Raw genomic sequence first — 60,948 nt, 5'->3', positions numbered from 1 at the left:
ACTTTATACGGAACTATATATATTCCATTTCGTAATGCCCATGCTGTTTGTTTTTGCTGAAACCTTCATAAATTTACTCTTTAAATTAATTTTTCGAGTTAATTTTTTCTTCTTTAATTCTTATACTTCTAACACTATTTACTTTTATATATTTGTGAAGAGTAAATTATTCATAGAATGAATCTACTATAAAGTTTAATAATATAAAAATAAGATTAGATAATGTTTAAGTACCTAATAAAAATCAATAAAATGTTTGATTTTATTGAAAAATCAAAATAAGCATTTTTTATTTAGTCATCATTAGATATAATATTGACTATTGTTATGTATATAATTTATGTTATGCAAAAATACTCTAGTAATATTATTTTATCATACAAATGATATTATTGCGATATAATTTTGTTCTATATCGGAATATTATGCGGTTTAAATGTACATGCATATAAAGTATAAACCTTATTAAAAGTTTTCAAGTTTTATGATTACTTCTTTTGTCAATTTTTAATAATATATTGATGAATCTAGGTTTGAAAATAATTTTAAACTTAGCATAAAAATAAATTGATTAATATGTTTTTGAAATATGATACCGGTCGCGTGTATCTCGCATACTCGTCTTTAATAAAATCACTCAAGAAAGGTCATGTATATAACCTATTCTATTTCGATTTATCTTAAAAGTGTGCCAAATGTAAGGCAGCCCAATGTTTTTCTTTGAGGGCCACTTCAAAAGATTTTCCCATTACAATTCACCATAAAAATAAATCCAGCAAAGTCTACAAAGTTGAGATTTAACGTCTATATTTATGAATAGGTCGGTGTAATATATACATAATATGATATAAAAATGTCAAAGAATAATCGGCTCAAAGGTTAATAATGTACCTACTTATGAACAAATGTTTAACGACCGATGATTTAATACGAAAAAAAAATATAGGTAAATACTATTGAGTATTGAATTAAACAAATAAATGTTGTCAGTCGGACTATTAAAAACCAACTATAGAAATGTGAAATTATAGCTGAGTGCCTGACACTCTATAAATAAGTACTCCGTAAATAAGTACTGTGAACTACTGAAATTATTTATAATTTATTATTCTAGGGAAGAAAGCCCAATTGAGATTTTATTTTTCAGAATACACTGAAACAGCCGTCTATCATTTGCCAGATGAAAAATAACTTCGTTTTACTAACCAACAATATAAATATCTTTCAGAAATATTAGTGTTAGTTTCATAATAAGAATATTAAATAATAATGTGTTCTAATTTTAGATTCTGAGCGGAGCGAAAATGTATTGATTTTACAATTATGTGTATTTTTTAATTTTTTTAATTTTTTTTTCTATCATCACCTTTTAGGACAGTAAAAGTGCTTAGATTTTCTTCAACAGTATCTTTTCTGATAAGAAAGTGAATCTAGTTGGTACTTTGAGGGTCAAAAGTACAAATTTCCCATTAGTTTTCAAAGCGCCGTGAACACCAAAAGAAAAATTAAAAATATATAGGCACAATTTTTTTTAATAAGCATTTAAAGTTCGAATTTTGACAAAATTTATCAAATTTAAAATTTAATAATTATTTTGTAGTTAAACATTTATAAAATGTTTAACTTCTATAGCTAAGGATTGAACATTTAAATCAAGGTTCCACGTAAATAGGTTCTAATAATATATAAATTACTTTATTCACAATAATATCATCAAATTTACTTAGTAATATCATATGTTGTCTGATCGTCTTCGCTCATGATATTATATCATTGTATTCAAATTTAACACCATCCATTGCAGTGACCCACTTGTAACCTACTGTACAACAGAGTGACACCCATTTGCCCACCTTTTTTAGTTTGTCTATTATGATTTTTGACAAAAGATGTCGGAAAATTTATCAAGTTGTACTACTTATCTATTTAACGTTATTTTTTTATTTGATTATTTATAGTCATAGTTTCCTCATTCGTAAGGGACAACTACTCAACCTAAGATTATAACTTATAAACATTTATGCCAACGTGTTTTTTATAGTTAAAAGTTTATTTTATTGGAATTAAATAAATATAAAAATACTTGTCAAGATTTAAACTTCTGCTATTTGTTTGATTACTTAGTATTTACATCCGACTAAATAATAAAATCAACACCTTATATCTAACCTAACGAGTTAATGCCCTACAGGTGTCGGTGATAATATTTAAAATTATTTAAAATTTATTATTTGATTTAAAATTATTTTAAAAATAAATACATTTATTGTGGGGCCATTTTAACGTATATTAAACTATTTTATCCATCTTAAAAAAATAATAAATATTACCTGAATAAAGTATTGATTGTTCTGGAAATATATTAGCTATACTTACCTATATTTTGTAAAATCGACAAAAATATCGTAATCGATTTTAGTAAAATAGCAGAATAAATAATGGATAGGATGATGTATATCGATGAACAAGCGGTAAAAACATGAAATGTTTTACTTTATATTATATTTTATTTTTTCATCTACAACTAAAAGGATACAAGTCATCTTATTCTATTTTACAATATCTATTTTTACAAAACTACAACTGTACATATTGCCTAACATTACAATAGTCTAAATAAAGAAAAAAAATACATCTCCGAGTCCGGATTAACAATTTTGGATTAAAATACGTTATTATCTATACAGAGGAGTTGTTGATTACAACATTGATATAATAACAAAAATATGTTGTTTTATTACGTTATAATATATAACACAATAATATTGTAAATGTCAAAATTTCACTAGTTAATAACATTTTCTGATAAAGTGTTAGGGTTCTCGGAGAAAGAAACTGCCGAGTCATGTTAGTGCTTGTTTTGACAAATGATTTCAACAGTTTTTCCATAGGGACGGGGAGAATAAGACCGTTACAAAAACGGGAAGTCTATTAATAAATTTAATTTTAATTGGACATCAATCTTTTAATGCAGTGAATGTAACAAGTAAAATAATATTTTCTGAAAGTTACAGATTTATTTTAAATATATTTTTTTTGTTTATATTTACCTATACATAAATAAAAAAAAAACTAAAGAATACAGTTAAAATTTAAAAAAAACCTATAGATGAATAGTTATTAAAAATTATATTGCACATTTCCATTCTCTTATTAGTTATTACACTGCAGAGAAGAACACGGTTTCGACGAAAATTACGAATGTCAATAATTTATTTACATAATATATTATATACCTAATATAGATAACTATATTGATCCAATGTATGTACAATTTTGATGCCCCGACAGCAGTATTTACAATAAAATAATTTTCACGTAAGCGCAATGAGACAATAATTTATTAATTAAACGTCATCTGTACATGAAATTTGTTAATAGCGTTGTGTGATTAAAATCAAATGAAAATGTATACAATATGATGTCTCCGCGTAATGTTGATGATTGTAATGTGTCCATTAAGTAGGCAAGTACGCTGGCAATATTTTTCGTAAGTTTGATTAAATAAACTCAAACATTAACTATTAACTATTAAAATAAACAATGTGCAACATTCGCATTGCGAAATTCATTTAGTTGATATCTTGTAATTTAAAAATAATTTAATAGGTAGGTACACATACACTTAAAATATGGGAAATAAAATAACTCTGAACACTTAACAGCGCATTTAATAATATTGTTAGGGATTTGTATTTTATACAAATAGCTTTGAGTGCGATTAACTGTTTAAAAAAATAAAATAACTTCAATAATAAAAAAAAAAACCATTACCATACATACCTAGTCAAAATAATGAAAAATATTTCTGTTGTAAAATTAAATTTACGGTGTGGCTAAATACCTTAGTATCAATATCTTTATACCTTCAAAGCTTAAATAAAATGATTTCCGTCTTATTAATAGGTAGATGAATATGTATAATATAATAGGTCATTGACGCCAAATATTTTATATTGTTGTTATATTATAATTTTTTTTTTTAATAAAGAATATTCTTTTTAATTGAGATAATGTCAGCGCGTTTTTGTTTTTGTTGGTCTAACAGAAACATTTCGTCGATTTTTTATACTTTGTTACTATAACAACTTAAGTTGGGAAAAGTAGAGAAACACAATATTAAGGAGAACCTTAACTGTACCGTCAAAAATGGTATTTTCAAGATAACCATGTATTTAATACTGAAATGATAAAAATGTATTTTTAAAAATTTGTTGAAAACAAGTTTTAAAAAACTTAATATGTATGTAATAGATATTATTCCTAAAAATTATTTTTATTGGTTGTTTTAACTCAAAACATAAAGCCAGTAAATGAGGAATTCGTATAGCAGTTTTACAACGATATAACGGGTGATCATATTTTACGTACCTACCTACTTGTGACACTAAAAATTGTTAAATGGACATAATTTTAAATTAATTGTATTATATATTTTGAAAGCAATTTACATATATTATGTTTTATCATTATTCTGTTAAATTAATCGAAAGTTTGCTAAAATATAGATCTTAAAATATAATTCATATTTTAGATAATAATATTAACTTAAAAGTTATATAGATTTGCACAATACATTTTTATTTTATTCGCTTAAGAAATGCTTGGTGTAAATTTAATTTAATTAATGTATAGTAACTAACTTTAAAGTATCGAAGTTACTAGTGGAAATTTATTTCAACAATATTAATTTGTATTTATTTTATTTCTTTAGAAGTTACACTATTTGGCGTAAACTATTATGGAATATTATGGAATGTGTTTCAATAAACATCATTTGGCGTATTTTATATGTAAAATAACAAGGTAATTGATATGCGTTGTAGGTATATTATGTAGTACCTATGTTTATGTATCTACCTATAATACGAATAAGCATTTATAATATATATATTAATTTCCTCTGGATAGGTTAGGATAACTGTTGTCGCCGATCTAATTTCATCTATACAATAATTTATTTTAAAAATTATAATTAAAAAGATATTCTACTGGAGAGGTACATAGGGTACATAGGTAGGAATGCGTTAAATATTTAATTTTTATAAAATAACGATGGTTAGAAAATACCTGCGTGTGCATCTGAAACTGAGATTTTGGCTTTAAATTTATCATAAATACGACGTATAAATAACTATAAGTCGCATAATCACACTCGTATGGATTATTGTGTTTTTAGGAACATGTTATTATAATAAGTGGCACTTGATATCGTACACGAGAAGCTGATTAAAATTTGTACATTAGATTTACTAATACAATAATGATATATTATAATATGAAGCTACCATGGACGTTTCGTAAAATAAAACGCACAAAATAGAGAGAAAAAAAAGATGAACTGAAATCGTCTGAAACTTTCACAGATAAAGAGAGAAAGAATGAGAGAGAGAGAGAGAAACATTTGTTTGACAAGTTGGTCGCCCAATCCTATATTATATACAATATATACAGAACTATGGTTTTATATAGACGAATAATAATTAATGTTATTATAATAATAATAATGCATATTATTGTTATATAGAAATGATTATTTCCGGTTAATGCAACTAAAATGAGCACGTGTCTTAGGAAGGGATTCAAGTGGTGACGGATGGCGGCGCGTGATCCCGTCATCAGTGTTGGGCCGCAAACTTCATGCGCTTTTGCTTTTGCCTCTGATTGCAGAACCACACTCTGACCACGTTCTTTTTCAGGTCGAGCTTTTCCGCAATGGCCGCGATCTTCTCGCCCGAAGGCCGCGGTTGCACGGCGAAGTACGCTTCCAGCGACCGTTTCTCGGGCGCCGCGATCGACGTTCGCTTTCGCTTTTTCTCGCCGGCCGGCAGCACGCTCGGCGCGTCCGGGTCGCGGCGCTTGTTCTTGGCCTGCGCCTCCGCCTCCTCCAGCCACGCCTGAAGGATGGGCTTGAGGGCGATCATGTTGTTGTGTGACAGCGTCAGCGACTCAAATCGACATATGGTGCTCTGAGATAGCGCGCCGACGCCCGGCAGCTTTAGGTTGGCTAGCGCCTTTCCGACGTCCGCTTGCGTTACGCCCAGCTTGATCCGCCGCTGCTTAAACCGTTCGGCGAACGCCTCCAACTCGCGGGGGTCCGTGTCGGTGTCGGGGTGCTGGAGCCCTGCACCGCCACCGGCGCCGATCATACCAGCAGCCGCGGCCGCCGCAGCGGCCGCCGCTGCCGCGTGATGATGATGGTGGTGATGATGGTGATGCGGGTGGCCGTTCGGGCCGGCACCCGAGTGCGAGTGGTGGTGATGGTGGCCGCTCATCATGCCTGCACCATAGACGCCGGGGTGGAGCGGACCGTGACCGGACCCGTCCGACATCGGCGTCAGCGTGGTCATGGTCGATGATGATATGGGCTCTAGGAGGTCAAGGCCTTCCATACCCGGGTGCATCTGAAAATAAATTGCAAAACGGTAAGAATAGTAATACGAATTGGTACGATTTACTTTCAGGGACATTCAAATATTTTTATTTCACGCCACGAGGTCAATGCGTGTGTATGAGACATTTTTGACTATAAGTTTTGTAACTGAACCAGTTTTGACGAGAAATATAATTATTAACACCAGAAAATCAGGTGCAAAATTCTAATAGGTATATTAGCTCATATACATGCAGCAGCATTATGTACTATTATATAGTAATCGTTGGAGTCAGATTTGGAAAACTTTGTTAGTACTGATTACCAAGTACGAATATCATACGGGAGAACATCCTCTTTTGACTTCCAGATTGAGCTAATTCAACCACGGTCAGTATATATTTAGCCATAGTGAAACCACGGGATAGGAAGACTAAAAATACGATTGAAGGGAGAGTGTCGGCTTAATACATGTAATTACAGGGAAAAAATAAAAAGAAACGTGTTTAATGTAAAAAAACAGAGAGACCACTTGAAACTATGACCATCAGTAACCTCGGTTTTGAGCAGTCTGCAAGTATTTTCCATGAGCCATTCCTGACAACTAAAAGGAGAGATCAACGACGTAAGACTAGCCGTGTAGATAATCTGCAGAATCCACATTTTGTTGTCCAAAAAAAATAAGACCAGGAAAGCTGGACTATACTGCAGTTCGTATCCGTAAAATGTACCTACATATATACTTCAATTAAACTGTACATAACAACCAATATGATATTGTGATCACCATATTTTATAATACGTCGAGAAACGACCCAGCACCTACTAAATCTGATAATAAAACCCAGTCGACACTCGACAATTAACTTTTCTGTATTATACATATTTTATACCTATATACGTATAAGTTATCATCACGCATTTAAAATGTCACGCACGATTGCACGAAGCGCATATTATATATAAATTTTAATACATAGGTATATTGGTACATTGGCACTACAGAAGTTTAGTTTTTTAGTCGACTGCAGTGTAGGTACACTATTTTAAAGTAACACAACTCTCAATGCACGATCATCATCATCATATTATTATGTAGGTATACGTATATAATACTACGATAAACGCATATAATAGTAATTATTTTTAATGTACGTCTACAGTGTATGTAGAGCGCGCACGGCGCCCGTAAAATCCGACGATAATGTATGCGGTGTTAAATGTATGGCGAACATTCGCGGTGTGTATTGTTCGTGCTGTGCGTGAAACTAATTTTAATCAAGATTGAAACCCTCCGAGGTGGCCCGACGAGTTCAGCGCGAATATTATGATATAGGGGAGAGATTATCGTTTTGACAACGATGGCGCCCCGCGACCGCTTTACGACGAATTTGCGTGGACGCGTGGCTATGTGTGGGCAATATTATATACACTGCGTGGGTACTTATCTGTATATACGTTCGGTGTACATGTATCGGAACCTACGGAATGCGCGGCACAAAAAATAAAATAAAAACAACAAATAGGTACGTGATGAGATTGTCGAATAAATAAAACGAAAGGCGGAGGCGGTATTATGTATATTATGGTACACACATATTCTCACTCTATCTCTCTCTCTCCCACACACACACACACATACATATGATCGGTAAAAGTGTGGGAATTTGCATTTTATACGGCCGTATGTGTGTGCAAAATAAAGAAAAAAAATAACGGTGAGCGTACGTCGCGGGAATTCCACACGTCGAGCAGGGGATAGTGCATGTTGTCGGTGGTGGCGAGGGTTGTTCACCACGCGTGAATCCGACGGGGAGAAATTGTCACTGGCGAGTGTATATATGTGTGTGAAGGTAAACCTATATACAGTACACATCATAGGTATACATTATATACTATACCGTTACCACTGTGTGTATGGTATACTATTGTATTGTATATATATAAAGTGTTACACATATATACGCTGCAGGATGTGGGGTCGCGTGTGTCACGCGTATATGCATATATATATATAAATATATATAGATTAGAGTAGTCGTCGGGGTCGACAACGAGAGATATAGTTTGGCGGGACGCGTTACGGGGAGTACATTGGTGAGGGGTCGAAAGGGATGAAACGGCAAACGCAATCGAATGAATAATTGATTTGGATTGTTATTATACACACACACACGCACATACGTTCTCTTTCTCGATACTGTTGTTGAGCATACACGCACACACACATACTTGGCCCTTGTCGTCACCGTTTACCCCTTTCGATTGGTTACGACGACGACGACGACGACGACTACGCGAGGAGTATATTATTATTATTATTATTATTATTATTATTATTATTTATACCCACACACATACACTCAAACAGTGCTCGTTTTTGTAATGAGGTAATCGGCCGCGTACACACAAACGCGACTGTTATGCGCGCGCCACACCCTCCCCCCCACGCGACCGGTTAGTCACAGTAGTGCAGTCCCCGCGCGACGTATATTTCATCATTAACTCGGTCTCTCGTCTCCCCCTGGCGTAGTCTCTACCCTTCATCTCTTGTGGCACACGCACGCGTAAACACCTATATATACGAGCATTGCAGCTTCTGATGCTATAGTGAGAGGGATAAATAGATATAGATAGATAGCGAGCGTATGAGAGAGATAGTGATATAGAGAAAGAAAGAGAAAAAGAGAAAGACATAATATAGAGAGAGAGAAAGAGAGAGAGAGGTTTGCGTGAGGAGTATTCCGCTGGGAACGCGAGTCCGTGTGTTTTTTGGAGGGCGGTAGCGGAAGTATACGAGCAAAAGTTAATGGATCGACAACTTTGACGAAGTGCTTCGGAGGAAAAATATTTTCGAGCGATGAGGGACGAGCCACGACGACAACGCCGTTTGTGTTATAATATTCACTGGTATACCTGCCTCTTGCCCGAAAATGTATAATATGTTTTATTGATACCTACTCATATAAACGTTCTTCCAGATAATATACCTATAACCTATAAAATTATATAGACGTAGATTTAGGTACTAGTCGGTTAACTTTCATACCGGACTGCAAGAGGAATAGGAAATTAAATGAGTCCGGTGATCAAAACGTTTGATCGATTAAAAGATTAAGTGGCATTCAATAAATACATTTTAACTTTATTTATAAACTGTACATATGCTGTGCAGTGTACGATCAAGCCTTTATAAGTTACAATTTATAATAACATGTAAAGACATATAATAGTATGTAGATATGTTATCATTTATCTATAAATAATTCAGAGTTGAAATAATTTTGCAAAACAAAAGATAAGTTTAAAGAATTTAAAACCTACTTGTCTTCAAATTAATTTAAGCAGCTAGTTAAAGTTAAAATAATATATTCTTTTATAGAACTCTTGAAGTATGTATAAAAAGGTATGGAGCCCATATATAATTTATGTACCATTAAAATCAGATGAGTTATGGCAATAAAATGGCGTAATAATATGGATAGTTATGGCCTTATAGGGTATAATAAGAAGAAAAAATAACATAAAAACAATTCATCTAAACTATTAAAAAATACTTAAATATATAACGATGTATATAATACGTGTTAAATATCAACAAAATGTATTATATAATACGTAGAATAAGTGTAAAAATAGCCAATAAACAGTTTGTAAGCTCAAATAAAATACTCTTTAAACATATTATAATATTAAATCATTAATTAATTAACATAGATGTAGCGTGTGTTATAGAAGAAAAATAAAATGTTACGATTAATTTCACTCAATCAGTGTTTTAATATTTGATACCTACATTTATGATGTTTAAATTTAAAATATTAAAGAACAAAATTTAGGTTTGTATCTTATGCGTTAGGTATGTGTTTGTGTGAGTATAAATATAAATTTTATACTATAGTTAGTCAAAAGAAAATATAATAAAGCTAGTAATCAATTTTATTTTTTTGATATTATTAAATTCTTAACGTGAGTCAGTATGAATTACATCAATTTAAAAATTTAAGGATATTGAGCCAGTAGTATATTAAATTAAAAACGTTAAAAACAGGAAGAAACCGATAAATCATAAAATATGTCTTATTGTATAATATTATGATAATAAATTACTTTACTATATTATGAAAAAGATGAATTTTTGACACGCTTATAAAATAACAATTATAATATATACTTCGCAGTAGGCCCAGTGAAAATATTTAATATATTTTAGTAGTAGCCTCGGTATCTTGTTTAATAATATATGTTCAAGTTTATGTTGTTCAAAGTGGTAATTTCCTTAGCTTAGTTTTAACTAGTTTATAAATGTATTTACCTGGTGACCTCGATGGTTTGATTGGCTACCTGAGTGTCCACCCGACATTCCATGATGGTGGTGGTATGACGACATAACGTCGTGCTTGAGCTGAGAGAGCGGTCCAGGCGATCCAGTGGATCCAGGCCCCAAAGATCCATTGCCTTGGCCTCCACCGTTGCCATTACCAGATCCCGGGGATTGATGATTGTGATGATGGTGGTGCTTTCCCATGTCCACAGCAGCAAGCACTTCAGCTCTACTGAGTAGACCGTCATTGAGACCACCAAATAAGTCACCCTGCAAAAAAAAAAATTAAAAAAAATTAACTTTGCGTGTTACAATGGTTATTTTTGTTTAATTTTAAGGAATTCAATTCGCTTTCAATGAATAGAGAGAATGATTTAGCAATGTTTTCTTTGACATACATAATGCGAGGAAGACAAGTCAACAACTTGCCATACTTGAATATTAATGAAGAATCTTTATCCTTAGTCTTAAGCGGTTACGTTTTCTCACTATGCGTGGAATAAATGCTGAACTACGTGCAAAAGCTTTTCGTCAAGAGAAAATTCATAGTGGACTTATGACGCCCAAGATAAGAAGTATGACGTTTACTGAAGACGTCAATGAGTATATAGAGTTTACTTACTGGGGTTTTTTTTCGGGGTGTGCGACAAGTGCGTTGGACTTTAGAGACGAGTCGTAAATTATTTATGAGCTATTCCATTACTCTCTCGTTCTTTTATATGGTCATTGAAAAAAATGAAAAAGTATTATAAAAAATAACATGAACTACTATGAAAGATAGATGGATTTTAATTATAATAATGTATACAAAAGTCTGAAAAATATATACGTCAAAAATATAATACATAGGCAAATAATAATAATGTAGACAGGGTAAAAATACAAGTACCTATACCCACTGGACACTCTTTCGTTTCACTCACTCCGATATAAGACAGTGATAGTATCTTATTATGCATTTGAAGGTTATTTGAGAAATTATTTTGATCAAAGTAGTTTATTATATGTTTATATAATTATTTTGATATTAATATATCAATAAACCGAATACAGGGTTAAGTATGATTATCGTGTTCTATTATTTGTAGTCTCTACAAGACGAGTAAAAATAAAACAGGATCTATTACACATTTATATTATGGAATGAGAGTACTTTATAATGTTTGTAACTTCTCAAAGACTTCTTTGAACTAAAATGGGTAATTATTTGGCAAAAACTATTATAAACTATTATAAATAATATGGACTATACGCCTATACCCATCTATATACGTTTTTAATAGTTGTATCAACGTGTATTTAATAATTGTAGGTAAGAAAATGTATTTAAAAGGTATTTGGCTTATTAGAATAATAAATACCTATATACTATATATTATAGTGTGATAGAAAAAAATATAACAATTCTAGTTAATGATAATTTAGATTTAATAGCTTTTTTTGTTTAATTTATTTTTTATATTTACGATTAAATTAATTTAATGCAATTTATTGATTTGCGAAAAACGTTAAGTTTGGATTTCATTACACGTGTATAAGTTTTTACCAAAACAATTATGTCGGAAAGTATTGTTATACAAGAGAGCATATTACGACAGGTTATTTATACAATTTTAGGTGAGAATTAAGTATAAGTATTATTGTATTAAGTATATTGTTATAAATTGCATTTTATGTGTAGTCGACTACAACTGAATCCATGTTCCATTTGGATTGGTCAATGTAATTATTAATATAATTATACCTCCTCTTTGAGTATTATGTTTGTAGAGAGTAATTATATTTTATGGTTGAAAAATCTTCATCATTTCCAAAACGAATTAAAATAATAATTAAATATTTATCGTATTCTATAAACTTATTTTAAAAAAAACTACAATATATCGATGCGCGTCCAAGACATTTATTTAAATATAATTGGTAAATACAAAATATTCATTAAAATGTTGTTTACTCTAGTATTTTACTAGAAAAGTCCCTGTTGCTTATTTTTTTCGATTATATTAAAAGTTTCAGTTGAGGTATTTGTAAATTAACTTTATTGAGTATTACATAATATATTATGTATATTATCATTAGTAATAACTAATAATTAATATGTAATTTATATTTAATCTATATATATAAAAATAAGTGTACATTTTGAATACATTTTATAACTCAAGATCCATCGAATCGATTTCGATAAAAATTTCAGGACATATTAAAATTGATATGTAGATGGTTTCTGTGAAGTTTGTACGCTGTGGGATAAGTGGTTCCGGAATTATGGCCTCTTAAATGCACACCTGGCGACATGGCCAAAAACAACAACAACGTCTATACAATTATTTTTATCTATATATATAACCCATAGCAACCATTAAAAAACAAAAATGTTGATTGTGATCACTTCCCTTTTTAAATTAGCCTATGACACTCACAAAGAATGTGGCTTTGTATTGGTGAAAGAATTTTCGAAATCGGTTCAGTAGTTTCGGAGTTTATCCCGAACATACAAACAAACGCTATCATTTTATATATTAGTATAGATAAAAATGAATGTTTGTGTGTAGATTAGACCTCTGGGAAGAAGATAGGCTAATTTAAAAAGTGTTAAATTTGTTTTTTTTTATTCGTCGGATTTTAGTACGGTTGCGTTAGGCTTTTGTATTAATTGATTATATTAATCCTCTGTAGGTGGAATTAAGTAAAAATGACAAACTTGGTACAATTTTGATACTTTAGAGTTAAATCATACTCTTACGTACAAACAGCACGGGGTCCGCGATCTACCACAGGTAGATTGCCTACCTGATAATATACTGCTGTGAATCAGAATTTTTATTCCAGGCAGCAGAAAAGTTAAGATAAATTTTGAACACCATACACCGAATAATTGAACAAAGTTTGAGTCATGTAGAATTGGTACATTTAACGGGCAACGAAGTGCCAGCGAGATCAGCTAGTAGCTGTATATAAGTGGTTTTAAACTCTTGTCTGTGTATAAATTGATGTTATAGGTAGTTATATAATATATCATGAAATCATGATATATATTATTCTAGGTAACGCGTGTTCAAAGGTTATAAAAATCGAGAATTATTATTTTAAGATTTTTTGTTTGTATATGTTATTAAGTGTCTGGGTGTTCTTTAACGGTCGGCATGTGTTTGGAGTGGACGTGGCACGACGATGACGTGACAACGGAAAACGATTGGAGTGCATCGGAAAATATGTCGAAAACTCTCATATACGGAGGGGCAATTATCAGCGCTGGACCGGCGGCGCTTATTGCGTCGATGCAGACAAAACTCAGAGAGGTGCTAACCATCGGGACATTGCTCACCCTCTGCGGGTCAATTGTGCTCATGACGTGTTCGACCAGCGAATTGTCCACACTGATTACCGGACGAATCTTACACGGCATGGGTGCTGGGATCGTGTGTGTTGTCGTGCCCAATTACGCAGCAGAAATCACTGAGCCGAAGTATAGAGGTGAGAAACTGAGAACGTTAATACTATTACTACTCCTATTACTACTATACTAATATTAATAATATGTGTTTTATTGAGTCTACATTGTATGTTATATCGTGCGTTATATTTTAAAACGCACGTGTTCCATGATGCATATTGTACCTACGGCACAAAGGGCCACGCGACAAAAACGCTTTTAAGGGGACGCTACACCCGCAAGCGTTGTTTCCGTCTTACAAATGCACAACTTAGCAAAAACTGTTTTGCGTGGGACAACTATGCTCCCTCTGTATTTATAGTAGAGTTATCAAAATTCCACAAGCATAGAAAAAACTTTATCTGTGCCATAGGATTTTTATTATTTGGATAACATAAATACAATTCAAATTATCAGTTTGAAAACATTAGGTTTTTTTGTTTTTTTCGTTTAATTATTAAAAATTATTGGTAAGTGCTATCGAACACAGATAAAGTTCTTCCATATGTGTTGTGGAATTTAGGTAATTCTACTATAAATACAGAAGGAGCATAGTTGTCCCGCGAAAAACAGTTTTTGGTATGTTGTGCATTTGTAAGACGGAGACAACGCATGTGGCCTCAAGTGTAGCGTCTTCTTAACTATCTCCTTGACTCTACCTACAGCACTGTCGCGTAAATGATATGCGATATAATTAAGTAAATTTATACTTAATAATTATTGTTTTTTGATTGCTTTATTTATCGTCCTAGCTATTAATACGAGTGTCGAGTGCTCATAGTTTTTTTTTAGTTAATTTATATAAATGTAAATTAACATTATATAAGTGTTTAAACTTAAATTGCAAAAAAAAAAATCGAAGTCTTTATTTATACACTGGAACGTTTTAAAAATTATATTTATAAGTACATTATACCGGATTGAGTGATTGATAACTGCAAGCATAAACTTTGCACATGCTGAATAAATTAATATTATAATGCACAGTATTATGTATTGTACCTTTTATACCGTATACCTAAATAAGTGGAACTACAGCCTAGGAATTAGAATAACTAGTTTGGCATAAATTAATTTTAATTACTAACTTTATTTTAACAATGTTTATTATTGTATTTAGACGTGTTAACTGGTTTGCATCATATATACTTGTTAAGTGGTATGATGTTGTCACACTTGGCTGATGATTATTGCACGTATTCATATGTGAATGTTGGAATTGTAGGTATGGCAATTTTAAACTTGATAGTATTATGCGTTATCGAAGATCCACCTTATTTTCAATTGATATTTTATGAAAACTTACGAAAGAGCGAATCAGATTGTAAATGTATTGATGTATCAAGCAATAGTTGTCACAAGGTAAGCAACTGCAATACCATTATATGGTCTGTGGATAATATTGTGATGGTAGGTATTGTTTTGACATTAAATGTTTATTTATCGTTTCAGCTTTTAAGACACCGTGACATCGACAAAATAATGGAACTGTCTTCGATTTTTACGAAAACACAATATTATCGACCGCTGCTTATTAACATCTGTTTAATAAGTATCCAACAATTTAGTGGTAACATTTCATTGATGGATAAATTACAATGTGCGTACGGAAAACAACTACCGAAAAGTGGAATAATATCAACTATAACTGGTTTCCAAGTATTAGCATATTGTTACCGTTCATTATCACTTATCATACATTATAGTTCAATAAAATGCACTACTTAAGTATATTTTATACGTAGGTAAATAGAGGCGAAGGTTTACTACCGAACGTCAAGAATATTATATAGTTAGTTTCCTATTGGTTGGTAGAAACTTTCAGACACTTTATTTATTGCTAAATTGCCGGCTGGAGACTTTGCCGATCGAGCACCACCCTAACTAATAGCACAGCAGACTATAGAGTCTCTGGGCCTTTCAAAGACATCTTAATCCTGATTAGGAGTTCATACAAGAAGTTTTACTGAGTTTCAATAGGAGCTCCCTTGGCGCTTCTCTGTGTTATTAGGACACTTGTATCGATTGCAGCATGGTTGTCAGTTAGCTCGGCCTTTTGGGGGGACGTTGTGTTCACATAAACGGAAAAAAATGCATTTTAATTTAATTTAATTATTTATTATACCTAATAATATTTAAAATAATATAAAATATTTTACATACTATTATACATTGATAATATTCTGTCCTTACCCATTATATTATAATAGTATATGGTAGGCACCAATAAGTACACGTCATAATGTATTTAAAATATTATATTATTTACTATCTATTTCTAACGGAATGACGTTTTAATTCTTTCATTATATTGTTATATTTTTTTATATTATTTTTTTTTTAAACTTTTTTAGCTCTTTTCATCAATTTGTTGTTTATTAACTATATATATTTTGGGAAAGAAAAATGTATTAATCATCTCAGGACTTGGAATGACAATCACTTTATCTTTGGTGATTGCCACATTATATTATATGAAAAGCTTAGATGCGTTATGGTTACCTAATTTAATCATTATGTATATTATTTTTTATTCGATTGGATATGGTCCAATTCCATGGATTTTAATGCCACAAATTTGCCCAAGAAAAGTAAGCTTTCAAATTCAAATTCAGTTTTTTGTTTATGTATGCAATATTGTTCTTAGACCATTTTACAAACATTTAATTTAAACAATATAACATATTTTAAAACAATTACTAATTTTTCAATTTATAATTACTTTCCATGGTTTGGCGTGGCTTGGGGGTTACAATCAGTCACGAAACGTGATCTGAGAGTAAGCACCGGCCAGTGCCACTAATTCATAGATGGGTGACCACCAAATATATTGTTAGTATGAAATAATATGACAATGATTTTTAATTCAGTTTTATTTACCTATTTATTTTTAGTCGAAATTGTGGACATCTGGAGTCACTGTAAGTCTATACGCTTTTTTAAATTTAATTATCAATCAGCTATTTATCAACAATATAAGATATACGGTGTACATGTTAAGTGGAGTGGACATTTTTCTATTCATTTTCACTATTGTAAGTGTTTTTGGTACAGTTTTTGCATGTATATTCATACCAAAAATAAAAGATCGTATTTCATCATAAAATGTATGCGTTCCATCATTTAAGATTACAGATAAAAATAAACGAATTTTCCTACTTTTGTTTTATTTTTCCTTAGTAGTGTTTAATTTAGAAGGCTTACAAAGCTGTAAAAAGCTTTTAAAAAGGTCTTGACATGGCAAAAAACCTCTCTATATTGTGATAAAGTTTGTGGATTTTATACAACCATAATGTAAAAACAGTAAAAATGCGCAAGACCTCCAAAAATATGGAATATAAAATGCAAGAAAAAGCACACTTCACAAATAAATTTATATTAACTTTCTGGGTTCTACTTCTATAGGCATATCTATTATAATAAGTATATACCTACTATATATAACATTAAATAAATACAATAGTTAATTATGTTAAAATGTTGTTTTTTAAAATTGGTAAAACAATAGACCAATCTAAACAGTAATACAATAGTTAATTATGTTAAAATAATGTTTTTTTGTCCATGATAAACAGGTACTGATTGATCAAACATAATATTTATTTATTTTTTATTTTTTTTTAACCCGCAACAACTTAGGCCATCGGGTGGTTTTTAAGCTGTGGGGGAGGGAACAGTAGGTGTAAACACGTGTGTGTAGTTTTGGCAGATTTTCAAGTGGGCACCCGTAGGTCTCTGCTATGCCCGGGTGGGGGATGGCGGCACTTGTTCTCCGGACACCGTGACTTGCCCGAAGAAAAATGCCACCCGCGGCCGAGGTATCGAACCAGCGTCGGTGTGCGTCGCAACCAACGCCTTAGACCACTCGGCCACTCCATCCCCCAAAACATAATATTATTATTTAATTAATTAATAACAATACAAATTTACTAAGAAAACAATGCTATTTCAAAGATTGTGTAGTCAAAAAAAAACATTTGAATAATATTTCTATAAGATAGGTACAGTATTTATAATTGAATTTGTGAAAAAAGTCACAATGGACTAAATTACAAAACTGCGGAGTGAAAGGCCTTCACTCTGCGTAGTATAATATAAATTATAAATCTGTAGTGAATACTAGTGATCGCTGTGCAGGAAACGACGATCAATACCACAATTATTATTTAAGTGACGTAGCATGTTTGTTGCGATCTTGACTCACATTTCCAACAATAGTAACAATAACGTATGGAGGCATGATATTGAGATATTCTATATTCTAATATTACTTCCAAGTTCCAGCTACTGTCGAATCGCATTATAATGTGGATTGGTAAAAACAACTTGTTGTTTTCACCTTTGCTATAGGCCTGTTGCTTTAGCTTTGCACGTAAATCATGTATTAACCTAACCCACCCGGTAATTACGAAAATATTATTACCCACGCGGCATCATCATATAATAATAATGACAATAATAATAATAATAATAACATAAGCCCTGCTGCAACGGACGGATTAGATAACGCACGCGTGGTGAGACCGCGGTGTATAGGAGTATATTATTATAAATTACAATCTTAATGACCTCATCGAAATATAGTCTAAACTACCATTGAAAAACACAGCAAATTTTAAAGTCAGTATAATTTTTAAACTAAGTTTAGATAATCTCTAGTTTAAAGTATAGGTACTGGTACAACTTCTGGCTCTTAATCATCATCGCCAAACAGTTTAACTAGGATGATATACTGCAGAGTGCAAACCACACAAGATGTTTACATTTTAAAAAAGATGGTCAGTGGGTAATGAGCTGCTGTACACTAGGTGTCTAGAGAGTCACTGTAAATTGTAATGGATGTGTTATTAAATTTGAATCCAATGATTTAAAATCATTGTATACGAAAAACGATAGGTACTCGGATTCTGAGTGAAAACGGTCTGTCTGTCAGCCTATAATATTACTAAGTATATTTTATGACATTATTGTGATTAAAGTAATTTATTACACTAATACGCATTAGCAATATTTACTCCATCTTAAACACCAAATCTGAAACAGCTATTAAAGTGATAATCGCCTTTATACTGGAGGCTTCATTATATAGTATATATGAATTGAATATGATGTTAATCTTAATTTTGTATTGTTTTGTTTTTATTATGTAATTGTCAAGCTATCATAGTTTATACAAGAGGATTTAAATAAAAAAAAAGCATTAGCACAACAGTAGATTAAATTTATTCACGCAAAAAAAATTACATTTGAAAATGTCATTGTGTGTATAAAATATAATAATTTATTCTAAAAGTTTCGTATACTCCCGAACAATATTTATAAATTATAACAAAATAATTAAAATCGTTATTCTTGGTTTTAATATGTATTTTGGTCCCAATTTGAAATTATAATGTATACAAAAAATAAATGTGTTTATATATTTTTATTAGATTTCTTGGTTATAGTATGAACACTATGAACTATTTATGAGAATCGTTGTTTTAAATTTTTAAGTATCAGCTATAAAAATTTAACATTTTATAATTTTTTAACATCAAAATAATATGAAAACTTTTGAGATTTTGATAAATGTCAAAATTATTATTGTCAAAATTTGACTTTAAATATTTATAAAAATAATTCGTGACTATAGATCTTTAATATTTCTAAACTGCAATATTATAACTACTTATGAGGAAGAACCTTGTATACAATTTTCAAGCGTTACCTATTACTTATTACCCAACGAAATACTTAATAATAAACTAAAAATATTGAAAGTTGAAACTAAAAACTGGTCAAAGTATATTGAAAAATTTACTATAAATAAAAAATAATAAAATTAAAATTTGATTAAAATTTGAAGTACGAGTATTAGTTTTTAATAACAACAAAACAAGAAAATCGTTGTATTTCAAATGCTAAAAAATTAGTTTGACCTTCCGGTAAATTTTTTTACGTACATTTTTTTCCGGCTAATTTTTATGATTCTTGTGATTTTTATGTATTTTGTCAAAATCTTAACTTCAGACGCTAATAAAAAATTACTGTGTATTTATGCTCAATTTTTTTTTTAATGTCCACTAACATCAACTTATGAGAAACATTGTATTACATTTTCAAGTTTTTTGACCGAGCAAAAGTTTTTTACGTTTATATTAAAAAAATAATTAATAAAACTCGAAATGTTTTTAAGCCTATAGATAGTTAAAAAATAGTCGCTACATTTCAAAAACTTTAAGATGCATAGAAATTGCAAATATAAATATCCAGTGAAAATGTATTTATGGTTATTATTTTTAGAGTTACACGCCACCCCTTACTCTAAATAACAAAATCAATTTTCTGGTTTTGCTTAAAAATATAAGTTTCTCCTTAATTTTTTGTTTATTTTTCCTGACGTTTTTGAAAACTTTTGGGAATTCTTTACTTATGACTCCCCAAAGTTCCAAGTAGATTCACTTTTCTACCAGAAAATAGGCTGTTGAAGAAAATCAAAAAATGATGACAGACAAGAAAAAAAACATACATCATTGTAAAATTAATGTAATACATTCATCGCTCGGCTCAGATTCAGAGCTTAAATGCATCATCGTTGATACAATAGGAATAGGTTATTAAGAAGAATAATATTATTGACTTAAAGTCGGAATATATTAAATTTACTTTAACAATGAGTAGGTTCTTGTATACTAAGTACTAACCGAGACAATAAATATTTTGGTTTAACCCTTGTTTTTGTCTGTTTGGATGCCAGGTGTTTATTTATATTCGCCTCTTCAACCCCCGCGCCGGTTACATCAAGAGATGGTGCCCTTGCAAACTGTGCACATAACGAGAAAATTATATGTTACCATAAATCGTAACTTATATACGAGGTAAACCGCAACGACCTTCTGGATATTATTAAAACAATATAATCACTATAAATTATTATATAATTACAACACACCTTCCAGGGGTTTCTGATTCTGATCTGACGAATGTAGGTACAGTGTTATATTTTTTATCATTAAATTATGGAGATATGCATTGTTTTGATTTTAATACCAACGTCTAACATTGATGGAAAAGGTTTTATTTCAAATACTTTTTAGGGTACTTTGAAATATAGGTATAGTATAATAAACCGTCGATCGGCATCGATCGAACTCGGTGTGTGCCAAAGTTGAGCTGTAGGGTAAAAGCGTGGCGACGAGCGCTATTCATGAAATATTTATGATTTACTGGATCGTACTTTTTTACTTCCGCGATCGGTCTTAAAGAAAAGTGTTTTATAAACAACCTTATATATACATCATCACCTCGATTTTCCATAGTCATACAAGAGTCTCCACTTGTGGTGTAATTTTATTATTGATATTACATTTATGCAAGGAAATATTTTATAAGAGAATTATGGCTATATAGAAAGTACCTTACAGCTATATAAAATATCGACTACTGTAAAATATACTACACTATTATACAATTAATAATTTCTTTATAGTTTTGCATACTTTGTAAAAGTGTATTTATTTATTTATTTGTTATTTTTGATGAATTTTGCTAATAATGAGAATAATAATACCTAATAGTTATATTATATAGCTCATATAACTTATAACTCATATTAATAGTTTTATTTTTAATGTTCAATGATTATTAATAATGCATATTTATATTTTAATCAAACTTCAAACAATATTGGATTTTTAACGATTTGATAATGTTTAATGTATTAATGTACGTACAAACAAAAATGTATTTAATTTAATTAGGGAAAACTGTAGACCTTTTATGTTTGTATACCATTTCAGTACTAAGTATAGTTTGTATATTATATAGGTTCCATATTACTGTATAAAACAACGTGAAAATATAAATAAATAGTATAATTTTATTTTTTAAGTGCTTACTATCCACATTAAAGTATGTATTCAGGTGTATAAAATGGTATACTACTAATTACTAATTTAGAATAATATTTTCGCTGTTTATTCTTAATTTTTTTTTTTTTTAAATATTTTTACGAATTTTTCAATTATCACAGAAACCTATAGCAATTTTAATTAATTAATTGGTTTTGGGTGCTTGTAAACAAGTGTATATTATGCATATTATGCATATATTATGTTGTTGATGCATAGTCAGTATATTATACTCAGTTGAGTTCAATACTTCAACGCAAAGAAATCCCAAGAGGAGATTTATGAATCCGTCCTTGTGTAATCGGACTAACGAATGTGAATCGTATTTAGTGCTATTTAGACATTATCTCCGGTGTGCTCGATATATAGAGGAGCTTTCCGAAACGTTTTCTCTTGGTATTAAGGCATCGGCGAATTTCTGCCTCACGTATCCGGCATAGTTAGTAGATGCGTGCAGAATAGAGGGGGTGGATACGACCGGGGCTCATTTATTATTTACCGGAGCCGCGAATGGGACGGTTTTAAGGCCGCTTGTGTGTTCTCTACCCCGGCCGTCGCTCGGTCCACCGAATAAAGTCCTTTTAATTCCTGTTCCCGAAGCCACTTTGCAACGACGAAAACCAAAAAGCCTTGCATTTCGTTGATGATTTTTAGTTTATAGTCTTCATCCTCCCTCATTTTTACTCTCGGGAGTTTTGTTCTCACTCGAGGGACTTTTTTTTAATGTGTCGGCTAAATTGTTTCGTCTTTGCAGCAAGAATGAGAGAATTTAAAAAAAAAATAAAAATGTTTAAAAAAAAAATAAAGATAAAAAGACACCCTCGACTAAGCGAAGAAAGAAAAAATACGGTTCTTATTAATGTTCACTTTAATACAATACTGTCTGCAACGTTTAGGACCGCTTTTAACAAAAAGAAGGAAAAAACTTTCTCAACAAGTGCTAAGTCGATTATATAAAACTCGCCTTTCTTGACAACTGAAAGAATAAACCTCATCTATCGATTCTTGACAAACTGATGTAGGTATAGGTTGGTAGGTATAAAGCTGTAATTACAAAATACAATCTAAATTTATTGTACTGGGAAACTAATTTTTAGATTCGTTTAAAGGTAACCTAACCTATACAGTATACATATATTTTCTTATCCCGTAAACCTTTCACAACGTCTATCTACCTTTAAGCAGTAGTATGATAGAGGTAAACGCTAAACACGATATCTAAACAGTCTACATATTTAACATTTAGTACGTTTATCGAAGCTGTTTAATGAATAATTTCTACGAAATTAAGATATAGTACATAAAGCTGTTATAAATAAAACGTACATTGTGTCGTGGAGACCAGGTGTTGCACATGAATGAGGACGCATCCTCTAGGATCCGGCTCTGAAAATACGAAAACTATGGTTAGATTTTCAGAAATATTTGGATAAGACCCATAATATTCATAAATACTTAAAATATTTTTAAATACACATATATTTTTTTAATTCTGTGATATATTATATAATACATGAACATATTTTCATATTATATGAAACTTTCAACAACGCAACCTAACGAATGAGATATTTCAAACGTTTTGTCATTAATATTTTAAAATATTTTGTTTTTGAATTATTTATTATTTCAAGCATATTTTGCTTTATATATTGTTGTTATGTTTAACAATTTATAGTATATATGCACTTCATAGTTCATAATCTTTAAATAATTAACAACAATATAAGTACAACAGTCATTTCACTGCTAATTTGTATGTTAAAGTAAACCAATTTGGAAAAATCGAATAAGAATGTTTTTAACAATAGTATATCTATATAGTTTATACACTAAACGAGCTTCCAATAACTAATAAGTAATGATTCTTTTTACTATAAATATACAAAAAGTTTATAACACAGAAATCAATAATTTAACAGATATTTTCATACTATATTAATCTATTAATATTTGGAGGTATAGGTACTGCATGGTATTCAAATATTATATAAAATAATATTATTCTTATCCTTGCATGTTAATAAATGCCACTCGTATATAGGTAGACATTGACATAAATCTGTATCGACTATCATTATACAATTTACTTTAGTTATCGTAGAAATGGGTTTAAAAAAATATTAAATATTAAATTTTTATTTAGGTAAGTATATAAAATTATTAAGAAATTCGGGTGTTTAAATGGAATCGGACAAACGAAGAAAATATTCACGTTTTTAAACTTGAAACAATCAAAAGTTTATTGTTTTTGGTGGTTTTTTTTGTGACCTATCGGTAAAACTTTGTGGCATAATCTTAAAAATTATACCTATGGCAGTGGGTACACCTACGCCATACATATTATTATATTTGGACGGTATGAAAAGACGCCCTATACTGATTATACGCCGTATATTATATAGGTACGTTTACAACACAACGCCATCGAATTTTTACAAGTATATAATATACTTTATAATAGTTATATATGTATATCGTACTCGGCTAAATTGTGCATAAATCAAACGTACAGTGACACGAAAAGGGGTTTCCGTTGTATTATAGTGGTAGTGCCTATATATATATTTTAATATGGTGGCGGCGGCTGGATTTGCGTCACGTGTCATTTTCCCACTTGGAACGTCCAAGCTTCGGTGATGTGATAATCACTCGCACGTGTGTTGCATTACGCGCGTACTCGTAACGCGTACAGGGCCGGGGACGAGGGAGACTTCGCTTCAAAATTCAGTTAGTACTTGACAGACGGTCGTATACGCAAAATAATTACCACAACCCGCCGACCGTAATGCTATATACAATATTATACATGTATATAATATATGTGCGCTGCACTGTTTTGACACAGCAGTTGCGCGCGTTGTTATTACTTTGCTGAGGTAAAATAAAAATAAAAAACTTTTGTGTCCACTTATAATATAAACGTAAATATAGATATACACGGGGAGGGGGAAATTTACAAAATTAAAATCCTTAGTAATTAATGTAATTGCGTCAATTAGTACGGATATAATGTGTGTGTGCGTATACGCGCGCTCGCGCGTAATATCAAACACACCTGCATCAGGTTTTTATAGTTTTTCATTATAATTATGATAAATTTCTCAATTACAAAAATATATATTATGTTCTGCAGCACATATCATAACGTCTATTTGCTATTGGATCAATTATAGACGAGCCAAATGATTCACAAGGTATGAATTATGTCGTTTTATAAAAAATAATAATGACATGAATAAATGAAAATCAGCCTTCAAAATGTATAACCATGGATAGGTATACTAACTATACGTATAACGAATAAAAAGTTAAGTGTAGTTATGATTTTATGCGTATTATAGGTATATATAAATATATAAGGTATATTATTATATTAATTGGTGCACAATAATTATATATTATAAATACTGTAAGGATTTTAGAAATTAATGAAATTTTCGATTTTTGGTTTTAAATGTTCAGTATAAAGTATACACTTTGTGCAGTATATATTGTTTATATTTTATTGATTTGAATTTTGATTGAATCTCGTGATTGAGAGAAAATAATATGTATATTGTACACTATAATATGTATTCGTAGATATGCGTTTTATACCGCTTATATAATTATATTATACTATACATAGGTTACTTATAGTAATGTTGTCATAATGGTCAAATTTCAATTTTGTGATAGCCAAAAGTAAAAAGACATAATAAATAAATGATTTAATTTAATTATTTCGTTGAGGATACAATAATTTTCGTCTAATTGAATTTAAATTTATTAAATATAAAATAAAAACTTGATAATTGTTGGCTATTATATTTTAATATCTACCTATACCTACGTGAATAATAAATTATATGCACATCTATAATGTATATTATTTACAAACATTTCATTAAATAAATTTTATATTTTTGCGATAAATCAACGTTTAAAATAAAACAAGATGATTATTTAAAAAAAAAAACCTTCAAAGATTATTTCAGTTTAAAATGTATAAACTACGTATATAAATATAAATAAGTTAAGTTTAAATATTTTCTTATATACTATTACCCTAGAACTTTGTGTAATAAACACTAAGCAATAGAGTTTGTCATTATGACGAGGGTTATTTCAGTTACGTATCTATGGTGGCTAGCAGGTTGCAGGTATAGAAAACCGATCAATAATAAATTAATGACCGCAACCTATGTAACAGTCGACACGTACAGTTAAAAAAAAGGAACATATATCAGCCGGTCATAAAGGTTTTAAAAAAAAAAAAATAAAAAAACATTGTTTGATACACAGTACACTGTATTTATTATAATTATTTATAAATGTAAAACCAAAATACTGATAATATAGAATTATAGGTACATCTTATTAATATAATGTATATACAAATTGCTATTTAGGACTTAAATACAAAGTATTTAATTTTTTATTTTCATATTCTAAATTTTTAGTTTGCACAATACTAGAACTTTCCTGATCAGATGATAAGTTAATATCTACTTGTGTTTGGACAGTGAGGACATCATCACTCATCAGTCTAAAATAAATAAAGTAGTATACTTTTTAATTGATCTATTGTATGGTAATTAATAATTATTTTTCCACATCACAAATCTGTACCTATTATAACCATTTTATATAATAATAATCAGCAATTTTTAACATAACTTTTGACGCTTTGTAAAATAATTTTGAATTTGGTTTCTTTTACTCATTTTATAAAGTTAACGTCAGCACGAACAGCAGTAAAATGAATGTTTTACAATACACACAATTTTGTTATATTCTTAATCTTAAATAATTTGGATTTTCAGCGATCGACTTTCATATATAAGTTTATATTATCTGTGACAATCACCTTCTATTGTATCTAGTACCTAACCGTCTAACCTTATACCTATTAATCCTAATCTTTATTACACCATTGAAATAAAATAAAATGATAAATTTATTTTATTTTAAATTACAGCTGCTTTAACGAAAATATACAATTGTTCTTTAATACAAATTATAGTTAATAAATTATATTCACCGCTAAAATGTTTCTACTCTTAAAAATTTCGGGGGGGTCCGGACCCCTGGACCCCTCCAGTTACGGCCTTGCGGGCAAGCGTAAATTGCGCCCGGTATTTTTCAAGTACAAATTTCTGTGTAGTAAATTGCGCCCAATAGAAATATTATTTTTATGCTAGTCATTTAGCGACTCAATGCACTTTGTTTCACGGTTTTAGATTATGCTTAGCTTTGTTTCACCCGAAGACAACTCACGTTTTAATTTTGAAAATTTTTAAGTTTAGTAGATTATAATATAATTTTCTTTCTGTCTAAATCCAGTATGTATAATATCCATGTTACACTGTTGCACGCAAACGGCTTACTAAAATATTACCTATACGTAAAGTCGTTGTATACGCGTAAGGTTAGGTTAGGTTAGGTTAGGCATTGACATCGCTAATAATTCATGGGCACAAATTGACTACATTTTTTGGGGGGGACTCAAGCCCTCCTCCCCATAGGCCATATTGCTTAGTATCACAGAATATAAAAATTAGTACTAATTACTAGATTTTGAATTGGAGGGACTTGACCGACAATTGGGGGGACTAAGTCCCCCCTATTTGCGCCAATGGCTAATATCATAACGATTATAGCGATAAACGTTCGACTTATCCACCAATAAATGAACAACAGTATTTTTAAAATACACATAATAGGTAATGATGAATTCAAAGTCACTTAGATACTATGGGCGCATTTTACTATACCCATTTTAGATCCCGAAAAATCCCGGGCGCAATTTACTATAGTATTTTTACTGCCTGCTTAATGTGGGCGCAATTTACAAGCACCCGCCTACATGGCTACACCTAAAATAGTCACCTAACGTAGTTATATTATACTGTAGTATTTCACATAAAATACGTAATGTTATAAAATATTTTTTTTCTGAGTCTTACGTGTTTATTCAGTTATTTTCCACTCGGTAGTAAAATTACTACTGTGACGATTGTTGGTTTATGTATTAAGTATATAATAATAATGTTCTTATGTTTGTAAAGCAGTAACAGGAACAGCCTAACCTAACAAACTAGATATATTTGTGAAATAGTAAATTATATAATAAAGTTCATGTCAACCTACTAAGTATGTTAAACAATGTTGTTTTTAAGCAAACATTTGAAATAATAATAATAATACTATAACAATCATAATAATTGATTACAGTGTGAAAACGCACTGAGTGTACGTATAACTTCTGGCGTTGCTAGTTCCCGGATGGGTGACCACCCGGAATTTTTAGCAACGAATCCTTGCCACACATACAAAAAACGTGTAACCAACAACCTACAAACAAACAAACAGCTAATAGCCTAAGTTGCCGGGCTCAAGCTCAATAAAAAAAAAAATTGATTACAATGTTAGATATTTGAAAATTTCCTATTTAATTTGTATTTTGACTTCATATAATAATTGTCACACAAATTGTGAAAAATGAATTAATTTTAACTATGTGAATACTATATTTACCTATAGTTATGTGATAAAAACATTTATATAGGTACATTATTTGTGCCTGTATACTCTAAGATTACTTATTAGGAATAGTTTTTTTTTTGATAGTTTATAATAATACGAGATCCTCCATGAATTCCCTATAGATCAGCTGTTTTTCTTGTGATTTTATAGTATTAGCTAAGTGCAGTAGGTATAGTAAGTAATTTCGCAAGAGAGTATTTTGCAACAATCGATGTTGCCCAATAAAAACAAACTATGCACAATTCAAATTAGCAGGTAGCATATTTATTTTTATCAACTGCATCCAAGGACGGATCTATGGTGAATATGTGGTAGACCGGCGGGGGAGCCCGCGCAGGGGAGGGCATTCATTATTGAATGTACGCCACACAAATATTTTAACTTATATATTTCTAAATATTATATAAGTATCAAATACATCACTTTAGCACGTATATTATTTAAGATATATCATTTAAATGTTGTGGGATAAACATATTTATAATTATAATATGTATTACCTAAATAATATAATAAATAAAAAATTGTAAATTTCTTTAAAAAAAAATATTGGAATTATGCACGTGTGTGGTATATGTCTCTGAGTTCTGGAAAAGCCTGTGCCCCCTCCTCCCTCCTAGATCCATCCCAGACTGTATCACTCAACGAACCTACAGCTGTGTAAAAATAGCAACGAAATAGCGGTACGTCCTATAAATGCGTTTCCAAAACAATAAAACAACATGTGTGGTGTGTTGTGCTTATATGTAATAATATTAAATCCTAATTAAATCGTTGATGGTTTTTGTATAGAACTACGGTATTCATTATATTATTTTATAACTGAGTAAAAGGTGGTAGAATTTTTTATTCGTCCCTGGGCCGTTAGCCCGTAAAACGGTGTTTGCGGGGTTTATCACACCAGCTTGCTGCTGCTGGAATACGGATTTGGTACGGTCAAATAATTGCGCATAATTGGACGCTATAATAGCATCGCTCTCACAGACGTTTGTTACTTAAATGGAGATTTATTCCGTGGATGGGTAGACGGTATATATAGGTATATGGCGGGTGGTTCGGGGTATATATATATACAGCAAGGCTTTTGTAAGGGGAGACGGATGACGCGGATTCCATCGTAGCAGTATAGCCCGCAAAAGAGAAAGATACGACGGGGGCGATTAATAAATTATTTAAGCGCCACCGCCAACGACATCAATCACTCTTTAGCGGTGAAGTGAGGTAGGGCCGTGGTTGTGGGGAGAGGAAACACCGGCGGTAATTTGACGTTATTGGCCTTACCGGGTCCGTTTATTTCTTACGACTTTTTATTTATTATTCCGCGGCACTTTACAGTTTATATACTCTTGTCGCCTGTATACAAGATTATTATTTATATACATGCGCTGCAGATATGGCTTCTTTGCAGTCGCCGTCGACAGATGACATACAGCGAGTGACGCGTGTCACGGTCCGGATTCATTTTTGTTGGAAAGTCTTGAGAGGAGAAAACCAAAAAAAATGCAATATTATACGGGTGATAAAATTTGATTAATTTTATAGCTGTGGAGATTGCGTAATGAGACACCTGCAGTAGCTGCGGGCGCACGTCAAAGACATGGATTGGAATAAAATGAAAATGAATGCGTATATGAATATTTTGGTAGGTAAAAATTTGATTTTTAAGTTAAATATATATTTATATTTAATATTTATATGTAAAAGCATATTATACATGTTTGTAAAATGTACATTTATGTGACTGTATATTAATCAAATATCAAAACTTTCACTGTAGTCTGTAAGTATCCATTTTCAATAATTTGCAACCATTAAGAAAATTATGGACAAAAATAAATACCTATATTGACATATCCGCGTAAAAATATATCTATTTTTCTTAAGAGAATTTGTTTTCCATGTTTGTAGAGGGGATTGTCATAAATCTATAAGCCTCTATATAAAATGTTATTAAATAAATTAATGATATGAATACTGGGATTATAAATATTCAGGTGATCACACGCAATGTCCAAGTAAAATTACCCATATATAATATTATATATAGCCATATAGGTAGGGCGTAGGTATATATATACCAAAGAGATTAAAAATAGGCATTTATACTGTTGAAAATAAAAGATTCTGATAAGCTATTTGATGAATCTATTTACCTACTTACCTTCCCGTGTAACTATATTAATATTTTTAATTTTCATGACATATCTAGGTTAGGGTAGGTATACTTATATACATATACTATAACATACTTTATATTTAAGTACATTTTTATACGAAATATACTCTTCTCAAAAAGTGTTATAATTAATATTTTAGTATTATTTTTCCTATAACTATAATATGTCCTTGGAATATAAATAGAGTAATATTGTAATTTTTTAGGAGATGAGGTTCGAAATACCCCTAACCCTTATGATCAATATGCCTCCGGTCGTACCTGTATACATATTTGAGTTTAATATTATATAGGTATTTATATATATTTGAATTGAGAAGGACATTATACGGGACGGAGTCTTCTTTAAAACATTTTTTTAGCGTATAACATTTTTAATAATATCCCTAATCATTGATAAGACATTATATAAAATCTTCAGCTAGGTATACACATTTTTTAATTTCTACCTTTGAACATATTTCCAATCCAAGAACTGTGGCTAATATACAATAATTGTAATCTATAGGTACTATAAAAATAAGATATAAATATATAATATTTCTATGAAACAATTGCTTCTATAAGGAGAATATAATACCTATCAGGTTATTATAATACGTATACATATTTTAAAGAAAATTCAAAATTACATGTAGGGTGTAGCGCTATATAGTAGATTCCTAGATGAAATATACCTATGACCTATGTGAATGAAAAGAGTGAAACAAATGTGTCGACTACTGACGTGGTGTCGTAATTGGTATAATAATAATAATAATAATATTTATTGGCCAAAAGAAAAATACAGTTTCAATAAGTAATCAATGGTATGTATAACATGGTTAGATGGTCCATCTCACCACTGAAGATAACCTCTTATAGGTGATTGATGGAGTACTATTAAGATATAAGTTGGTATACATTTATAAATTAGGATGTACAATCCAATATCATAATATAATATATAGAACATATATAGGTTAGATAGGATACATACGAACATTTAATCAATGAATATAAGTTTATGTAAAAATTGTTCTTATACGGCTATACAAATCAAATTTTCCTCGGTGTTGTTTGCAGTAGGTATATTTATAATATAAACGCCCTATTCTATATAATATATACAGTGTTTAACGGGACTTTTTGACAAATATTGCAACGTTTGTAATGACAATTTGTTAAATAGTCCAGTTACACCTTATATATTACCTATATACCTACGTGTGGCTGTCACTTATAGTACGATTGAGTTTCACTCGCTGCAGCAGTGATCCACGTGTCCTACCTATTATGTGAGTGACTATATTATCTAAATATACATGTGTTATATTATTAATTATTATACTCTTTACCGATACCACCCATATAATATTGTCTATACATATATATAGACGTGATACCCGTGTGTATATATATAATATATCCTCTTATACTTATCTAATATAATAATGGTGTGTATTATATATATGCGTATACATGCGTATACTAGTATACTGCATGCATGCATACATTGCAACAGCAGCAGTGATATAGGTATACCTATTATATCCATATAGGACATATTCCTCTCTCTCTATATATATATATATATATATATATATATATTGATGTGCAAGACGCACGTGTGTACCAACTATATATACGCATTACGCGTATGTATAAATGTTATATATCTACCTAATAAATAGATGCTGCAGTATAATAATATTACGGCCGTGAGATCGGACGGGCTCGCATAACAACACTGGCAGCCGATATAAAAAATACGTTTTACACTTCGAACTGCAGGAAAAAAAAAATCGACGACCGCAAATAACCAACTATCTGCACGGAGCACTTGCCGGACCGTTGAAAATATACTATATATATTATATATAGGTTAGGTTAACCTATAGAGTCGTGGTATGTATATGTATTTATATAAATTATACGTGTACCTATATATATTATATAGTATATATTATATAAAGAGAAATATAATATTATCTCGGACCACCACTGTGCAGGCACATATAATATATATATATACGCACACACGCATACCTATATATTATATGTATATATCACATGTGCGAGGGGTATCTATGTAGAATACAAGTTTATATATATATAAGTATATAGCATATACACACCACTGCGTGCGTTTATCTCGTTTAATAAATTGGAAACCCAACTCGGGGGGCACACGTGCGGAATACCAAATACCGTTTATATGTACGCGGAGCCGCGGCGCGTCTCGTCCGCATAAATTCCGCATCGAAACGTCTATATATTATATGTACCTCCCCCGAATACTATCGCTACCGCAGACGAAACCGTGTTATACCGCCCAGGCACGCTTTTATCATATATACATGTACAACTGTACATATATATATATTATATTATACAGAGGTATAGATACTTGAGTGCGTACCAAATAATATGTACCTATATAATACGTTATATACCGCCGTCGTCGTCTTCGGACGTCGTCGAGGCGGCGTATATTAAAAGCGGCCGACCGATAGTGTGTTGCACATTCCGGTCACGAAAACCAATTCGTGGCCGCGTTATATATGCGTAGGTATATATTATTATATTATAGTGGTTCTCGCGTACCTTCGGTCGGTCTAGCCGGCGGGACGGGGTGGGCGTGAGGGGAGGGTGCGTGCGCGCGCGTGAAACGCCACCGGTAGACGCGCGGCGCGCCGTTACGCCGAAAACTGTATAATATTAATAATAATACGTATACGGCGGCGGCGGTGGTGGGTAGCCGGGCGAGTGGGGGTGGAGCGCCGATGGACCAATTGACGAGCGGCGCGCGTGGGACCGACTCTCCGTCATCGATCTCGGGCGCCATTTGCTGCCCGCCCGTCCGACCACCGTCCGTCGGGCCGCCGACGACGATCGGCAGCGGAGACTCATCGCGCTGCCGAACACGGCGACGCGACGTTTTTATCGGGAAGCCGCAAATTGATCGTTGCGTACGCAACCGGCGGTTTAACGTAAGTGCCCCGTCGTACACGGTCCCGGCGTCCCGCGCTCACTGCAGTGTTCTACACAATTTATGGATATTATATTATTATACCGCGGGTATACCTAATCAATTTAACGCCGTAAGACACTCAATATATTGCTTCAAAAACTATTTAATTTAAACGCGTTTTTGGAAATATTTTTATTACCTACATAATCTTCTAAATGGTTAAAAATAACCAGGTACACATTTCTAAAAAACTATTGTTTTATACTATTTTTCATCGTTATCATTATTTATTTTTTAAGTTTTTTTAATGACAACATTCATTTTTAATTCCTTACTCTAAAGTTGAATATATATTCTTATTGGAGTATAGACTAGCAGAGTGGAGTGGTACAGGGATAGGAACCCCGCAAAAATGTTGGTCCTGCACTATTCTGCAGCTCATCTAGACTATTAAAATACTACTTGTCCGAAATTGGTTTTTTATAGATTGAAATACTCATATTCTGCTTTGGAATATTAATTTAAGAATGCACCAACCTGATTCTAAAGTGTAAACGATGTTTTTTTTTAACAGTTCAAAATTATTTAAAAGAAATATTTTAATATAATAACGTTTCTGAAATAATGAGTGTTTTACCCTTAGATACGTCATTTGGATTACTATTTTCTCCGTAGCCCCGTAGTGGTATATATATGTATGTATGTATATATCATGTATCGATGTACATACCTATAGGTTATATATTATTACCTATCTTCACGTCCCTCTGCATCAGCACACCTTCATACAATATTGGCGTACCATGTACGGGCTCCTATAATATATATACTCCACTACAGAGTCTATGAACCTTATAAGCGTCTCTCTGTGTGCCATATATTAATTTAATTAATTGTACGAACATATAGGTATATAATGTTTTTGAAATTTTTATGAGTTTATATAATTTATATAATAATATTTTATACAACAATTACTCGTAAATATATAAACATACACGAATGATGACTGCACAAATATTATAATATAGACATAGATATACCTATACGCGTCACTGCATCTGTCATTCCTATACGTCCGTCAACGTATAAATGTTACAGCTCATATATCATCTCCGCGCATGCATCGTTGTCTATACAGTCACGTGTAGAATTTTTTTATATATAAATAAATAACCTACTACGCATTGTCCCTATATAATTTATTATTATAGTATATATAGATACCAGGTATACGTTAGTATGTAATATATATATAAACTTAAAAAGCTACGCTGATGACAACTCGTACCCAAATTCGATACCTATATAATATATTATATGGATATACCCTGCAGCAGTGCTGGATTTCCCATGACTGATAAAAATGCATAATATCAGCTGATTATATCAGTGCGTTTATAACCTATGCCTATACCTATATAGTAGAACTATACCTACTGCAGTCATTAGTTTTATGTACACAAAAAAAGTCGATGTTCTCAAATGTATAAAACCACAACAATTAAACATATTATAAATTGTATATTATATACATTATAATTGGGTATAAGAACCCTTTATAGATATAAATATACATATAAACTAACTGTAAAACTTAAATCTTTATTATTTAATATTTCAAAAATATATAGGTACCAGCTATACTTACTTATAAAGTACGTGATAATATAGTTAAGTTTTAAAAACTTATTTTATTCCTGCCTTCTTTGCTACGAAATTGTAGTTATAGATATATGCGTATAAACTATAAACCCAATTGATTTTTGGTGAATAATTTCTCTACTTGTATATGTAATATTATATATGAATATAATAAAATAAAAATAAAAATATTACTTATTAGTTAAACTACACTTATTCAACATATTTGGGTGCAGTAAAAAATGTTTTAATGTCACTGCATATGCGAGATGCATAATATAGTCGGCATTTAAAATAGGATTAACTGATATACCGCGCAAGTGACTATATATAACGAACTATATTATGTTTGTTTATCTGTAGAATATATTAATATGCGTACCTATAAATATTTAATATACCTATGGATACCTATATAATAAGCACTCAGTGCCGCAACTAGGTTTTGTGGGGTCCTTGTGGCCTGTACTTATACTTCAATATAATAAAAAAAGAAGGGACAAGTGGGTGTCTCTCTGTGGTACAGTAGGTTACAAGTGAGTCACTGTAATGAATAGTGTTAAATTTGAATTCAATGATAAAATATAATTGTACAAGAAAAACGATTCTGAGCGAAGACGATCAGTCAACCTATGATATAAAATTACTATGAATATTATTTGATGATATATTATTGTGAATAAACTAATAAAACTATAATCTATTTAAGTGGAACCTTATTTTAAATTTTCAATCATTATCTATAACGGTTGAAATTGTATACATTTTTAACTAAAAAATAATTATTAAATTTTAAATATGATACATTTTGTCAAAAATCTAACTTTAAATGCTTATAAAAAAATTGTGCCTATGTATTTTTAATGTTTTTCAACTGATATTGTAGCATTAAATATCAGTAGTCTTGTATTACATTTTCACGCTTTTTGGCCCAACAAATGAAATTGTATTGATATTTATGAAAAAAAAAACTAAAAAATTGAAATTATCCATAAACGGCTCAATACAAGTCAAAATTCTTTCAAAATTGTATGGAGCATATAAAATGAGAATATAAACGTTCAGTGAAATTTTCATGTATCTAAATTTATTCGTTTTTGAATTACAACAAAATAACAAAATCACTACATGAAAAATCGAGTGAATATCCAATCTTTAAAAAATATGAACTTCTAAGTTCAAAGCTCTTAAAAATGTAATTTGACTTTCTTATAGACATTTTGATAAAGGTAGACAAATTTATGAGGAATCTTGTATTACATTTTCAAATTTTAGATTTAAAAAGATACATAATCATGAATTTCTAACTCAAAATAATTTGCACATTTTCGTGATTTTTACGTGTTTTATCAAGATTTGAGCTATATAAATGATTATAAAAAAAATTATGACTAAATTTTTAATATTTTTCAAATCTCATTGTAATAATATATTATGAGCCTTGTATTAAATTTTCAAGCTTTTTTACCCAACAAATAAAATTGTATTTAAAATAAATTGGAAACTGGAAATGTCAGTCAACAGTTTAAAATAAATCAAAATATTTTGAAAATTTTATCGTATATGTATATAAAATGCAACAAGATACTGTTGAAAGAAATCGATGAAGTTTCAGTGCCGTAAACGGTGATGACAGACACAAAAAAAATTTTAAGTTTAAAAATTTAACAAAAAAAACCACATCATTGTAAAATTAATGCATTTATCGTTCCGCTCAGAATCTAAAGGTTCGTACAGCAACTAATTATCTTTGATAGACCACTATAATGCAAGACAACATTTATGGCCCCCAATTTTTAACTTTTTTTCAAGCAGTATAGTAATAGTAATAATGTTTATTAAATTAAGTCTATCATATTTTTAAACACATCGCCAACAATACATCAGTTATCAGTAGGTAGTCAAGTAGTCAAATTAATTAAAAATCAATTGATTTATTAAACAAAATGTAATAGTTATGTTCATTTTTCTCGATTTTATTACAATATTACATTAAAATTTAAATAACCAAAAATATACTATATCAACAAATAGGTACCTATATTATACCTACAATTATTTCATTTTAAAAAGTTTTTCCTTACTTCATATGTAAAGAGTATAAAGTAATTTATCAATTTTTTAAGATCAAGTTAATTTGTACTTGAATCAATATTAAGTATACTTATGCCAGTTAATCTCTCTTGTAAAATTGAATTCCGAAGATTTTCAACAATTTTAATTTGGAAAATGGCTTTTCGTCCATATAGTGACTAACAACTGGGGGACTTAAATATATTAATATCTATTATAGAAGATATACATTTTCCATTTTTTTTTTCGAATAAAACTTATTTAATTTTCCCTTTTGATGATGGGCCCCCCTTTTATAAACATGATGCGACAGTGTATATGGACTACAGTAATAACTAATAGTATATAGCTATATTGGCAGTTGCTATAATATATTATATAGTGTAGGCGTGTAATAGCTGGTAGGTATAGAACAGAAACACCTATTATATATTATTGTGTATATAACGGATGTATATTGCCGAGAACAAAGATAAATTTAGAATAACAGTAAATAAATTACGAATTTTCTGTCAATCGATAATAGTATACATGATACAGCACACACGACGTGTTGACTGGAACTCTGTAGATGGGAAATATTCACATATCTATACTTATAATGTACCTACCTAGCTATGTGATCATTTTCGTACTTTATAATATTCGTTTCTATACAAACGATCGCCATACTAAAAACATCTCGTTTGAGAAATAATCCAATTCATAAAATAATAAAATAATTGCTATCAATAAATTAAAAAATTGTATGGTTTCAACGAAACTTTGAGAAAGCACAAATACACACCACAGCTATAATATAATTAACTTAATTCTTTATTAATTTATTCATATATGAGTACCTATCACTTCCAGTTAATTATATATTTATAAGTCGTAAATCCGAAATAGTACCGGTGTATAATGTATATATATAAGCATTCGGACTTTATAGGTAAATTATGCATGCGAATATAATATAGTGTCCACAAACACCGTCGTGTTAATTACTAATTACTCATTACCAATAACTTAATTTTTAACTCTGTCTTTTACAAATTATTTTACAACTGTTACCTATAATAGGTACCTACCTATATACTTGGATGGCCATATTTATAATTTATATTTTCTTATAGAGATGGTCTAAAATTATTATGTCTGTTTATTATAAAAATATTAAAATTAAAACGATATAACTTTAAACTAAAACAATATTAAGTATAGCCCGTTGTTTAAGTACACGCATCCTTAATAGTTATATTTAACATTCATTTTAGCTTCATCTTTATGATATAATCTTGTATTTTATAATCATGATATAGTCACATACTTATAATCATTAATGCCCCATCATTCACCATGTAAATACATATCTATGCATAGCTTATGCATTCTGGAGTAGGTATTAGGTAGGTTATAATACCTATCAATATTATTGGAACGTCTCGAACAGTTTGGTTTAATTGCATTGTTAATTGTTTGGGTCTGAATAAAAACCACATTTATCGATACGTTTAAGCGAAGCACCTATACAATAAAATGTAATTGCATGGACGAGACACTATATACTGATTACACTGGTCGATCGTAGTTGAATTGAGAGTCGATTTACTATACTTAGTATTACTTACTATAGAATATATACGTAGATAAAAATAAATACGCCTATATTTATAGTTTCAGTTTAAATTATACATGTACGACATACCTATAGTATATGGGCATATATATATTATGGTATTGCGTGCTTTTGTATTATGTACCTATGTATTACAAGAATTATTTGCGTCATATATGTTGCAAGTGGGGACATAATATTCATTAACTATATTACTATGGAAATCTACCTATTTATAAAAGTGCTTTAATTACCACCTATTTAAGAGAACATTTATAAACTTAACTACCCTAATTATTTGTAAAATTTACAAAATACCATAATATACGGTTTGACACTTTAACGGATTGCTGTTGTTTATAAAATATATTAGTATGTATTTACAAACAGATCAACAAAATTTGATGTTCCTCTACGTCACTGTTATATAGACACTGTATAAAATTTCACCAAATTAAAGTTGACTTAGTATAGCGTATAGGACATGGATGTATACATAGGTATATTTACAAGGTAATAAAGCATGAGCCATACGCCTATATATAGGAACTGTTAAATTATGTATGGTTAACCATAATATATTATATTATATATAGGTACTAGCAGTTTTATAAATATAAATTCATAGAAAACACCTGCAATACTGTAATAATAATCGATATCAATATTTTTTTAATAGACAACGCATACCAATGGACAATAGCTGATAGTCAGATGATAGCTGGTTGTGTATAGGAGGTACCTACATATAGTATTATTATTTACTATTTAAATGGTCCATCTTCTAGTAATAGAAGATGTATAGATATATAAAAATATATGGGGTAAGACATGCAGGTACATGCAGTTTACTAATAGTTTTACGACGTTTTTTTTTTTTAATGATTGAATTAATATTTTATACCTGAAGTTCCATATTTCTATATGCAATGACAATTAACTATAATATATACAATATACATACAATATATAGTATGTATCTATAAGTATGTACTTAAATAATTTTATATACGATTGCTAATTAATCTATAGCTTATTTATCACACACTTAAATGTGACTTTAACTTTAGGTACAGCCGTTCGGGTACATACATCTTTAATATTTCTATTATATCGTAAATATATCTGTAATCTGAATATTGAAACGTTAAGTTCAGATTAGTTGAAAATAGTGATTTTTCTCAGATATGTATAGGTATGTTTAATAGTAACCTTAATTATATTTTATGTCGATTAAAGTTAGGTAACAACAATAATTTGGTTAAAAATATTTAAATTATTTTTTTTACTTTAGTTTGTTAGGCAATAAAAAATAATATTTTTGAAATAAACTTAGATTTCTTACAACTTTTTATCAGTATTATGTTAGGTACCTATATAGTATATTATAATATTATATTAAGTTCAGAAAAAATTATTAAATATTTTTGAATTTTTGAAATTATAATATGAATATACTTAGGTTAAATATACATATTTGATATTACCTATAACGAACGGAAAACTTTACGTCCCCTCGAACATTATAATAATATAGATATAGCGAAGAACATATGTAACATGGTAGGTATATTGTTGATGTATGTGTTGGTTTGTACAAGTAGGGTCGAAATCGATAAACGAATATACGAACGAAAGTTCACAAATAAATACAAACTTTTCGTGTATACATTTTATACTCTCCAATATCGTGCCGAACCGAAACACTCGTTTAACTTATCTTCACTCTCATAAAAGTCATATAACATTTGGTATTATTTCTGTTAAACCTATTTATGATTTTGAAAATGTCTTATATTTTCTGGTTTGATTTTATTAAAAGCAATAACCATGGGAATCATTTAATACACTATATAATATTATATAATACGTATAGCATCGTAAACATTCGATATTCAGTGATACATTTTATGTGAATCTTATTGATAATAGCTAGTATACAAATATTTTAAACGCTAGACTATTTGGGATCAACAATAAATATTGTTTTTTATCATGGTTGGAAATGATTCTACTGACCTGCAAGTAAGTACAACTATGCAATAAATCATCATAATATAATAATAGATATTAAACTATAGGGGAGGGGTAAATGGGTAATACTTCAAATTCCTAAAAAAATATTAGGATTACAGAATTATAACTTTGCTAACCCTATTATTTTTCATAACCTGGCGTTTTCTTAACAAATTTAAGATTTTTTTTTTTAATGAACATAAATTCGTATATCAATATTTATGATTTATTACTAACGTATTCTTTTAATATAGAATTAAACCAATAAAAAAATGTATATTTACAAAAATAAATAAATTATTATTATTATTGAATTGCCTATCGGTACCTGCTGTAAAAAAATTCTGGATGTGTTAACATTTATTTTATATTTACGGCGTTATACTTTTGAGAATTTACATAGGTACTGTATGTCTGTATTCTACATTTGATGAAACATTACCTAATATAACAGTAAACATTTTCTACTTTAAAATATCCCTATAATGGGACTTATATGTAATACCTAGTTAAGTATTAAAGTATGTACCTACAATAAATTAACTAATATTTAATTTTGTCCCTAAGTCTAACATACACTACTATTTCAATTATTTTGAAATGTATATATTTTAACTAAATAATATCTTATGAGCGTATTATGTCACTGGACAGCCTCCCTCTTCTTCATACAATATTCATCTTGTGAATATTTTCCGTAATTATCCTATTTGCTTGTTGTACATATGTTACAGATTGTAAATTTTCTATTTTAAATAAATAAAAAAAAAGTCTAAAATACAAACATCCTGCTACCCAATTAGTAGAATGACTGAAGAAGTTATAAATTATTTTGAAAAAACTGGCGTTATTGCTAAAGTAACTGATGTTTTAAAACTGTTGTATGAAATGGACGAAAAACCGGTTGATCCTCTCGAGTATTTATAACAAATTTTAAATATTATATTAAATTATATATTATGTTTATTGTTTATAAGACTTTCGTTTATAATAATACCACAATTATGTTGTTTTATGCCATTTTATATATCATAATATAGTAGTACGTTATTATTAATAATACATTATAAAAATATAAGTATCATAGGTATCCGTGTATTTAATTAGTACGTATTTACTATTTAGTATGTATTTAGAATATAGTTTATAGTTTCTCAATAATGTTATATAACTTACATTAATTATTGTTCAAATTAATTTTTAAGGGTTAAAAACTGAAAGTACATAATATTATCTGCTTGTGCTTTAAATTAACTAAATTTAAACATTTTTATTAATTATAATTAATTTTTATCCCACAATGATTTGAACTTCGATTCATGAAAACTGATCATCGGATAACTTATTTAATACTTATTAGTTATTATACCTTTTAAATTATCTAAGCTATGGTAGGTTAAATCATAAAAGCTGCCATAACTTAGCCGTTTAAACAATGAGGAAAGCAAAGTTTATAAAATATTTTAAATATAGGTGTGTTGGTATTTTTAATTAATATTTGAATTATTTAAATAATGTTTGTATAAAAATTATACATTGGTACTATACAATTTTTATATTTTACTCATTAAGTATTTTACTATTATAATATAATAACATATTATAATTTCTGCCTTCCATTTTTAAAAATGTAATACAATCGTATGACTTATGGTAGTAATATAAAAAATTATTCAATTGTATTAAATAGTTTTATGTAATAAGATACGATTTTTCAGGTTATCATATTTTCTAGTTTTAAAATTATCGAGATGTTCAAGCAGTAGGTACCTACTTTTAAAAATTGAACTTAAATGTTACTTAAATGAAGTATTTGTTTTAAATTTTTCAATTGAGATCGTAAAAAAAAAATTAAACATAGAATCTTAATGATTTTCGAATGAATCATGGTACATTAAAATCTCCGTTTCCATTGTAATACTTATTGATAATAATAATATACCACTAAATTTTACTATGATATGTTGAAAGCAAAAGTATTCCTCGCTATACTTATTCTTTGTGATTGTGTATTTCACTATAGCGATTGGCGTAATCTGTAGCTATATACGTAAAAATATGTAATACATACTTTAGCTTTTTAATTCATATATTTATTTTTACACACACAAAAACGTCATTCACCATATATTATAACGTTTTTAATTTTTTAGTGTACCTACCTACAGTAAAATATTAACCTTTTATCATCAACAGTCAACACGTCTATAATAATTTATATATCTATTTAAAAAAGTAATATATAAATACACTATACATATATAGTATACACTTTTTTTAAAATAGATTTATACGTACAAATATGACCGAAATTATTCCAGAAAAGGTGGAGTTAACAAAGTTAGAACAAGATTATAATACCGTAATGCAAGAGATTGCCATACTTCAACAAGATATCATAAATATAACGAACAGACTAAAGGAATTAGAAACAAATGAAAGTAATTATAATATAGTAGAAATTAATTCCAAAGAAAATACTATTCTTGGTTTAAGCAATGATGATATGAAAATGCACGGAAATGCTGAAAAAGATAATGAAAAATAGACTTAAATTTTTATTATTTTTTTATCTTTTATGATTACCTAATGTTTTTAAATAAGAATTACAATAAAATATACATTTATAAAAATATTTAAAAGATTTTAGTTTAATATATCTTTGGCTTTCAACTTCGACATGAGACTACGTTATAAAAATTATGTTATTTACTTTTAGAAGCAAGGTTATACTGAGTGTTCATTTTTTCTAATTTGTGAAAAACTCGTTTATGCATAAAAAAATTTTAATTATTTAAAAATAAACATAAATCTAAAGATATAACCCTTAGTTAAATTTAGTTTTCGAGGTGAAAAATTGTGTTTTCTTGGAATAAAAACCTAATCATAAATCTAAAATTTTATTTATTCCTATTCGATATGAGTTATATAGATTTTATGGCAGAAGAAATAAATCTATGAATAGTGTACACAAATAAATTGAAACATATTTAAAAATTGTAAACCTTTTCATACCTTTGAAATTTAAAATTATACAACAAGTATCATTCTAGTTAATATTTTATTCAATAGATTAAATAGTACATGCACCTATATATATAGGTATATAACTAATAGCTGGATACTTTGTAACTTTCACTCAAAGAAATTAACTTTACAAAAAATATAACTAGCAGGCACTAGGTGTACTAATATTGGTTTCACATAATGATAGGTTTTAATTTTTCAGGCAGAAAAATTGTCCATATACGTAGGTATACCTAGATACCTATAGATACCTATAGATAAATTGGGAAATTATCACTTAGTAGAAAATCAATCATAAATCGTATTTTAGAAATGTTATTTTCTTAAGTTTTTATTGTGGGTTAAAAATCTTAATTGAAAAGAGCATATAGTATAGTGTCTTGTGAAGACATTTTTCATAAATTATTTACCGTTTTTGTAAATATAACCTTTTTTGAATGAATATAATAATTTATTATTACATAAAAGTGGATACCTAGTACCGATGTGAATAAGTCTGTTTAAGTATACTTATATATAGGGCTTATATACCTATATTTATAAAAATATGATTCCTAACATGATCTATTATATATCTATTATAATTATACCTAATTCATCACAATTCCAAAAAGATAATTCTAATTTTCAATAAACTATAAGTACAGTCATTATAAGATATCTCAATATAATTATAACTTTTGTTTATTATTAATAACTCAACATGGATTTAAGTTTTGAGCAATCAAAACATTTCATAGATATGGCTTATAATACGTATTATTTCATTCTTCGAGAAAATATAATAATGTTCACGTTTGTCCAGTCTAATGTCTATGGCATGAAAGCTATATAAATAGGTACCTATATATGCAAATTAGTAGCATTCAAAGTATTACCTACTATATTATATATCTTGCAATAATTTACAATAATATAATATACCTAATATTAATATGATATATCACATTATCACATATTATATTATGTGTGCTTCTCGCGCATCTGCAGTTTTAATCTGTATCTACATAATGTATTATAATATAGGTACAACACCTATGTGAATTGATAAAGAATCTACCTTCTATTAAACACAGAAATGCAAAAACGATTCGTGATATTAATAATAATTAAAAAAGAAAAATACGATTTCGACTTACCGACGGGTTGGCCATACATCTGCGCATCGGGTCCGCAGAATTTCGGTACGTCGGCGAATACCGGCCGGGAAAACATGGTCCGGTGGCTGTGATGGGCAACGGCGGTTTGCCGGCCATCATTTTTTCCGATCCATACATCATGGTCATCATACCATTTGCGGCAATGCAGTCGCACGCGACGACGCGTTATTCCAATATCAAACGGTTATAGGTTGGCGGAGAACCAGGTGATAACCTGTATAAATATGTATAGATACAGACCGCTTCTGGGACAAGAACAAGTGCGATTTATTATCGTCGTTTTTATATACCTACAGTTTTCTCTTTTTATCGAAGTATGTCGTGACTGTTGTAGGTAGGTATACACTAATAATATTATATGTTATCCATAACCCATTATCGTACACTTCTGGATAAGCGGTAACATCTTAATGACGATGTATTAAAAAAATATTGTCTGAGATTATATAGGTACCTATTGTCGCGGGAATATATAATATAGGTGGGTCGTCGTTTGAGCGCACCGACCACGTGACGCGCGAGCAGTGGCGAAAGATCGACTCTCCGCGTGTGCAATACGTTCGCGTGTGTGTGTGTGTGTGAGTATGCGTGCGAGTTCGCGTGTAAACCCAATAACCGACCGGTGTGTCGCTCTTATCGCCCGACGGTCTGCGCGTCCGGCGGCACTGTGTGTGTGTTGTCCGCGGCCGCGGCGGCGGCATCCGTGGTCGTCGGAGTCGGTGTCGCCGTCGGCGGCCGTCGTCGCGCCGTGGGTTGGATCGCCGCGTCGCTGGGCGGGCGCGCGTGCGCTGCTGCGTCTCGGCGGTGACGCCATGGCGCCGCGCGCTCGCCTGGCCCCCCGACCCGGCAGAGCGCACGCGTCGACCCGCCACACTAGACGCCGACAGCCGGGGTCAAAACGTAAATATGATTTCGGCGTGCCCGCGCATAATGCACACTGATGGGTGTTTTAAACTTAACTACCCCACCATCCCCTTTCCGCGAACACCGATCATCCCTTCCCGTGGTACTCCGGCGACCGTCGTTTCGCATTCCCTCGCCATCCCGCCACCAACGCCACCACCACCACCACCACCACCAGAACCAAACGTCGACGACTACCATATACACGTAGCAGCGTTCGTCCCTTAACTGCGCGGTGATATTCTTCTCCGCCCCCCTATCACCCGCCAACCGTCGACGATGGTTATACACATCGGGGGTGCGCGTGCGCGAGCGTTCTAATTAACTGCGCGTGATGGGTATTATATAGGTGGGTAGGTACCGAACTTTTACCGAGAAATTATAATAAAAGTACCTAGGTACATATTATACTCTATTCCGTTAGCGTGCAATATAGGTACCTACGTATACAAAATGGGTATAATAATAGGTAGGCAGGTATAGCTGGTATACTCGGTGGCATATACAAAGCCTGCCATCACAGCCCGCCGTTCTGTACGCGCGCGCGCCGACATATTTTGCTTTAATGATAATTTATCGGTTATGTTTGCGACAGAGAGTGAGAAAGATTGAGAGAGCACTACCACCGCCGCCACTCGGCTATTACGAAAATATTATTACCTACGCGGCATCATCAAATAATAATGATAATAATAACATAAGCCCTTCTGCAACAGACGGATGAGATAACGCACGCGTGACGAGACCGCGGTGTATAATGGGAGTATATTATTATATAAATTATAATCTTTATGACCTCATCGAAATATAGTCTTAATCATCATCGTCAAGCAGTTTTACTAGAACGATATTAAGTATACTGTGCAGACCACACTAGGTGTTTACATTTTTTTCAAGAAAAAAAGCAGTAACAGGTACTAGGTAGCCGGTATAGGCATAATATGAAGGTACAATTTTAAAGAAAAGAATGTATATTAATTTTAGGTAATAACATAATATTATATTCATGAGGTTATTGCATTTTATTTTCTGTGGCGAAAATCAAGAATTGAAAAGTAACAAACCCCATATAGGTATAGGTTACTTATTGATCTTGGAGGCCATTTGTACGGAAATGAGCAGTCAATATATATGTATGTATCTCTTCGTAAAGATATGCTTCATGCGACGAGTGTGGCACAGCTTCAATAGTTCAATACCTGATTAGAAAACACCATCTTAAAAAACAGACGTCACCTATTCTAGACACCATTTTTGCTACTTAAAATAAATGACATAACTTCACGAACACATTAAAAAAGGAAAAATCATTTTTTCAATATTACCTACTTTCGTAGTTTTATACTACTTTCTTCAAAATGTAAATACAAAATATACACCTATAAACTATAATCTATACAACGAAGTCACCCGAATGTATGTATATAATTCCAGAACATTATCGGACCTAAACAATATACTAGGTATCTAATTATAATTTCATGAATAATAAGTTAGGTAATACGGACACTTCATCTGCAAAACCTCAAATAATATATAAATCTACCAATAGCCTCACATAAACTAAACCACTAGGTTCACACGTTTAAAAATAATTACGAAAAATATGTTCTAAAAGTTAAAATATGTCATTAATAATGACTCATTAGGCTTTAAATAGAAAACGTTTGAAATCAATCGACAATTAATTATTGTTGATGCATTGAACAAATTGTATCCATCAAAATATTGTGTCTTGTTTTTCGCCAGCATAATTGTTCTCAAATATTGTTAGTATAATAATACATCCTACATGCTACGGACATTAACAATTTCATACATATGTTTTCCTATTCCGTGGCAACAAATTGATTTGTAAATAATAAATAATAGGTAGTAAATAAAAAACCGTGGAAGTCGATCTGCTGCATGCCTGCATAGTAGATTTCTAGTGTAAACCTACCTCGTCATTAAATAGATATCGACTGTAATGGATAAATTAAATTTGAATTCACTGTGTCAATTATGACGGGATATGGATCGTTTAATTTAAATTCGATAATAATAATCATTACATACGAAAAGCGATTTCGAGCGAGTGCAGCGCGTGTCAGCCTCTATATCTATTTCTAAGAATATTTTATTATTTATTTCTATTACTATAAGTAATAAGGTGGCTAAGTTAAACTAATTTTTGCAAAAAACATAATATAGTATATTATATGTATAACAATTATAAATTATTACAACATATATTTTTGTTATTTACTATTATAATATTATATAATACCAAATATCATAGAACGGTGTGAATATGTTAATATAGTATATATAATAAGTAACTTAAATTATAGGTATAATAAAGTCTAAATATTTTTAAAATCTTAATTTTGTATTTTTGAGAGGATTTTTTTTTGTATTTGAGATTTTTAGATTGTTTTAAAAACCACTTACGATTACGAGGAACTTGTCGTATGTTTAAGTCTACAAAATAAACTAGACATTTTCACAATTTCGACGAATTTTGCCAAATAAAATTATTTTGTTAAATAAATATTTAAACTCTTACTTCAATGTTGAAATACTTAAAAAAAAATTGTGATTACCTTTTGTATTTTAGATATTTTTAGTTGTTGTAAGAAACAATACTCATGAGGAACTTTATATTACATTTTCTAGTATTTTGTCCTGCAAACAAAAATTGTAAAAAAAAATAAAAAATTCCAAAAATTCAATGAAATTTGATTTGAAGATAATGCTAGTATAATTAATATTTTGTGAACATTTTAAGTTTATACCAAGTGTTTATTTTTATTTTTTTTTTTTTCAATAACAACACAAAAAAAATATTGTAAAATCAAATATTTATTGACCAGCGCAGAATCTATTATTTATAATAATAAATATTTTCGGATAGGTGGTATATGTAATTGTATATTGAATTACAAATAATTTGTATACAATACAGTCGGGTCACGATAACTCGAAAAACTTGACAACTCGAATTGTGTTTTATTCCCCTAAATTTTTTTTCCCGTTATAAATTAGTTAGATATTTTGAATAATACATATGAATATATTATAAGTTACATAAACTCATATAATATACCATTTTTCAATTACATACGTATTATACACATAATGTCGTAAACTCTCGGCCATATTCCAACATATTGACTCTTATTCACCAACTGTATATTGAATCTTTTTAGCTTTGAACGTAGTCGAGTCTTATCTCACTATATATGCAAGAGTTTGTTACAAACATTTCAAAAATATATGTAAATCTTAAGCACCAATTTTTACATAAAATGTACCTATATAGTACCTAATATTTAACGTTGTAGATGTAAAATTTAGTCATTATTCAAGCTACAGATGAAGTAGTGAATAGATTCACGTTAACAAATAAGAAGTAAATAGTTATAATTATAGGGTTCCCAATAGTCACTCGGTATGTACTCGATGTAGACCATATGTAACCCCATTTATTATTAATTATTGTTTCCCTAATTATATCTTCTTAATTCTGAAATGTAGTTATTTCTAGACAAACGTCCCGACCTCCACAATCCTCTCATCTCCAACATATTCAGCCTTACCATCACCGGTGACCTTGAATGACCACGGTTGAGTAGAAAATGGTGCCGATACCAACTATATTAATACATTTATTCACAAGTCATGAAGTTCCATCGATGGATGTTACGCAGCTTGAATAAATACCTATCTATTCAATTACAACAGAAATTAAACTTATTGAAAAAAATGTAATTAACTGATTGTTATTTTTAATGAACAAAAAAAAGTATAAGTTCATAGTGTTCATACTTATAGATTATGGGTATACATTTATTATAATGTCTATAATATTTATACATTATACATTGTTATATAATATTATTGTCACATTCTATATTTATAGGTATAGGTATTTAGCCCACTTTATACTTCAAATAAAACAAAATATTAAGTGTTCATGGTTGTAATTTATTTATTTGATGGCTGTCAAATTTATAACATTATTAAATACTTGGGGAAAAAAGTAGATATTTATCTTATTATAGCAAATGTATAGAACATAAATCTTAAAAGTTCTTCCAATTCATATAATGATTTCACAACTTTTATAAAAAGATAAATGTTTTAAACAAAATGAAGTATAATTTGTTTATAAACAGAAAATTGTTTCTGCAGCAACTAAAAAAAATAGTTTTACGCAATGATATTATATGGACTCAGAATTAAAAAATAGGTACATGGAGTTGTCATAACTATTACAAGGATACTTGAATAATATTTTTTTATATTTACATAATAATTTATTACATTAAAAAAACAATTATCGCGATTATCTTTAAACTTTCAATAATTTTTTTTTTAAAACATTATTAAGTAGTAAAATATTTTAAGATGTTTAAACGTATTATTCCATCATTTCACTATTAGCGTATAGTTTTATTGAGAATCAGTAGTTGAACAAAGTTCAATTACAATAACGTAACTTTTTTTATCATTTATGAATCATGTACAAAAAGTACACGATCAAATACAAAAAAATAAATATCTCTTAATAAAAATATTTTATTTTGTTTTTATGTTTATATACAAGTTGTTTTAACTTTAAAAATTACACACAACTTCAATGTGACTATGTGAGGTTAATAATTTAGCATACTAAATACCTTTAGGTTCTTAGATCCTATATTAATATGTAGTATATAATAAAGAGTAAAATTGTTTTCTTACCCATCCATGGCATATAATTTTTATACCTATACAATATAATTTATATAGGTAACATTGAAGAATATGTAACATGTAAAAAAAATGTATTACATTTTAAATCGTATTAATTTCAGAGACTGGAATATTTCAAAATAGCGAAACGGCAGTGTAATATTATTATCGTTTATAATTTTTGTTATAGTTGTTAAGGTTATACTGATGGACAATACATATAATATAGACATCTACATAATCTCACGCATCTGTCTGGTGAATATTTTTTAAATATTATTTTGATTTTTTTTTTAATCAATTAAAAATTAAAATAACAAATGATATTGATTTGGTTGTTTTATGTCCAATTTATGTACAAATCTACATTTATTTACTTTTTTATTTTTTATAATACCCAACATTGTGCTTCTGAATGTGATACGTGAAACGATTTTAAGTTATACGTAGTGTTACACCAATACTATTTATAGCGATTCTACGGATATTGCTTTTTAATAGAGTTAACCGTACGCGTGTTCAAACCATCAATCGTGCGCGACGCCCAAGACCACTGCCGTCGTTCTTTACGATTCCCCGGACGCCCTACAGAAGCTATATGCTGTATGTATACGCGCGTGAGCCCTCTTAGATTTACGATATCCGTCTGGTATTATAATTTTGGTCTATAAAAAATCCTGAAGGAAGAAATTCGAAGCAATCGAGTACAAGACGTTTGCGGAGCAAAGTCGGGGGGAAAAAAGAAAAAAAGTAAAATACGGCATTGTAATGCTCACCAACCGAACCGACTCAATTATTAATATTCTATTAGACCCGAAGTATTGTGTATACTACCTACCTGCCATGCCCGGGAGCATAAAATGGCTTTAATATCCACCCCGCGGAATTGCAGGAAAAGTAAGAAGGAAGCGAAAAAAAGTGTAGATTTTTATATTCCTTTTTTTCGTATTTTACTTTTCTGTGTTGCCTTTTTTTCTACACACAATCGTATAAAAACGGACCTGGGGCATTCGTCTCGTCGGTTGTTGCCCCACGGGGAGAAATTTCTTCCGACTATAGGAAAACCGGAAACGGGAATGGAGGACGTTGAATTACTCTTGGAACCCGAACATCTTTTCTGTTTTTGCCCTTTTAAATTGCCGAATTCGTTGGTAAGATGCATCGCTGTCCGTTTTGCGTGGAACACCGGGCAAAGCAATAAAATCCCTCGACGTTTCGTGTATACAAAGGATATATAACATAGAAATATATATATATTTACATGATGGTTCTTATTTTCATACGAAGCGAACGCATTGTGTCAAGTCTTAGGTTTAGTTTACGAACTGCACACAGGAGAGAGCTATCAATAATTTCTCAACTAATTTTCAATTGTGAGATGATTTGATATTATTTCATAGCCAAATCTACACCAACCAAGTAATATACCGATGTATGTATTTATTTTACAACTAAAATATTAATTATAGGTGCACATTACAATATTATGATCATATTATATTATGTTGATACCGCTATTATCGTATTGTTATGAAAAACCAATGAGGGGTATTTAGTTGGTGCCTACTGCACATTTTGTGTTTTAAAATATTATTATCTTAAGCCCGGAAATATTAATATTATTTTAAATAATGTTGAGTAGAAAATCCCTTACCCCACGCAAAAAAACATATTATTATATAATATATATATAGTCACGCTTATGATCATTTCTGTTTTCATAAAACACGCAAATGTGGTTTGTTTATCGTGTTATAATAATAGTGTATACTGAAGGGTTGTCAAATCGAACACAATCTGTTTGGAAGAACAAGTGTGCCACCCCGACCCCTTTTTACGTAATGAGCGGAAGTAGTGGTTACCGGCCGGAAGTTGTGATATTCATTATTGTTATTATGTTTTTACGTCCCTAATTTTTGATCCCATTGCTAATTATTAGGTAGAAGGGTTTTGCTTATGATCCTCTAGGTTTTTAAAATATGAATAACCATAAAAACAAATGTTATTTTAACATAAAAATTATTTTTATGGAACTCAGCTATACTTCACTATGTTTGTATAACAATAACCGTATAGGTAATACTTTTTTTTTATGTATTCATAGAATAATTAATTACAATTTAAAATTTAAAAAGTATTAGATCTTTAAATCCATAGTGTTTAATTAAATACATTCCTTAAATTTAATATTTTAATATTTCATTATTGTTTTATATTTTGAAATGATCAATTGCTTAATAATATACATAACACAGACAATATACAAAATATTTAATATAGTATTAACCTGATTGTAATATGTATTTATTGTATACGCAGTCCTAATATAATTTAGTATACGAGTATAATTATTATACTATTTTATGTAATATTGTTATAATTTAATACTGATGCCAAAATGTAAATCAAAATATCATAACCTTATGATAAACACGAGAGAACATTGCAAAATGCCATATTGACATTTTTGACAACATTTTGTGGCCCATGATTTAATGAAAACATATTATTTCCTACACAAATCCAAATTTAAAACCACCAAATGACTAATCCTGTGAAATTTGATGCAAAATTATTTTTATTATAATTTTTCTACAATTTTTACATTTAGTGTACCTACCTGAATCAACAAAAAATAAATATTTTGGTAGTGTGTATTTGTGTAAGTTGTGTATTTTTCAAATATTTATTTATAAGTATGTAGTAAGTACCTAGAATATTTTATAATAATTAATTTCGATAGTATTCATCAAAACAGCATGCATCTATAACAAAAGTATATACATATTATTATAATAGTTAAAACATATCTGTATTATTTTAATGAAAGAATCCATAGAATAGTAATATGTTTGTAGCTGATTAGGTATACTTAAGAGATAAAAATTATGATAAAATTTATAACTCCAAGTGAATTTATCTTTAAATAAAATTTTCCATTTTCATTTTGAATTGTTTTTTTTTATATATAATATTTAGGTATAATTTATAAATCATATATAGGTCATGACGTCATGTGTATGTATTTCGATGGTATTTAATTAGTTAGGTACTTTATACTAGTAGATAGTAAGCATACAATTAAAACATAATTGTTTAGGTCTGTTATTTTTTCCATGGAATTATACCAGTTAAACATCGTTTGTAAATTGAATTTTTTTAATATAGCAAACTCATTTTTAGTGTACTACATGTATCAATAACAGCCATCCAAACAGACCCGGGGCGAGACTTAACCCTCCATCGATGAGGATATAGTCATTCGGTGATTTGTTTCACTTTAGCTTCCCCCTTACTCAAATACTGATTCAATTATTTTAGCCCTATTGTTAGCTCTAACAAATAAATTTAAATGTAAAAAAATCAGTATATAGCCTCTATATATTTAGATTTGACTAGCAATCGACTCATGTTTCATAACCAATAATATTGTGAATTTAAAATAGGTATTGAAAACACTCTAATAAAACAAATTTCCTTTTTAAATCCTGCAATGGTCATAAATATATAAAAAAAAATTAAAAAATTGTTATTGTAAAAATGTTTAATAATTTACAAACGTATAATGTAAGTTGGTACCAAATTACATTTTCTATAAATTGTTGTCGAATTAAATAAAAAAAGCTACCTATATTAAGAACACGAAAGATTTGAATGAAACTAAGATTAAAGTTATCTAAAATAGGTATAGGTACATGTATCAAAAATATTAACAGAAGTAGATTTTATTTCAATACATTTTACTAAAAAAAAAAATATTTTACAGTAGATAAATTAAATTAAATTATTTGCAGTTCATATTTTACCTCTTACCGATATTTATTCATAATATTTATGTTTATTCAAATGTTATTATCTGTATTCTCATATAGGTAGGTAATTAAAGTGTTACTTATTAGTAATTAGTTATTACCTATTTATCTATATAGTTAAAATATCGATGTTAAATCCAAACAAAAAAACTACTGGCATTTCTTAGTAGGAAATTGTATAGTGTATATCTCTTGCTAATGCATAATACCTATGATGGTTATTACTTATTACACAATGCATACATTACGGGAAAAGTTACTCACACCAGTTAAAATACGTCGGTGGTCCCGTCGAATTAAAAATGTGATTTTTCGAACAAAACTACAGCCCAAAAAGATTCGATACGCCGGCGCCGCTACTGTGCTGGCAGACACGAAGGAACGAGTGAAGGGTTATCTCCAGCGGGTAGTTAAAAATTAAAATGTTACTGTCATGATTTTGGATGACAGCGAGGCCAACGAGCCACGTCGACTGTATACAGCAGCAGGGGAAGTGCCGCTCTATCGCCGCCTCTGCTAAAAGCCCCGGAGATCGATTCGCTCTGCAGGTCTCCTGTGCCATCGGTATTTCCGTCGTGTGTTAGTGAAGAGATACGTTGTGTTACCTAACCAACGTGGCGGTGGTTGGTGTGGAGGTGGTGGTGGAGGTGGTGGTGTTGCTGCCAGGAGACGATCGATTTCAGTAGAGAATGTCTAAGCAAATTTGGATTTATTGGCCGATCTGTGCGAGAGTAAAATAAAATCACTTATAGGTAGGTATAGCAAGGATAGGGTGTGGCTTTGTCTAAGTCTACAACAGGCGAGTAAAACGAAAAAACACGATAGCTCAATCAAACAATAGCCTTTCCAAACGGTAGTGTAGGATAAATCATTATGTCGTTTTCATTGAAAAAGAATCTCAAAAGTCCATTAGTTTTTGCTTGGGGGGATGTCTTGGGTGATAAACTAATCGGATCTGATTTATTAAATTACTTTTTGTTTTAGAAATATTGAACAAAATATGCTTACAAATGTGAGATAGGTATAAGCTTATTTTATTTTTTATCATTTATTTTGATCAAAATATAAATGCATTAATACTGTATAGTGACATTTATTGTTAAAACAAACTTATAAACTATTAGATTAAACAATAGGTACTTTGTGGTTATAACCATTCAAAACCCAAAGATAAATAAACAATATCAACTGACTTCGTAGAAGATACACACTAATTACACATGGACACCTCATCGCCGTGGAAGACAAACTTGTGGAAATTATTTATAACCGTACCTGTATAAGTCCTACTAAAATCCAGCCAAATTCCAATACGCTAAAGTACGCGACAAACCCAAACTTCTGGGTACCCTTCGGGAAAACTATAGCATTAGAAGCAGCCAGAAAACTTATCAGACGCATCAATGAAGCCGAATTCAGACACTTAATATTATAATATTATGATAAATTATTGTACAAATTAAATATGTAAGTAATTGAAATTGTTTGGTCACCTGAAAACAACGCTGTTATAATGCCTGAAAATCAAAAATCAAATACTATTTGGTGTGTATTTTTCTTGTAATAATAGTAGGTAATGAAAATTCAATTTTTAAAATTAAAAGAATACCAAAAATATTTTTAAATTTAAATGGTGCATACATATTAAAAACTGTTATATTATTATTATAATAGTACACCTAATTGTTATAATATTTTTTTTATAGTATTAGGAATAAATGAAAAATATTATCTATTAATAGTATCAATCTATCTACCTTCTACATTTCTAAGGATATTTTACTATAGTGTATATTAATATTATTGATTATAAATTTTCGAGTACCTAGTGTCCTAGTATAACGGAAGGTTGAAATTAAACTAATTTTGGGCAAAAACTAATCGCATAAAACAATTAATAATATTATTAGACAATATAACATTACTAGCTGCTATTAACTATAAGTCAATATACCGATGGAATGGTGTGAATATAGTTAATATAGTTCATTCGTCGTATTATATTCTTAAGATTAATCAAAATATTTTAAACATTTTACTGTGTATGGGACACAATAAAATACAAAATGTAGGTTATAACTTACAAGTCTCGACGATTAGTATATTTTAAATACAATTGCAGAAAAACAACTAAAATTGTTAATCATCGTTCAAACTGGAAATGTCTATAATAAATAATTTTGAACCAATGTATTTTTGATATTTTTAATTCCTATAAGAACAACTTTGTATTAAACTTTCAAACTGTAAATAACAAAATAATTTACAAATTTTTATGATTTTGATGAACGGCTCAATTAACTCATAAATAAAAAAAATGGTTTTGTCTTTATTTACAAATATATATTATACTATTATGAAAACTAAATTAAATCAAAGGAAAACTTTCTTATTTTCTATAAATAATTTAATTAATGTTGGGTACTAAATTAAAATCACTAATTTAACACAGTAATCTTAATAACAATTTTATACTTATGTATCCAAAATAACAAAAAAGTGAAAGGAGTTAAAAAAATAAAAGGAAATTCGTGTTGGGTATTAGAATGCAAATAAATACGCAGATTTGGACACATGAACTTAATAACAGTACTAATTCCAGTATTAATATTCGTAAAACTGAAACTTTTATTTAGATTAAAAGTTTTCAGACTATCTAAAATATCTTAAATTTTTGAATTTTTAACTTTAATAGTACATAAAAAAACCTTCAACTTCCAAACAACCTAAAAATTAAAATAAACTTTAGCACATACCTAACTAATTTCCAAGTTATATACTATTATATTAATTCAATTGTTTTTAATAAAACTACAAAAACTTGAGTTTTACTTGTTATTGTTAAATTCATTGTACTTATATGTATTGAATATTTATCATTTTAATAATAAAATATTACTATATAGACTTAATTTTTTTTGTGACATAGTGGTTATTATGTTTTTAATGGTTGTTGGTGATTTAACTATTTCAAAATTCCCTTTATTAGAATTATTTTACTTCAATTTTCTTTTTTTATACTAGTGTATCTAACACTGGTATTTCAAGATATATGGTTGTCATTTTTAAAACAAAAAAATATGGTGGATTTTGGTCGGAATAGTATTAGTATATATGACAATTTATATTTCCATCACGTTCTACTTTTATTTTGGTATACAACGCATTTGCTTGATCCATCGTAAAAGTTCGGGGTACGTAGGAAGCTGTAACAAAAATCACACACTACATCGTGGTGTATAAGTTCACAATCCACATGCATTATACATGTATAATGTAACAAGTGGAAAATAATAATAGTAATATGTGTAGGTATATATTGTATGGTTTAGTTTTACAGTTAAAAATTTTAAAAGTAAAACTAGAATCGTAGTTTTACCAAGGAATGATTAACGGCTCATATAGGGTCCATCGTAACGAATCACCAGACTGGCAAGTGATAATAGTCTTTAAAAGGGGAACACATCAACCACACCGTTTACAAGATTGATTCGTCTAATTATTAAAGACGACTGTATTGTTTGGGTGAAAAATACTAGGCCAGTAGGTAGTTTAGGGAAGAAATTTCCCACAGGACGCGATTTCCCCTAACGTATAGTACTGTACCTATTTATTCTGTTCAACACATTGTACTATTTTACACGTGGGGCGTAAATCACTATACTAATCAAATATATTTTGTTTGGTAACAATAAATATGTTCGTAATTTTTATTCAAATTATATTTAACTGATTATAATTTACTAAAATTGCTTTCACTCGTTTATACCTAAACGTATCTAACTATAAGTTGATGTACATTAATATAATATTTTATAAATATCTGATTCTAAATCCAATAAAATAATTGTGTTATTCATTATAAATATTTTCAGTTTCCAATTTTAGATTTTGAGTGGAGCGATGAATGTATTGGTTTTACAAAGATGTTTGTTTTTTTTTTCATTTTTTGTTTGTGACACGATAAGTAGTCGAAATAATGCTTTGATTTTTAACTTCAATATCTTGTTTGATGGGAAAGTGAATATTGTTGGTGCATTGAGGAGGTCAAAATTCCCGAGAAAAACAAAAAAAATATGAAGTAAAACCGGGAATTTTTAAACATGAAATTTTCACTGGTTGTTTATATTAGCATTTTCTATACATGATAAAATTTTGATTTGTTTTCAATTGTTTAGGGACAATTTTGGTTTTATTTCTATGAATGTCAAAACAATTTTATTTGTTGGGCCAAAAAGCGTGAAAGTTTAATACAAGGCTACTGATATATTGCTACCTAGATCATCAGTTGAAAAACATTAAAAATAGATAGGCACAATTTTTTTTATACGCATTTAAAGTTCAATTCTTGACAAAATGTATCAAATTTTAAATGTAATAATTATTTTGTAGTTAAAAATGTATAAAATGTTCAACTTTTATAGCTAAGGATAGAAATCATAAGAAAATGTTCCACATAAATAGGTTATATATAAATTACTTTATTCACAATTATATCATCAAATTTACTTAGTAATATCATAGGCTGTCTGACCATCTACGCTCGGAATCGTTTTTCTTATACAATGATATTAAATCTTTAAATTCAAATTAAACACCAATACACCATCCATTACAGTGTCTCACTAGTAACCTACTGTACAGCAAAGTGACATCCACTTATCCACCTTTTTTTTGTGTATACCTATGCAATTTATAAAACTATTTATAAAACCTTAAACCAATGATTTATACAGTTTTATAGTGGCATATTCAATATATTATTTTTATTAAAATATAATTATAGTACCTATATAATGGTAAAGAAACTCCCGTAAATAAAAATATAGATATTTCTTATATTTTACTAAAGCACAATCTCGCATTTGAGCTGGTATTATTCAAAAAATATCAAAAAAGTTGTTACGTACATATTTTTATATTATTTTAAAGTGGTTTACGTAGAGTGAGTGATTTATTCACTATTAAACGTGCTCTACGCTGAATAATTTTTCCACATAATAATTTTTGTTCGCTTTAAAATGTATACCTAAAGTCAAGGTCTTCACATTCTTTTAAATGGTTCACCCCGAAACCTTGATTCTTCTAAAGCAAGTAAAGGGTTTTTTTTTACTACTATATAATAATTAGATTTCATTCAGTTTTACATTTTATACTACCTACTTGAAGTTATTGTTTATTTAGTAAAAGTAAAATAAATAAAAATAAAATATTGTATGGAAATAATTTTAAAATCTAGATCGCATCATATAAACTATACAGGAAACTACAAACTATTGAGTGTTAATTACACAGCGTAACACATATTATGCATAATATGTTAAATCATACAATTACTCGGGTGGATGATATTGAGATGTGTATTAGTGTAGTTTATTTGTATAAAAGAAACAAGAAACAGCTATTTCGTCGAATTTGCTCCCCATGTAATATCGTAACCACAAAAAAAAAATAAAAACAAAACTATAAAACGCGTAGGTACCTACCATATATAGTTTTGATCTAATAAAGCTATACCAACATAATCAATTTAAGCAAGTGTGTGTTGCGGCGGATGTCCTCGGGCCACTCGTGTGAAACGGAAACGGTCGCGTGGCGTAGGGTGCCCCGCGCTCATCGTTGCATTTCGCAAAAACACAAAAAGGACTTTTGAACACGTGTCGTCCCCCCGGGCTCGTCAATCAAATTACAATTATTCTTGTACGTACCCGTACTCGTTTTGAACTAATTTCACGTTCTACCAACCGACAACCGTGTCAGAGAAATAATACATCTGAATATTGTTGTACCTACCTTGTACCTACGTATAATAATATGTATTAAGTATAAGTTGTATACCAATGTGTATGTCAAGGAACAGGTATATGCCGTTGTAATACATAAATATTATAATAATATAAAACCAGGTATTAAGAAATCATTTATATGGAATATAAAAAAATTATTAATGAGCATATAAAACTAGGTTAAGCTATGCCATTATAAATATATATAACTATATAATATTACATAAGAGAAGGCGAAAGGGGTTGACAAAATGGCCATTACTCATTGTAAAACCAAACAGAAATAAGGTGTGTCAGTGGTACGAGTACACTATTTGTTATTATAATATCTCAAAAGTAATTGTCGTATATACAACAATATAATAATGTATTTGTTAGGTAGGAGCATGAGTGAATAGGCCCATCATAGGGTAAAAGGGATTTTCCAGTGGGCTCCCGTCTATGTTTATGTTGGGGAGCTACTCGGGTCCACACATTGTTTTTTTGCAGGATAAAATATTCACCAAATAAGAATAGTTTAAAT

The 60,948-nt window shown here is 29.9% G+C and overlaps 3 protein-coding genes across 5 annotated transcripts; 2 read left to right on the top strand and 1 right to left on the bottom strand.

Moving 5' to 3' along the window:
- Nucleotides 1-2,482: 2,482 nt before the first annotated feature.
- Nucleotides 2,483-45,858, bottom strand: LOC132948949 (inhibitory POU protein). Of its 3 annotated transcripts, none has more exons than XM_061019667.1 (5): nt 45,496-45,858; nt 45,185-45,419; nt 23,352-23,411; nt 10,689-10,967; nt 2,483-6,404 (listed from the first exon to the last, which is right to left on the bottom strand). In XM_061019667.1, the coding sequence occupies exons 2-5, from the start codon at nt 45,332-45,334 to the stop codon at nt 5,619-5,621; spliced, it is 1,275 nt and encodes a 424-aa protein (XP_060875650.1). In that variant the 5' UTR covers nt 45,335-45,419; nt 45,496-45,858; the 3' UTR covers nt 2,483-5,618. The 3 variants fall into 3 exon arrangements, with proteins under 3 accessions (XP_060875650.1, XP_060875651.1, XP_060875652.1); XM_061019668.1 differs by having other exon boundaries at nt 45,500-45,858; XM_061019669.1 differs by lacking the exon at nt 23,352-23,411 and having other exon boundaries at nt 45,185-45,858.
- LOC132948950 (glucose transporter GlcP-like) lies at nt 6,447-18,705 on the top strand. The gene is made up of 7 exons (XM_061019670.1): nt 6,447-6,763; nt 6,857-7,100; nt 13,818-14,174; nt 15,254-15,495; nt 15,586-15,792; nt 16,488-16,724; nt 17,028-18,705. The coding sequence occupies exons 3-7, from the start codon at nt 13,844-13,846 to the stop codon at nt 17,235-17,237; spliced, it is 1,227 nt and encodes a 408-aa protein (XP_060875653.1). The 5' UTR covers nt 6,447-6,763; nt 6,857-7,100; nt 13,818-13,843; the 3' UTR covers nt 17,238-18,705.
- Nucleotides 41,796-43,566, top strand: LOC132948951 (c-Myc-binding protein homolog). Its single transcript, XM_061019671.1, has 2 exons — nt 41,796-41,935; nt 43,305-43,566. Exons 1-2 carry the CDS (start codon nt 41,826-41,828, stop codon nt 43,564-43,566), a joined length of 372 nt encoding a protein of 123 aa, XP_060875654.1. The 5' UTR covers nt 41,796-41,825.
- Nucleotides 45,859-60,948: the final 15,090 nt, after the last annotated feature.

This window comes from Metopolophium dirhodum, chromosome 7, assembly GCF_019925205.1.
Source record: "Metopolophium dirhodum isolate CAU chromosome 7, ASM1992520v1, whole genome shotgun sequence".
NCBI classification, from domain to species: domain Eukaryota; kingdom Metazoa; phylum Arthropoda; class Insecta; order Hemiptera; family Aphididae; genus Metopolophium; species Metopolophium dirhodum.
The sequence above is the reverse complement of the archived record's forward strand: the minus strand, read 5'-3'. Positions and strand labels throughout refer to the sequence as shown.

Excerpts from the sequence above, each read along its gene's own strand:
- LOC132948950 (XM_061019670.1), top strand. The coding sequence starts at position 13,844 with ATGTGTTTGGAGTGGACGTGGCACGACGATGACGTGACAACGGAAAAC. Across the intron at positions 15,496-15,585 it reads CAAGCAATAGTTGTCACAAG|CTTTTAAGACACCGTGACAT; the intron begins GTAAGCAACTGC and ends TTATCGTTTCAG. Across the intron at positions 16,725-17,027 it reads CACAAATTTGCCCAAGAAAA|TCGAAATTGTGGACATCTGG; the intron begins GTAAGCTTTCAA and ends ATTTATTTTTAG.
- LOC132948951 (XM_061019671.1), top strand. The coding sequence starts at position 41,826 with ATGACTGAAGAAGTTATAAATTATTTTGAAAAAACTGGCGTTATTGCT. Across the intron at positions 41,936-43,304 it reads AAACCGGTTGATCCTCTCGA|ATTTATACGTACAAATATGA; the intron begins GTATTTATAACA and ends TTTTTAAAATAG.
- LOC132948949 (XM_061019667.1), bottom strand. The coding sequence starts at position 45,334 with ATGATGACCATGATGTATGGATCGGAAAAAATGATGGCCGGCAAACCG. Across the intron at positions 23,412-45,184 it reads GATGTATGGCCAACCCGTCG|AGCCGGATCCTAGAGGATGC; the intron begins GTAAGTCGAAAT and ends TCGTATTTTCAG. Across the intron at positions 10,968-23,351 it reads CCTGGTCTCCACGACACAAT|GGTGACTTATTTGGTGGTCT; the intron begins GTACGTTTTATT and ends TTTTTTTTGCAG.